At 36.0% G+C, this 72,089-nt stretch overlaps 1 long non-coding RNA gene across 1 annotated transcript; it reads right to left on the reverse strand.

The window, feature by feature from the left end:
• Positions 1 to 18,753: 18,753 nt before the first annotated feature.
• Positions 18,754 to 36,793, reverse strand: LOC115835887. Its single transcript, XR_004030846.1, has 3 exons — positions 36,596 to 36,793; positions 20,474 to 20,744; positions 18,754 to 18,860 (listed from the first exon to the last, which is right to left on the reverse strand). It is a non-coding gene; the product is annotated as an uncharacterized LOC115835887 (long non-coding RNA).
• Positions 36,794 to 72,089: the final 35,296 nt, after the last annotated feature.

Raw genomic sequence — 72,089 nt, forward strand, 5'->3', positions numbered from 1 at the left:
CTCACTCTTCACGGTTAGGAATCCACTGCTTTAAGAGAGCCAAGGTGCTCCCAGACCACTGGTCACCACACTGTGATGGGTGGGGCCAGCCAGAGCATTTCATAGTGTAGTGGTAGAGGAATCCAACCTCGTTTGCACATGCCAGCTGAAGTGGCAGTGGTAGTGCTGCATGATAGTGGATGCTGGGGTGCCTGCCTCAAATGCAGGTGTTCACAACAGTGGCAGGTGTTCACAACAGTGGCAGGTGCAGCACAGCTCAGGGAGCTGGGAGGCCCCAGTGCACAATTGCATTGGCGCTGGTGGTAGCATGGGGGCAAGGCATGGGTGGGTGCAGGTCTGTGTGTGCTCTCTGTGCACCACAGGCAGGGGTGGTTGTTCAGAGCAGAGGATGGTCTGCTGTTCTCTGTGCCTAGTTTCACTCCCACTGGCAGGTTGGGGCTGTCTGGCTCTGTGTTAGTGCCTTATCACACTGCTATAAATGACTGCTTGAGACTTGGTAATTTATAAAGAAAGGAGGTTTAATTGACTCACTTTTCCACATGTCTGGGGAGGACTCAAGAAACTTACAATAATGGAGGAAGGTGAAGGGGAAGCAAGGCACATCTCACATGGCAGCAGGAGAGAGAGAGTGCAGGGGAAACTGCCACTTCTAAACTAGCAGATCTCCTGAGAACTCCCTCACTATCAGGAGAACAGAATGGGGGAAACCATCCCCATGATCCAATCACCTCCCACCAGATCCCACCTCCACACATGATATTACAATTCAATATAATATTTGGGTGGGAACACAGAGACAAACAATATCAGGCTCTGTGCCTGCCAAGGCTCTGACTGCTACATTGGTATAGCAGGAGGTGGGGCGCACTCATTCTACCGTAGTGACATGGCAGGATGCACACACAAATACATGCTGATGGAAAAGGGAAGGCAAAACCCACCCGTGTGTACACACACCAGCAAAGCAATGGTGGTGGAGGGGAGAAGTTGTGGGCCCAGGAAAAACTGCAGTGTGGGAAGGTAGCAGGCACACTGGTGCATGGCTAATGGGGTTGTCTTGTTAGTGGTCTCCACCTGTCAGTCAGGCAAAGTCCACCAGCACAGGAGCTATGCTGCAGGACTTGAGTGCACCCTAGGCTGCCCTGCAAGCAGGCACAGCCAGACTGGAGCCCTGTGAGAGGCCAGCAAACTAAGGGGAGCTCAGGTCAGACTAGCCCCATCTGTTGGCAAGACTGCCCTGCAAAGTTCAGATTCAATAGTTCCCATAGGGCTTAAGTCTCCTATGGGAGCATGTGAACCAAGAGGGATGGGCATCTCTGGTCAGCCTTCAATAGAAACGCTCCTGAACTAACCCCTCTGGGCTCGACATCAGCTGCCATGCTGCTCCTACCACTTCTTTAAGCAGCTTTTCTTGCCATCTCAGTGTCTGAATGTCCATAGTGGTCAAAGGATCTCCTTCTGCCCAGCTGAAGGCCTGTGGTGAGAGTATGTTGCTTCTTGCCAGTTCAACTCACCTGTTCCCCCAGAGTCACTGGGGGCCAGGAATGAGTCCTGGTGTGTGGTAGCCATATGCAGGGATCCCAGCTTCCTGCTTCTTCAGCCCAGGTCCTGTATCTTCCCTCTATCCACTCTGAATACCTTCCCTCTGAAGATTTGTTAGGAGTGCACCATTAGTCCCCTTAGTGGCAGCTTTTCACCTGGATGCACCTAGTTGGGCTATCTTCTCAACACCTCTCAGAAACTTGTCTTTCTTAAAGTCAAATGGGGAGGGATTATTTTAAAATAAAAATTAAACTGGTATTTAGCATATTTCCACTTCCTTTTCAGCGTTATTTATTGATACATATACTTGTCAGAAGTCAAAAGTGAACAATAGGGTACAATATAGTATTGAAATTAAAACTGACAGAAAAAATAGAATGAAAATACAACCTCAACAAAAAGAAAAAAAGAAAGAGAAAGGGAGGGAGGGAGGAAAGATGTGGTGGTAATCCAGACAGATACTCTTCTTTGGTTACGTGAGTATTTGTTTCTCTGAAAATAAGTAATGGGATGGATTATTTTCTGGATTAAAATTATTACTGCAACGAATTTAGGATTTTCTTCAATATTTTTTTTTTCCATTGTTTTGATCTGGCGTGTCTCATGGTATGTTAAATGTGGAAATGTTGGATTATAATAGGATAACATTGCTTAACTTTAAAAAATACTTTAATATTTCCAAAATATCTGTTTTTAGTTTATTTTGTTTTACTATACCATAATAACAATTTTCTGTAATATGAATTTTCAATAGGCTTTACAGAAGCAAAATGATGGTTTTGAGAAATCTAATGATAGAAGTAGAAAACTTCCTTTTTCCTTCATTAGAGCAGAATTTGTTATATCTCATGACCTTCCTAGCAGTTGTCCAGCTAATATTCTCACAGAACTTCATAGAATTTTAAAAATTTTGGACCAATGAATGTTCAAAGCAAGATATTCAAATTATTAAAATATTAATTTAAAGGTTTAGAGTCAAAAGCAATTGACTGTAATCTTTGCTAGTTTATGAATTCTATCCAAAATTATCAGAGAATTTTGGGTAAAAAGTACACAGAATAGTGTTGGGTTACAATCACCTCAGTCTTGATAAAGCTTGTATAAATTTAGTGATAAGTAGTAGAATCCCTATATGGATAGTGGTTTCCATGTGTTGTATAAAATACAGCCTGTGCATGTGCTTGCACTGACATGTGCATGTCTGGAGACATGTAGTAAATCACAATTATCCCTGTCAATGAATTAAACTGTACTTAAACATGTATTTGTTTCATACATTCTTATCATATTAAGATATTGATTATCGATTATATACTAAAATAAAATACCTATAAGAATCAAACCAAGATACAAAAAAGTTAAACCAGAAAAATATTCTTTTTAATAATGATTTAAATACCATTTATTAAAAGTTAAAATTGTTATCTTAAAAAAAAGTTGAAATTGTTAGCACAACGGTTTTACATTTCAACCATTGTAATTAATTTCTGATATAAATTATTTTATAAAATTAATATATTGATTACAACAGTTAAGTGTAATTATTCTATCTATTCAATATTTTTATTACTACTTTTTAACATCAAGGTAAACTCAATGGAGGATAATTATCATAATAATAATTCAGCATACATTTTCCAGTCCGTTTGGTAATACAGTATGTTCTCCACAGAGTTCCCACTTGTACATTAATCAGTCACTCATGAACCTACCTCCCTGTCCAGTGAGCCCTTCTAGAAGTAATTTAAAGAATAATATTTTGGTTTTTTTTTTTTTTGCGAAAGGAATTGACAGAGGAGAGGTCCTTGTGCTGATTTCTCTTTGGGTTTTAATAAAGACATTGCATAAATTAAGAAAAAATAAAGAAGCAAGAGAAAAAGTTTAACATATAATCCTGGATGCCAAACATTTACACACAAAATAAAAATCAAACATTTATATTAGAAAAGACTCAGAAATCATGTATCTTCCTGAGCAGTAAGCCTCAAGGCAAAGCTAGATACCTTTATTACACACCTTTTCCCACAAACTTCAATGCACCACTAAGACCATCACATCCAATTAACACTGCACTGAGCACGCTGTTATCACATTCAATGATCCATTAAATGAGAAATAGGAAAGTACAACATTATTATGCTGGCCTTTTTGCTACAGGTGATATCTACTCAAAGTTACATCAGAGTTTGTAGACAGTCTAGGACATTGCTTCAAAATGACTCTCCTATGTCTTATACTTCTGTCCCAATTGTATATCTTTTCTTTTCTTTTTTTTTGTTTTTTTTTTTTTGTTTTTTGTTTTTTGTTTTTTGAGGCAGTCCTGCTCTGTCACCAGGCTGGAGTGCAGTGGTGCGACTCAGCTCACTGCAACCTCCACCTCCCAGGTTCAAGCAATTCTCCTGCCTCAGCCTCCCGGGTAACTGGGACTACAGGTGTGTGCGAACACACCCAGCTAATTTTTGTATTTTTAGTAGAGGTGGGGTTTCACCATGTTGCCCAGAATGGTCTCAATCTCTTGACCTCGTGATCTGCCCACCTCAGCCTACCAAAGTGCTGGGATTGCAGGTGTGAGCCACTACTCCCAGCCTCAATTGTATTTCTAATAAAGAAAATCAGATTGTACCAGCTTTGTTTTAGAGGCAGTGTAAGTTAATATGTACTCATATTAAACAAATGGAATTCTAGATAGGATTGTTTTTTTACCTTAGGGGGATATAACTATCCAAAAATTTGGTGAATAAAATGAGTATTAGTCCCATGAAAATGTTAGTATTTAAATATTTGTTTGCTTCTTCTCGATTTTCCTTTTTTAAATTTACTGTTAATATTATTTTTGATTGACAAGTCATAATTGTATGCTTTCATAGGACATGATTTGTATACAATGTGGTGTGATTAAATCAAGCTAATTAACATATCCATCAGCTTACTTACCTATAATTTTTTATGGTGAGACATTTGAAATCTATTCTTATAGTTATTTTAAATATATAATACATTATTATTGACTATATTCACCCTGCTGTGCACTATGAAAACCTATTTCTTCCACCTATGGGAAACCTCATACCTTCTGATCAACAACTCTCTATTCATTTCCTCCCTATATCCCCAGTCTCTGGTAACAATCATTCTACTCTCTACTTCTATCAGTTCAACTTTATTAGATACCACTTATTAGTGAGATTTTGTAATGTTTGTCTTTCTGTGTCTGGTTTATTTCATTTAACATAATGTCCTGAAGATTTTATTGATGTTATCACAAATGATAGGATTTTCTTCTTTTTTAAAGGCTGAATAGTATTCCATTGTGTATGTATACCACATCTGCTTTATCCATTCTCTTTTATCCATCTCTTGACAGACATTTAGGTTGTTTCCATCTCTTGGCTATGGTGAGTAGTGCAGCAATAAACAAAGGAATGCAGATATGCTTTCCATATATTGATTGCAGTTTCTTTGGAAACATACACAGGAGTGGGATTACTAAATGGTATGGTAGTTTTATTTTTAATTTTTGAGGAATCACCATATTGTTTTTCCTAATGGCTGTACTAAGTTACTTGGCTACCAACAACATATAAAGGAGTTTCCTTTTCTCCTCATCCTCTCCAACACATGTTATTTTTGGTCTTTTAGATAAAAACCATTCTTATAGGTGTAAAGTGATATATATCCCTTTGTGGTTTTAATTTTATTTTCCTGTTGATTACTGATGCTAAGCATTTTTCATGTAACTTTTGGGTATAAGTATGTCTCCTTTTGAGAAATAACTGTTCAGGTCCCTGGCCAATTTTAAAATCAAGTTATTTGCTGTATTTTGTTGCTATTGAATTAAGTTTTTTGTATATTTTGGGTAATAACCTATTTTCAAATAAATGGTTTGCAAATATTTTCTCTCATTTTGTGGGTTATCTCTTCCCTTTGTTAATTGTTTTCTTTGTGTGCCAAAGCATTTTAGCTTAATGTGATCCTATTTGTTTTTGCTTTTGTTGCTGTGCTTTTGGGGTCATATCCAAAATATCATTATTCAAACCAATATTGTAGAGCATTTCCCCTGTTTTCTTCTAGTATTTTACAGTATCAGGTCTTCAGTTTAAGTATTCAATCTTTTTTAAGTTGATTTTTGTGTCTGTATAAGATAAAGTTCCATTTTCATTCTTCTTTATGTGGATACCCAGTTTTCCCAGCACTGTTTATTGAAAATATTATCCTTTTCCCAGTGTGTGTTCTCAGCATCTTTGTCAAAAATCAATTGACTACAAATTTGTGGGTTTATTTCTGCCTTTTCTATCTTGTTCCATTGCTCAGTCTGTCTTTTTTTTTTAATACCAATATCATGCTGTTTGGAATACAATTGCTTTGGAATAAATTCTGAAATCAGGGGGGGTGCACCCAGCTATGTTCTTTCTGCTCAACTTTGTCCATTCAGGGTCTTTTATGATTCTATAAGAATGTAAGGATTTTTTTTAAATTTCTATAAGAAATGAATTTGAAATTTTGGTAAAAATTATATTGAAGCTATAGATTGCTTGGAGTAGTATGGGCATTTTAACAATATTAACTCTTTCAATCCATTAACATGGGATATCTTTCCATTTATTTTCACTTTCTCCAATTATTTTAATCAGCATTTTATAGTTTTCAATATGCATGCATTTTATATCCTTGGTTAAATTTACAGCTAGGTATTTAACTTTTTTGATGCTATTGTAAATGAGATTGTTTTCTTAATTCTCTTTTTAGATAGTTAACTATGGTCACATAGAAATTTTTATGTTGTTTTTGTATACAGCAACTTTACTGAATTTGTTGATCAGTTCTGTTTTTATTCGTGGAGACTTTTGGGGATTTTATGTATAAAATCATGTGTTCTACATATAGGAACTATTTTATTTCTTATTTTCTCATTGAGATGCATTTTATTTTCTTCTCTTGCCTAACTGCTCTGGCTAGGACTTTCAGGACCATGTTGAAAAGAAGGAGTGAGAGCGGGTATTCTTACCTTGTCCCTGATCTTAGAGGAAAAGCTTTCTTTTATAACATAGGAGTTTATTGCTATCAATTTCCTTCTTAGGGTTGCTTTTGCTGCATCCTATATGTTTTGGTAAGTTGTGTTCCCATTTACATTTGTTCCAAGGTTTTTTTTTATTTTTCCTTCTTTTTCTGTGATTCTTTCTCTCAAATGATGGCAAATACTTTTTACTTTAATCATAATAGAAATAATAACTAATTAACTATTTTGTGTTTATTAGTCAGTTTCTTTGTGATTTATTAGGTTTTGTTCCTCTTTGTCTTGATTTCAAAACTCAGTTCACGTATTTTACCCTTTTTATATTACTACAATTGTTGAAACTTGATTTTTTTTCTGAAGTTGAGTCACAACTGAACATTTACATATTATTTTTATTAGGCTTACTTGTTATTCTCTAGAACCTCAGAAATGGAAAATAGTGACAACGAGAAGAGCTACCTAGGAATCAGGGAGGAGACTACATGTTGAGAAAAACAGCTTTTCTGCTTTCTTTCATTGCTTAATTCTAGAATGTTACATAAGAGAAAAATAGATATCTTTGGTTTAAGCTTCTGTACTTAGAGGTCCCTTCGTTACCCAAGGTCATGCAACTCTTGCTATATTAGTTTATCTATTCAAATGCCTGTCTGTAGTCTCAGGATATCAAAGCACTGAGATATAAAGCTGATTTAATATTCAATCTTTATCTTTTAACATAACATATTATATAAAAAGTTACCATAGATAATTTATTTTGGCTGAACATATATTCATATTATTTTGTAGAGATGAAATAAATCTATGAGAGCGTGCGTAGTTATTAGTCTTTAGGTATGGACATAGATATTTATATATACAGAGGTATAGAAATATAGATTTCATATTAAAAGACAAAGTCGATATTTTGAGGGCTGGTTGAATTATTTTTGAAAATAGAAAAACAAACTGTTATCAGCAGTAATATTAAAAATAATTATTTCAGTAAACTATGTTTAGTATTATAAAATTAAAACAAATGCAGTTTAACAAATATAATTGAAAGCTGATACACTCAACACAATGAATAAATGTACAATTAAAGTTAAATAGAAGTTTACATTGTAAGTATAAATAAATTACTATACCACATAGAAATAAGAGATATTTTTGTAAATCATGAATTGGTAATTCTAGTAACAATTGAGATGACTTTTAAAATTAGAATACATGGCTGGGCGTGGTGGCTCACGCTTATAATCCCAGAACTTTGGGAGGCCACGGAGTGGGGATGCATACTTGAAGTCAGGATTTCAAGACCTGGCCAACATGGTGAAACCACGTCTCTACTAAAAATACAAAAATTAGCCGGGCATGGTGACAGGTGCCTGTAATCCCAGCTACTTGGGAGTCTGAAACATGAGAATCGCTTGAACCCAGGAGGCAGAGGCTGAGGTGAGCCGAGTAGCACTCCAGCCTGTGAGACTCCATTCTCTCTCTCTCTCTCTCTATGTATATATACCTTTGTCAAAATTTCTGAGTGGCTCTGCATATTTGGTGGCTACATTGTCCTCTGTGTCACCATAGTAAGACATCTCTGTAATTTGTTTAGTAAAATAAACAAAAATAGGATTAAATTATAGTAGTTTACATTCTGAAGATGTGCACTAACTTTGCTCTCCTGCTAGTCAACAGAAGTATATGCTAATCATAATGCACGAATCATTTTACCTCCAAAAAATGAAGCTGTGAAAATATTTGAAACTACATCAAAAAAAGTTTCGTTTGCACTGGATTTTTCCTGAGAAATGTGATAGTAGCATATCTTCTAGGCAATCAATCATGGTTGTCTACTATGGTGTTAGTCACTTCATGGGCCAGGTTGTTTGTCTCCTCATCATCTTGGAGGCTTAGGTATTTTTAAATGTTCTGCCAAAATTCTCTTCAGGTAAATGAGCCATATGTTAGATGTTTACAGTGTTGCCAAGGTGTTGTTAAGACTTGTTCAAATAGAAAGTTTTGCTCATTATGCTTATATTTACTACTGAGGAAAAACTCAGTGTAAATAAGTTCTTTACAGGCCAGTCCAAACGTTAAAAGTTTGAAAAGTGAAAACACCATTAATATTTTGTCACTGCAGCTTATTTCTTATATTTGTCAGAGCACAGATATACCGAAGAATAATTTTATGGGATTTTTTTTTCTAGTTCTCAGATTAATGCATATTGTCTTAATTGAATTTTATTTCTGGGCAAATCTAATACCTACTCAGTATTCATCATTAGTCAGCTTATTATTTTTATTATTAACAAGTGATTGTTTTCATTCACAACCTGTTTTTAAATGTTTTATTATTCATTTTACTTTAAATACTGTTTACTTTGAGCCTATGGGTGTCATTTTCTTAGAAAATGATTTATCATTATTCAGCTTTGGTGATATTAAACAATGTGGATATTAACATATCTCAAAAAGCAAACTGACTGAAAATCAGTAGTTACTCATGTATTCATCATATTTAGAATTGTGGAAATGTAAATGCAAGACTGATAACCTAAAAAGTCTGGTTCAGTTCATGGTAAATGAAATTAGTACAATTTAGACCTGAATTATAAATAATTGTGAAACAAAATGAACTCATTAAATATGACTTCTAAAAGAGTATTACATGGGAGCCTATTTTCAATACCTTTAAGGAAAAGAAATTCTTATGAAGAATTTTATACCTGGCCAAACTAAGTTCCATAAGTGAAGGAGAAATAAAATAATTTCCAGATAAGCCATCATTAAAGGAATTTGTTAGCAATTATACAGCATCTTTACAAAATATCCTTGAGTTCCAAATATAGAAACAAAAGAACAATACCTGTTACTACAAAGACAATCTTAAGTACATAGTCCATGGACCCTATAAAGCAACCACACAATAGAAACTACAAAGCAATCAGGTAACAATTTGATAACAGGATCAAAACACCACATATCAATATTAGTCTGAAATGTCAATGGCCTAAATGCTTCACTTAAAAGGCACTGATGGGCAAGTTGGATTTAAAAAAAAGACCTTTTTTTTTTTTTTTTTACTGTTACCAAAAGACCCATCTGATGTGTAATGACACCCATAGGCTCAAAGCAAAGGGTTGGAGAAAGATCTATCACACACAAAGAAAACAAAACAAAAACAAAAACCAAGGAAACTCTTCTTATAATAGATAAAATAGAGGGAAACAACAGACACTGGAGCCTGTTAGAGGGTGGAGGATGGGAGGAAGGAGAGGGTCAGGGAAAATAACTAATGGGTACTATGATTAATCTTTGGGTGATAAAATAATCTGTACAACGAATCCCCGTGACACAAGTTTACCTATGTGACAAACCTACACGTGTACCCCTGAACTTAAAAGTTAAAAAAGAAGAAAACTTTAATGTCATTAATATAAATTGACAGCCATTTTCATTCATTATGAAACAGGAGGTAACACAAAGTATAAATTAAAGGGAAATAAAACATTATCAGATTAAATCTATCAGCCTTTGCTTAAAAAAAGGCAAGTTTCTTTATCTTCTTAATGATATTGTTTAAGTAGACATTACAAACTAAAGTAAAAATTCTGGGAAAAAACTTACAATGAGGAAGATCAAATGAAAAACTAACAAGTATAAAATTAATACATCTTCATTTAATCCATCTTCATGTATTTTATTCCTTACAATTTTTCCTAAGAATGTATGGGTACTAAATATTGTGGGCATTAAAGGGAGGTAGATAAAGTAAAATTAACCCCTATTTAAGAATATTTCAGTTAGTGTTGACCAAACCGAATTTATTTCATGACAGTCATTGGTTAATTCTACCCTACTCCTGGTTTCTACTTTTTTTGTGTACATGACATGCAGAGGCAATGCGTACTAAATAAAGACAGATTCAGACTCCTGCATTTTCAAAGCAAGTTTAGAGGCCAACTATCCTCAACACGATTTACTTATTTAAAGAATATGTTCAGCATGTGGATGAATTCCAGAGCATGCAGTATTTTCCTCTTCGTTAATAAAAAATATTTCTGGACAAACAGCTTACTTCCTAGCATTTGTTTATATTGACTGAATTGCTGGGATTCCAGATTTACTCTAAAGCAATCACTGCTAGTGGTGAGTCAACTTTATGTCCTATTTCTCCATGACTAAGTTTAATAGTTTGTGTTTCCTTTCTGAATATACAGGATATATCATGGCCAAAACATGTTTTTCTAATATTGTTATTCATGCTAAACTTCTCATCTGTCACAATCATGAGTTTGTAATAGCTATTATAACCAAAAACACTTTGAAAATTAACATTTCCCTGTGTTTCCTGTTTCTTGACTTCTTTTAATGCAGTCTTTTTGCCCACAAATTCAAATAAAGCACAGTATATTCTACTTGTGAGTTCATAAGTTGAGCATCATATACATATATATGTGTATATATATATTTGTTTTGTTTTTGTTTTTGTTTTTTTGTGAGACGGAGTCTCTCTCTGTCACCCAGGTTGTGGTGCAGCTGCAAGATCTCGGCTCACTGCAGGCTCCGCCTCCAGGGTTCACACCATTCTCCTGCCTCAGCCTCCCGAGCATCATATTTTTAAAATTACTTTACATAAGCAAGTTTTGTCAAATAATATTTAAATAGAGGTATTTATTGTGAGTCTGTTAATGGGACAATTGACAAAGTTGCTTGATTCATCTCGCAGTTTTAAATATAAGATGCTATTGCTGAATGCATACACACTCAAACAAAGGCACATGGGAAAACAGAACAGTATATTTATAATTGCAAGCAATGTAGAAAGTTATCAGTCTGATGTTTCTTCTCATTCCATTCCAGAATGTACCATAGTTGAAAATGAAATTCTGAGATATACTTTGATTTCAGCTTTGAAGAGAGAATTGCTCAATTTTTAGTGGTTACAGTGTTTGCCAATGAAAGATTTATATAATTTAATTATTTCAACTTCAGTGCCTAGTAATGGGGGTCGGAGGTGTTAAGGCAGGTAGTAGGAAGTAATATCTGTAGTCTTTTAAAAAATTTTTTTCTTTTTCTTTTTCTTTTTCTTTTTTTTTTTTGAGACAGAGTCTTACCTCACTCTGTCACCCAGGCTGAAGTGCAGTGATGCAATCTCGGCTCACTGCAGCCCCGCCTGCTGGGTTCAAGGGATTCTCGCCCTTCAGCCTCTCAAATAGCTGAGATTACAGGCGTGTGTCACCAGACCCAGCTAATGTTTTGTATTTTTTAGTAGAGACAAGGTTTCACCATGTTGTCCAGGCTGGTCTCAAACTCCTGGCCTCAAGTGATCCACCTACCTCAGCCTCCCAAAGTGCTGGTATTACAGGCCTGAGCCACCGTGCCTGGCCTAAATTTGTTATAACAGAATTTATTTTTATTCTACTAATAATCCCACCTCCTGCTTAAAGGAAAATGGATTTACCATATAATAATATATATTCAAAACAATGCTTTCGGGCATGTTTATTTGGAAATGAGATACTATGTATTAAAAGATGCATGTTCATGTTCTTTGTTTTCTCTTTGATGTTCTCTGTTACTTGATATTGAGCAACTTGCTGACCACAGTATCTCTCTCATAGTCTTTTGAAATTCCTTCTCCATTGTGACTAGACAGTTATAAAACCCTGTATTACTTAGAAATGTTTGGTTTTAAAGGAAACCCAAATCGTACTTGCTTCAGTTAATTTTTTTTTGAAAAAATAATTTATTGACATAGAACCAAAAATGCTGGTTTCAGGTATAGAAAGACTAAACTCCTAATGATGTTTTGAGGGTTCTTATATTGGCATTCTCAGCTTGGTTCATCAGCTCATCAAAGCGATACATACTTTTCTAAAAACTGTTGTGCTTGGAAGGCTGAGGCACAAGTATCATTTGAACCTGGGAGGGGGAGGTTGCAGAGAGCTGAGATCACGCCACTGCACTCCAGCCTGAGCGACAGAGTGAGACTGTCTCGAGAAATAAAATAAAAAAATGAAAACTGTGGTAACAAGTCTCTGGTAAAATGTTGACCCAGTTTTGGTCAATTTCTGAAACAGATTGGAGTTTGGACTATTCTGGTTGACCATACCCATATTTTATTTCACCATTTCACTAAAGATCATGCAGAGAAACAGGCATATCACAAGAGATAGAAGTACAAAGGAATGAGGAGTCAAGCATTGAATTGTATTATTTAGCTATTTCTGCATAATGAAAGATTCTAAAACTGGTTGGTTTAAAACAACGAACATTTATTATTTGTGTTAAGTCTATAGTCATCTGGGTGATTCTACTGATAGTTGGATTCAACCTATCTTAACTGTGCTTGTTCTTATGTGTGCAGTTATCTGTTGTGGGCTGAGTGGACCTGGATCACATAAGATGGCCTTGGCTGTTATGACTCGGCTGTGCTCCACATTCTATCTCATTCTGCAACAGAAGAACGTAGACTTGTTCTCATGGCAGACGAAGGGCTTCAAAGCAGAGAGTGGAAAAAACAGAAGCCTGTCAGGTCTAGGTTCGGAAATTGCTTGTCATGTCTACTGAATTCTACTTACCAGGCCAGGCCATCCCCGATTCAAGGATGAAGTAATAGACTTTGCCTCTTAATGGAGGCACTGCAAACTTATAATGCAAAGGGCATAGATAGAGGGAGTAGTGGAAAATTAGGAACATTAGTACAATTAACCTGAAACACCAAGAAAGGGAGAAAGTAAAGCTGGGTAGGAGAAATAAATTTAAAAAGATGTCTTTACTGCTGACTTTAAATGTGGACTGTGGCTTTTGTGGTTAAGACCCCACTTAAGCTTTTGGCTTAAGGCTCATGCCAAACTCAGCTTTATAAAGTCCCACAATTCTTCCAACAAAAATAATGGCTTCTCAAAGATAATAAAGCAGTACTTTGTTTCCCATTAGTTTTATCTTTCTTGCCTGTATGTTCCTCAAGAGCCCTATAAGGAATGTGTGTTTTTCAGAGAAGTTGTGGGTGTCTCTCTGCTACATGCCATTAAAAATCAAAACCCAACTCTGATTTCTAACTTTGGCTGAAATATTAATCCCACTTGTCTGGACTCTATCATTTATCTAGGGCATTTACAAGAGTGACTTTTTAGTTCTCAAGTAACTCAGCAAATAGTGTATTTATTTTGTTCCCTTTTTTTCCAAAGAAAAAATGGAACTTTCCAAATTAGCCTCTAAGCAAATTGGAGACACACTGGGGAGGGCTGGCCTACCAACACTTTTTAGTCAAACATAAAATAGGCAACCGCTATTATATGGCAGAATGTGAACAATAGTTCTGGGGTGAAGAAATCTTCCTCCATGTGACTGAAAATACACTTAGTGCTAGAGAAGTCTAGGCACTAGTTCAGACGCAAAGGGCAAGTATTTTAAATTAATGAAATTTCTTTCTTTTACACCAAGCTTCTACAACTTGTGACCCAATGTGGCCCAGGACGGTTTTGAATGTCGTCTAACACAAACTTGTAAAATTTCTTAAAACATTATGAAATATTTTTGCAGTTTATTTTTATTATTTTTTTTTAGCTCATCAGCTATCATTAGTGTTAACGTATTTTATGTGTGACCCAAGACAATTCTTCTTCAACTGTGACCAGGGAGGCCAAAAGATTAGAAACTCCTGTTTTACATCATTGTTAAAAGGATAATAAATTAGGGCATTGATAGGTATCAGAAGATTTTTTAATTTTATCATATTATTTTATGTACCCAAATTTATATATTTTCAATGATTCCAAAAGTGTGATGCAATTAATATTCTTACATATATGTTAAATACTAATTTTAAAAATAAACTTCATTTCAACATTCAGTGTATAACAGCTTTAAATAAAATAGTGTTACGATGAATGAATTATATTTTTATGGACTAATATGCATTTTTCACCATTTTAAAAGAATGTTAATAAAAATTTATTAATGAGTTCATTAGAAGAGGGTGATATCTTAAAGGATATATTGATAATTCTAACTTCTACTTTAATGTTTGCAAAGAAATTATTTTATTTATATGAATATCCAGAAATATAAAAGAAAGTGTTAATATATTCATTTTTTAATGTTGTGGTTTGTGTTTAATTCAACAAGCAAATATTATTTATAACATTTACATTCATTCAGCATAACATCCCAACTCTGTGTTCGTAGCATTTTTCCCTCTGGGAAGGATTAATTAGTAAAACTTGAGAAACATATACCATAAGAGAAGACCTGTGCAGTTTTCATGTTTTAATTAAGTCTTCATAACATTATCCAAACGGGTTACCATTTTCCTTACAGAAGACTCAACTCGGCCTCTAAAACGATGTCTTGAATGATTGTTCATTACCAGGGTGTTAGCCAGTGTGTAAAGGATGATGACCTCAGTCTCTCCTTTGACAAAAGGGAAGCTCTTATAGCGGAAAACAGCACCACAAATAAGACATTTTCTGGAGGTCTTACTTTATTTACTCTCTACCCATATAATTCTATAAAGTAGAGGAGTAATTTACTTTGAATAATAAATTTGCACACCCAAAGATTCAGGTCCATAAATGTATTAAATAATGTTTACATATTTTCATTGAGACATAAATGGTCAATTGTATTAAAAGCAGAGACAACCAGAAACTGTCTCCCAAAAAATAAAATAAATTACCTAATTCATGAAACCCATAATGTAACACAAAATAATTAATGTGGAAATAATTAAAGAAAAATAGATTCAAAGATTTAAATATAAAATTACTGATTATTTCTCATGTAACTTATTGTCCATATATGTGCATTATATTTTAAATTCTAATTTAGTTTTCTGAAAATGTGTTTTTATATTCTTGAATACAGCTGGAAACTAGAGAGTACCACCATGTTTGCAAATATATTCTGATATGGAAAAGGCACAAGATTCTACATAATCCAAAAACAGAAAGTCTTGCATCCATTTTCTGGATAGTTCAGCTGAATACAGATTTGCTTTTATTTTTGAGGGTAACACTTTCATAAACTAAATAGACTTTAATTCCACCTGTGATATATGTGGATGGAACTTAGAGGCATATTACATGTAAGGCTGAAATTACTACTGCATGATAAACTACCAAAGAAATGTATTCATTCTTTCCAGCTACTAATTTATTATTCGATATACTGAATAAGCAATGTATTAAACTGAACTCTCTGAGCTTTCTCTCCTCTTGGTCTTCCAATTAACAAGTTGGCAACAGCTCAAACTCTTACCTGACTCATTATGATATAAAATCCAACATTGTATAGTAGGGATATATTGACTTTTATATTTTTACTTTTGATTAAAATTAGAAAATTTATCATGTAATATTGTTGTTTGGGGATAGAAAAGAGTTTGAAATATTTCTGGATGGGAAAAAAGTGTTAATTGAATGCTTATTGGTTAGTTTATTTAAAACCATTCATGATAAGAAATCATCAGAATAAGCATGCTTTACTTTACCTTGAAATAAAATTAATTTCATTTTAAAGTCTTTTAATGCTCCTTAATATTGAATATACAATGCTGAGATAAGTAAAGTGGTATTTATTCACCATTTCTCAGGCAAGTTTAAGCAAAATTGAAAATTTTAATTGCATCTGATTTGACAACTGCTAAGATGATTAGTTTTTCTTATCATATGGACATAATTTTAATATTTACTTTTGGAATATGAATAGAAAAATGAGGAGAAAGGATGAGCAAGAAGGGGAAGATGAAGAGGCAAAGGAGGTTAGTGGGGAGCAGAAAGAGGAGAAAGAACTGAAAGAAGGCATTGTTATGGTTTAAAATACATAACTTAGCTATCAATTCATCACTAATACTAAGCCTACACAACATGGCAGTAAGTTGTACATTAAGATTAGAACGTTAATTTTCATGTATAGAAGGTTGTTCTGTATTCACACCTGAAATGGCTATTTTGACACTTAAGATTTTCTAGTTTGTGAGGCTTTAAAAATATTTTTCCATGTTTTTTTATTGTGGAAAAATACATAAAACAAAATTTGCCATCTTACCCATTTTTAAGTATACAGTTTGGTGGTATTAAACACATCCATAATGTTGTGCTCCCACCACCACCATATATCTCCATAACTCCTCATCGTGTAAAGTGGAGACCCTGTACCCTTGAATCAATAACTACTCACTCTCTCCTCCCCCGGACCCTGGTACCCACCATTCCACTTTCTTTCTGTATGATTTTGACTATTCTAAATATCTTATGTAAATGGAATTAACAGTATCTGTCTTTCTGTGACTGGCTTATTTCACTTAGCTACGATTTGTTTTTAGTTCAGCAAATATTTAGGTTATGTACAGAAGTTCTGCCTTAGTGATTCAATTTATACATGTATATGCAATGGAAGTGAAAAACTAGTCAATTATTAGCTAATTTATTTCCAAACTATTTTCACAATTTAATTTGACTATATTATTTTTAAATGTTCCATAGCTTTCATCTCTAATTCACTTGTCATAAGCAAATGTAATATTATATCTATATGTCACTAGACAGAGAACTTGATATAAATATTTTTTCAGGACCTATATAAAATGTTATAGTAATATATATGGTGCACACCTAGAAAAATATAAATGCATATGTTTAATTACATTGATATATGGGCATTTTTATTATTATTTATTCAGAATTGAGATCATTCTGACTTTTCAACTTGTTTGTGATAAGTGTCAAAATAATTCAAATAACAAGTCAATGAGATTATTTTACATTATAGATACTGTGTGAGTCCTATGCAGGTTTTCATCCTGCCAAATAATAAAGACAGACTGCCTAATGTGCATACTCAATCTAGAAATAAAACTGAACACTTTGCAAAATAACATGGAAGATAATTTGTGTTCTTAAAAAATTACCAAGATTCATTTTCTTCCCTAATGTGTCACTATTTCATGACTTCCCACATCTTTGAGATTTTTCTGGAGAAAGCTCCTACTGAAGTATATTTGAATCATAGGTAAAGCTTTTATTGTTTTCTTATTTTGAGCTTTTAAGACACTATATTTGAACTCTGTTTTTTGCCAAAACTAACAAAACATGTGGCCAAAACTAATAAAACATGTGGCTTGTTATCTAGACCAAGCAAAACTTCAAAGGCAACAAACTGAACAACAATAAAGTAATAATTATCTACCAAATTTTTAAGTTTCTATTAGTTGTTCTTCCTATTACAACTTCTGACATGTGCACTGGTTAACCATTGACTTTCATCAAAGGCAATTATAAACATCCATTCCACCATGACACTACAAAATCTGGGGAAGACGATAATAAAGCTTTCAGATCAATCATGCTGTGCAGTGATTCACACTTTATAATTGCATTGGAGATTGGAATATTTGTGACTAAATCTAACCTGAGTCAAAAGCTAATCAAAATACTGACTTTATATACAATATACTATTACTCAGTCATAAAAAAGAATACACTTATGTCTTTTACAGCAACAAAGATGGAACTGGAAGCCATTATCTTTAGTGAAATGACTGAGAAACAAAAAGTTTTAAAAATGTGTGTTCCCAACTAGAAGTGAGAACGGAACAATGGGTACATACAGACATACAGAGTGGAGTAATAGACGTTGGAGACTCCAAAATGTGGGAGGGTGGGAGGGAGGGAGGCAGGGGATAATATCCTACCTATTGGGTACAATGCACACTATTCAGGTGATGGGTACACTAAAAGCCCAAATTTCACCACTGTGCAATATATTCATGTATCGCAACTGGACTTGTACCCCTAAATCCATAACATAAATAATTTTTGAAAAATAAAAAAATTAAATTAAATTGTATACATTTAAACTCATAAATCAATTTCTAAGAACAAGTGAACCAACATTTCTGAAAATAAATAAAAATTATTATTGCTTTTACATGAAGAATATTTTAAAGAGGTATCAAAATATATAAAATGTGAATTATTATATCTGTTGGGTGTATACCAACGTAACCTTCAAAGCAGCAAACCCCAGTTTATCTGAAATTTATGGCTTCTCATAAACTAGGGTTTCCTCAGATCAGAAATTTAGATTTTCCTGCCATGTAACAGCATAATATATAAAACCTATGCAATTGAAAAGGAAATAAAGTATAAAACAATATGTATTTTAATAGATTATCTCTTTTACGATATGGATTATACATACCATCTAAGAGATGTGGGGTTTCTGCTTACTAAGGGCTACTCATATGTATATAGCATCTAGTCTTCTGCTTTCCCCAAAGCAAGTATCAATGAATATCTGAAGATTTGTATTCATATTATTTCTGCAAATCAAATAATCAAGTTCTACTTATTCATATTTCTCAAAAGAAATATGAAACTAATTTGGAACATACATTGTGTTTTTTCTGCATTATTCAAAAACAACTCAGAGTAAAATATTTATTTTTAATATATGAAAATTATTGCATGCTTACTTACGGACACTATGGGCTTTCCAAGTAGGTACCATGTCTTGCTCATCAAATAATTATCACAGTGCCTGTCCCAACGCCTGACACAAAGTAGAGACTCAATAAATATTCCAAGAAAAAAAGGGAATTTCAGATATTAGTTTCCAGGATGGTAACTAGTTTTTCTATACTCCAATTCTGATTCCTCAGTCTGGTATGGAGATTATATAAATACATATATATGAATTATAGTATAGTCATAAATAAATAATAGCATCTTTTCCCTAGGGGAAAGCTCAAAATGATTTTGATTAAACAAGGATTATGAGCCTTTTTCATTACTTGCAATTAAGAATCAGAACACACCCTTGTCTTATGGCTCTTTTAGAAAAATATTCCCTAAGAATTTCAGTAGAGTCTAGGCTGTAATTGTAATTGACGATTACAATTGACAATTACAAGATAGTAATAAGAGTAAAGCTATTCCCTTTTTAAATTCAACTAAATTATAAATGGATTCTACTCCAAATTTCATACCGAAAATAATGTAAGTTCAAAATAACTTTCTCCACTAATTTATTATATAGGCATTCTGTTATGATTCTAAATAAAAGATAACAAAGCATACATTGATCCCATCTTATTATAGATGTAAATGTAATTTTTCCTAATAAATATTATACTTGGCCAATAGTATTTCTGACCATGGCAGAGTGTGCTTTCTGTAGATAGCCACAACGATGCCTTCCAACTCACATAATCATCTCCCTGAACCTGGAAACATGGTGAAAGTGACTCCACAACTCTTCCTGAATTATATTAATGCCACACACATCTATTTTGTTTCTAAGGATGCTCCCACTTGGAATACAGTCACTGTGTTGCAAGCAAACTAAAATTAGCCCTCATGGAGAGTAGATGTTTCAACTGACATCCCAGCAGAGGTTCCAGCTGACATTTAGCATTGACCCTTATTTATATGAGAAAAGTCATCCCTTTCCCCAGCCGTAGAATCACCTCTAGCCTTCATGTCTTTCCAGCTGAAACCCATACTCTGTGGAAAACAACTAAGCTCATCCCTGTACTGAACAAGAAGGCCTTAAAATTCCCCTCAACTTGACTAATCTTAGACAGGTTTCTTCCTGACTACAGATCCATGACCTTTCTTTTTTAGAGCATTTACTCACGAAAACTTGCAATTATAAACTTTTTCTCTGCCTCTATGAGATGTAAAGCTTCTTCCCACTTCTCACCAGTTTTACAAGGAATGTCTTCAAAGTTTTAGGAACCATCCCCTTGAAATGTATATTCATTTAAGGAGATATTGTCCCTAATTTTGAATCTCTGTGGGAGGTTAGAAGTCTAACTTCAAGCAAAGATAGGTGACCTGGTCACTTTGACCAATCTCTTTGTTAATGTCATCTGCTAATGTCTTTGCTTACATTTTTCCATTAGCTTATTCTAACATTTTAAAATTCTCCCACATTTTCTTTCAGTGAAGTTGAATATAATTGCTCTCCTTTATTGAAATAATCTTGGTCCATATTGCAAGAGTCTTGAATGAAGTCTTCCTTACTTTTTTTTCTTTTTCTAGAAATGGGGTCTTGTTATGTTGCCCAGGCTGGCTTCAAACTCTGGCCTCAAGTGATCTTCCTGCTTCAGCCTCTGGAGTAGCTGGGACTACAGTTTCCTTGCCATTTTTAACAAGTGACCAGAGCATTTTTTTCTTTTGTAATTCCTGGTTGAACTTTTAACCTACAGAATTCATGTACATTTTAAATGTTTTTATGTCATTAGGGTTATTATACAAAAACAGTAGTTAGAATACAGTTTACCCTGAAAAAGAAATTTTCATGTGCACCCGTGTGAAGAGACCACCAAACAGGCTTTGTGTGAGCCACATGGCTGTTTATTTCACCTGGGTGCAGGTGGGCTGAGTCCGAAAAGAGAATCAGCAAAGGGTGGTGGATTATCATTAGTTCTTATAGGTTTTGGGATAGGCGGTGAAGTTAAGAGCAATGTTTTGCAGGCAGGGGTGGATTTCACAAAGTACATTCTCAAGGGTGGGGAGAATTACAAAGAACCTTCTTAAGGGTGGGGGAGATTACAAAGTACATTGATCAGTTAGGGTGGGGCAGAAACAAATCACAATGGTGGAATGTCATCAGTTAAGGCTATTTTTACTTCTTTTGTGGATCTTCAGTTACTTCAGGCCATCTGGGTGTATAAGTGCAAGTCACAGGGGATGTGATGGCTTGGCTTGGGCTCAGAGGCCTGACATTCCTGTCTTCTTATATTAATAAGAAAAATAAAACAAAATAGTGTTGAAGTGTTGGGGTGGTGAAAATTTTGGGGGGTAGTATGGAGAAAGAATGGACGATGTTTCTCAGAGCTGCTTCAAGCGGGATTAGGGGAGGCGTGGGAACCTAGAGTGGGAGAGATTAAGCTGAAGGAAGATTTTGTGGTAAGGGGTGATATTGTGGGGTTGTTAGAAGGAATATTTGTTGTATAGAATGATTGGTGATGGCCTGGATACGGTTTTGTATGAATTGAAAAACTAAATGGAATAAGAGAAGGAGAAAAACAGGTATAAAAGGTCTAAGAATTGGGAGGACCTAGAACACCTGATTAGAGAGTGCCTAAGGAGATTCAGCATAGTCCTGCCAGCAAAGATTATTTATTTACTTCAAGAGTTAAGAGTGGCAGTTTGGGGATAGCACCAGGAGATATCAGCTGTGATGACTTGGAGAAACAGTGTAAACCAGCAGTGTAAACAAGAGCAGGGCATGTATGAGTAGTTGAGAACGGTGAATAGGAGTATGACTAGACAGAAGACAGTAGGGGTGACAAGTTTTTTGGGGTCACAGTCTAAGCTGGTCTGTGTCTGGAATGAGACTGGGGCCTAATGAAAAGGAGCTCAAATGGGCTGTACCTTGCAGCATTCATAGGACAGGCCTGAATTCTGAGAAGCGAAAGTGGTAAAAGTATTGTCCAGTCCTTTTTATGTTGGTGGCTGAGCTTGGTGAGGTGTGTTTTTAAAAGACTTTTAGTCCGTTCTACTTTTCTTGAAGACTGAGGACCATAAGGGATATAAAGGTTTCACTGAATACTAAGAGCCTGAAAAACTGCTTGGCTGATTTGACTAATAAAGGCTGGTCTGTTATCAGAGGTGGGAAGGCTAAACTGAGGAATTTTGTCTGACGGAAGGGAAGAAATGACTGCAATGGCTTTCTCAGATCCTGTGGGAAAGGCCTCTACTTATCTAGAGAAAGTGTCTACTTAGACTAAGAGATATTTTAGTTATCTGACTTGGGGCATGTTGAGTAAAGCTAATTTGCCAGTCCTGGGTGGGAGCAAATCTTCAAGCTTGATGTGTAGGGAAGGGAGGGGACCTGAATAATCCCTGAAGAGTAGTAGAATAGCAGATGGAACACTGAGAAGTTATTTCCTTGAGGATAGATTTCCACGATGGAAAGGAAATGAGAGGTTCTAAGAGGCAGGCTAGCGGCTTGTACTATAGCATAGCCTGCCTTTGCTGGTGTGTGGCGATTAGGCCTGGTGGAACTGCCATCAATAAATCAAGCGTGATCAGGGTGAGGAAGAGGAAAGAAGGAAATATGGGGAAATGGGGTGAATGTCAGGTGGATCGGAGAGAGATACACTCATGGGGGTCAGGTGTGGTATCAGGAATAACGTGGGAGGCCAGATTGAAGTCCGGGCCAGGAACAATGGTAATTGTGGGACTTAACAAAGAGTGAGCACAGCTGAAGGAGCCAGGGAGCAGAAAGTATATGCATCAGGTATGAGGAAGAAAATAGATTTCGGAAGTTATGAGAAATATAGAGAGTGAGTTGAGCATAGTTTGTGATTTTTAGGGCCTCTAATAGTATTAAAGCAGTGGCAGCCACTGCACGCAGACATGAGGGTTAGGCTAAAACAGTAAGGTCAAGTTGTTTGGACAGAAAGGCTACAGGGTGCAGTCCTGGCTCTTGTATAAGAATTCTGACTGCACTAACCATGCCTAGGAAGAAAAGAAGTTGTTGTTTTGTAAGGAATTGAGATTTGGGAGATTAATCAGACACGATCAGCAGGGAGAGCACGTGTGTTTTTATGAAGAATTATGCCGAGGTAGGTAACGGATGGGGAAGAAATTTGAGCTTTGGAGGGGGATACCCGATATCCTTTGGAGAATAAATGCTGAAGGAGCAGAAGTGTGTCTTATTGAGAAGATTCAAAGGTGGGGCTACAAAGAAGAAGGTCATCAATATATTGAATAAGGTGAGAAGCGGAGGGGTGGAAAGAAAGTAAATCATGAGAAAGAGCTTGGCTGAAGTAATGAGGGCTGTCCCTGAAACCTTGCGGCAGTACAGCCCAGGTAAGCTGCTGAGACTTATGGGTGTCAGGGCTAGTCCAAGTAAAAGCGAAGAGAGGCTGGAATGAAGGGTGCAAAGGAATAGTAAAGAAAGCATGTTTGAGATCTAGAACAGAATAATGGATTGTGGAGGGAGGTATTGAGGATAGGAGAGTATATGGGTTTGGCACCATGGGGTGGATAGGCAAAACAATTTGGTAGATAAGGCACAAATCCTGAACTAATCTGTAAGACTTGTCCGGTTTTTGGATGGTAAAATGGGGGAATTGTAAGGAGAGTTTATAGGTTTTAGAAGCCTATGCTGTAGCAGGCGAGTGATAACAGGCTTTAATCCTTTTAAAGCGGGCTGTGGGATGGGATATTGGCATTGAGCCCGGTAAGGGTGATTAGGTTTTAATGAGATGGTAAGGGGTGCATGATGGGTCGCCAAGGAGGGAGTAGAGGTATCTTATAGTTGTGGGTTAAGGTGGGGGGATACAAGAGGAGGATGCAAAGGAGGCTTTGGATTGGGAAGAAGGGCAGCAATGAGATATAGCTGTAGCCCAGGAATAGTCAGGGAAGCAGATAATTTAGTTAAAGTGTCTCGGCCTAATAAGGGAACTGGGCAGGTGGGGATAATTAAAAGGACTGCTTAAAAGAGTATTGTCTAAGTTGGCACCAGAGTTGGGGAGTTTTAAGAGGTTTAGAAGCCTGGCCGTCAATACCCACAGCAGTTATGGAGGCAAGGGAAACAGGCCCTTGAAAAGAAGGTCATGTGGAGTGGGTAGCCTCTGTATTGATTAAGAAGGGGACGGACCTACCCTCCACTGTGAATTACCCGAAGCTCAGCATCTGTGATGGTCTACGGGGCTTCCAAGGCAATCGGGCAGCATCAGTCTTCAGCTGCTAAGCCGAGAAGATCTGGGAAGGAGTCAGAGAGCCTTGGGCCAGAGTTCCAGGGGCTGTGGAAGTGGCTGCCAGGTGAGTTGAACAGTCCGATTTTCAGTGGGGTCCCACACAGATGGGACACGGCTTAGGAGGAATCCCGGGCTGCGGGCATTCCTTGGCCCAGTGGCCAGATTTCTGGCATGTGTAGCAAGCTCCTGGGGGAGGAGGTTCTGGAGGAATGGCTGGCTGCTGCGGTTCAGGCGTTTGGAAGTTCTTGTGTGCTGGAGATGTGGCTGGGGTTTGCCTCACAGTGGAGGCAAGGAATTGCAACTCAGAAATATGTTGCTACTTGGCTGCCTCTACTCTATTATTGTACACCTTGAAGGCAAGGTTAATTAAGTCGTTTTGTGGGGTTTGAGGGCTGGAATTTAATTTTTGGAGTTTTATTTAATGTCGGGAGCAAATTGGGTAATAAAATGTGTATTGAGAATAAGACGGCTTTTGACATTTTAGGGTCTAGGGCTGTAAAGCGTCCCAGGGTTGCTGCCAAATGAGCCATGAACTGGGCTAGATTTTTATATTTGATGAAAAAGAGCCTAAACACTATCTGATTTGGGATAAAGAAAAAGGAGCATTAATCTTGACTATGCCTTTAGCTCCAGCTACCTTTTTAAGGGTAAATTGCTGGGCAGGTGTGGGAGGGCTAGTCATTGAACGAAACTGTAAGCTGGACCAGGTGTGAAGAGGGGAGGTGATAAAAGGATTATAGGGTGGAGGAGCGGAGGCTGAGGAAGAATTGGGACCTAGCTCGGCCTGGCGAGGAGGGGAGAGGTCAGAAAGGTCTGTAGAAAAGGAAGATTAGAAAGACTCAGCGACCCTTGGGGTTGGGACTGAGGGGACAGGTGGGAGGGAAAGAAGGAAGATTTGGGATGAGTTGCATTGGGAACAGAGACTACAGAGGGACTGATGTGTAAAAGAATGCCTGGACGTCAGGCACCTCAGACCGTTTGCCTATTTTATGACAAGAATTATTTAGATCTTGCAGGATGGAAAAATTCAAAGTGCCATTTTCTGGCTATTTGGAACTACTGTCGAGTTGGTATTGGGGTCAAGCGGCATTGCAGAAGAAAATAAGTCATTTAGATTTTAGGTCAGGTGAGAGTTGAAGAGGTTTTAAGTTCTTAAGAACACAGGCTAAGGGAGAAGAAGGAGGAATGGAGGGTGGAAGGTTGCCCATAGTGAAGGAGGCAAGCCCAGAGAAAAGAGAGAGTAGAGACATGGAGGGAAGGGGTTCGGGGGTTCTTACCCTCCAGGAAAATGGGAAAGGTCATAGGTGGATCTTTCTCAGGGGGCAAAGAGCAGGAGGTCGGGGATTGATCTCCCAAGGGAGGTCCCCTGATCCGAGTCACGGCACCAAATTTCATGTGCGTTGTCCATGGAAGAGACCACCAAACAGGCTTTGTGTGAGCAACATGGCTGTTTATTTCACCTGGGTGCAGGTGGGCTGAGTCCAAAAACAGAGTCAGCGAAGGGAGATGGATTATCATTAGTTCTTATAGGTTTTGGGATAGGCTGTGAAGTTAAAAGCAATGTTTTGCGGGCAGGGATGGATCTCACAAAGTACAATCTCAAGGGTGGGGAGAATTACAAAGAACCTTCTTAAGGGTACATTACAAAGTACATTGATCAGTTAGGGTGGAGCAGGAACAAATCACAATGGTGGAATGTCATCAGTTAAGGCTATTTTTACTTCTTTTGTGGGTCTTCAGTTACTTCAGGCCCTCTGGGTGTATATGTGCAAGTCACAGGGGATGCGATGGCTTGGCTTGGGCTTAGAGGCCTGAAAAAAATCATTGCAATGTATATTTGAAATTGTATATAAATTAAAAATATGAGAGCACTGTACTGTTTTAATGCAAGAAATTAGAAGAAAAAATGGGAAAATTAAGAATTTTAATTGATCCTTTTCTCAAATATACCACAATTGTGTATATATACATATATATATATGTATTTTTTTTTTTTTTTCCTGAGACCAGAGTCTCACCCTGTCTCTCAGGCTGGAGTGCAGTGGTGCAATCTTGGCTCACTGCCAGCTCCGCCTCCTAGGTTCACACCATTCTTCTGCCTCAGCCTCCCGAGTAGCTGGGACTACAGGCGCCTGCCATCACGCCTGGCTAATTTTTTTTTTTTTTTTTGATTTTTAATAGAGACGGGGTTTCACCATGTTAGTCAGGATGGTCTCCATCTCCTGACCTCGTGATCCTCCTGCCTTGGCCTCCCAAAGTGCTGGGATTACAGGTGGGAGCCACTGCGCCCAGCCCACAATTATATTTTTTATTAACCTTTGCCATAGAAACCTAGCACAATTCATGCTGGAATGGAGGGAATTGTTCACCTTCTCTTGACCAACAGTTGGACTGATGACTACTGTCAGACAATGCTCATGATCAAGGTTAGATTCACCATTCATCCTTTGTCACTACTATTAACCTCAAGTGTTAGCTAATCACTGCTATCTATTGGATTTTACCCTAATCATAATCTTCTTTTGTCAATTGGAAGTTTAAACCTTCTCCACTCTCCTCATATGTTTTTTTGTTCAACACTCTTTCACTCATCAGTGTAAACAGAAGCCATGAAACCAACTATAGTGTAGACTCACCTATTTTTATTACATTTCTTTTGTTTGTTTTAGTAAATGAGATACCACTCCTTCTGTCTGAGGCCAGTTCCTTCAACTACACCTTAAATTTCAACACCTTCCACATGCTCAGTAGGAACTTCACCATAGAGGCAGGCAATACTGTCAAAATTTCTATAGACATTTTGTTAGTAAATATAACAATTTTTTTCACTTTCATATTGCTTGACTTCTCAGCAGCATTTGAGAGTGTGTATCTGCAAACCCAAAGCTCAGGCAACAAAAGCAAAAATAAACAAGTGGGACTACATAAAACTGAAAAGCTCCTGCACACATACACACACAAAACAAAAACAAAACCAAATCAACAGAGTGAAGAGTGGAGAGAATCTAAGGATCGGGAAAAAAAGAATTGCAAACCATATATTTGATCAGGTGTTAACATCCAAAATATATAAGGAATTCACACAACTCCATAGAAAAAAGAACACAAGTAACCTAATTAAGAAATGAGGAAAGAACCTGAATAGACATTTTTCCAAAGAAGACATACAAATGGCCAACAGATATATAAGATGGTGCTCAACATCACTAATTAGCAGTGGAATGCAAATCAAAACCACAGTGTGTTATCATCTCACACCTGTTAAGATGACAATTATGAAAAAGACAAGAGATCATCATTGTTGGTGAAGCTGTGGAGTAAAAGGAACCCTTGTACATTCTTGATGATAATATAAATTGGTACAGCAATTCTGGAAAACATTATGGAGGTTCCTCCGACAATTAAAAATAGAACTACTTTATGATTCAACAATCCTTCTGCTAGATATAAAAGAAATACAAATAGCACCTAGTAAAACAAGCTTTACTCCCATGTTCATTGCAGCACTACTCATAATGTTCAAGATATGAAAACAACCTAAGTGTCCATTAACAGATAAATGGATTAAAAAATAATATATTAATATGAATGATATATATGTGTATATATATATATATACTTGTCAGCCTTAAAAATGAAGGAGATACTGCCATTTGTGACAACATTTATGTTGTCACAACATTCATATTGGTAACCCAAAGGACATTAGGCTAAGAGAAATAAGCCAGACACAGAAAGAAAAATATTGCATGATTTCACTTATACATAGCAAACAGAGAATAGAACAGTGATTACTGGGGAAATTAGGGGAAATAAATAGAATGAAGTGAAGTGGGTTAAAGGTTATGAACTTGCAGCTATGTAGAATGAATAGGTCTAGAGCTCTAATGTAGATCATGAGGGTTATGGTTAACAATATAGTATTGAATACTGAAAATTTACTAAGAGAGTAGATTTTTAGGCACTCTTGTTTAAGGGGAAATAAGTAATTATAAAAGGTGATGGACAGAATAATTTGCTTGAATGTAGTTATCATTTCACTATATGTATTAGTTCATTTTCAGGCTGCTAATAAAGATACACCTGAGACTGGGTAATTTATCAGGAAAAGAGGTTAAATGGACTCAGTTCCACACGGCTTGGGAATCCTCACGGAATTCCTGTCATGGCGGAAAAGATGAAGGAAGAGCATAGGGACATCTTAAACGGCAGCAGGCAAGAGAAGGTGTGCAGGGGAACTCTCCTTTATAAAACCATTAGATCTTGTGAGACTTTTTTTTTTTTTTGAGGCGGAGTCTCGCTCTGTCCCCAGGCTGGAGTGCAGTGGCGTGGTCTTGGCTCACTGCAAGCTCTGCTTCCAGGGTTCACGCCATTCTCCTTCCTCAGCCTCCCAAGTAGCTGGGACTACAGGCACCCGCCACCATACCCGGCTAATTTTTTTTGTATTTTTAGTAGAGACAGGGTTTCACCATGTTAGCCAGGATGGTCTCAATCTCCTGACCTCATGATCTGCCTGCCTCAGCCTCCCAAAGTGCTGGGATTACAGGCATGAGTCACCACACCCAGCCGAGACTTATTCACTATCACCAGAATGGCATGGGAAAAACCTGCCCAATCATTCAATTAGCTCCCACTTGGCTGCTAATAAAAACACACTCAAGACTAGGTAATTTATAAAGGAAAGAGGTTTAATGTACTCACAGTTCCACATGGCTGGGGAAGCCTCACAATCATGGCAGAAGATGAAGAAAGAGCAAAGGGACATCTTACATGGTGGCAGGCAACAAAGAGAGTGTGCAGGGGAACTCCCCTTTATAAAAGCATCAGGTCTCATGAGACTTACTCAATTTGATGACAATAGCACAGGAAAAGCCTGCCCCCATGATTCAGTCACCTCCCACCACAATTACCCTCCCACAACACTTAGGGATTATTACAATTCAAGGTGCGATTTGAGTGGGGGCACAGAGCCAAACCACATTATTCCACCCTTGGTCCTTCCCAAATCTCATGTCCTCACATTTCAAAACCAACATGCCCTTCCAATAGTCCCCCAAAATCTTAACTGATTCCAGCACTAACCCAAAAGTCCAGAGTGCGAAGTCCCATCTGAAACAAGGCAAGTCCTTCTGGCTATGAGCTTGTAAGTCAAAAGCAATGGGAGTACAGGTATTGGGTAAATACACCCATTCCAAATGGCAGAAATTGGCCAAAATGAAGGGGCTACAAGCCCCAAGCAAGTCTGAAATCCAGCAAGGCACTCAAATCTTAAAGCTCCAAAATGATCTCCTTTGGACTGCATGACTCACATCCAGGTCACGCTGATGCCAGAGGTGGGTTCCCATGGTCTTGGCCAGCCATGCTTTTGTGACTTTGCAGGGTACAACCCCCTTCCTGGCTGTTTTCGTAGGCTGGTGTTGAGTGTCTGCAGCTTTTGCAGGTACACAGTGCAAGCTGTCACTGGAGCTACCATTCTGGGGTCTGGAGGATGGTGACCCTCTTCTCACAGCTCCATTAGGCAGTGACCAGTGGGACTCTGTGTAGGGAGTCCCCCCCACATTTTCCTTTGTCACTGCCCTAGCAGAGGTTCTCCATGAGGGCCCCACCCCTGCAGCTAACTTCTGACTAAACTTCCAGGCATTTCCATGCATGCTCTGAAATCTAGGTGGAGGTTCCCAAACCTCAATACTTGACTTCTGTGTACCTGCAGGCTCAATACACATGAAAGCTGTCAAGGCTTGGTGCTTGCACCCCTGAAGCCATGGCCTGAGCTATACCTTGGCCCCTTTTAGCCATGGCTGGAGCAGCTGAGATGCAGGGCACCGAGTCCCTAGGCAGTATGAGGCAGGGGGGGCCTGGGCCTGGCCAAGAAAACAATGTTTTCACCCTTGGCCTCATGGCCTGTGATGGGAGGGGCTGCCCTGAAGATCTCTGGAGACATTCTCCCCATTGTCTTGGTGATTAACATTTGGCTCCTTGGTACTTATGCAAATTTCTGCAGCAGGCTTCGATTTCTCTCCAGAAAATGGATTTTTCTTTTCTATAGTATTGTCAGCCTGCAAATCTTCCAAGCTTTCATGCTTTGCTTCCTTTTGAATGCTTTGCTGCTTAGAAATTTCTTCCCCCAAATACCCTAAATCATCTCTTTCAAGTTCAAAGTTCCACAGATCTCTAGGGCAGGGGAAAAATGCAGCCAGTCTCTTTGCATAGCAAGAGTGACCTTTACTCCAGTTCCCAACAAGTTCCTCATCTCCATTGGAGACTACCTCAACCTGGACTTTATTGTCCATACCACTATCTGCATTTTGGTCAAAGCCATTAGACAAGTCTCTAGGAAGGTCCAAACTTTCCCACATCTTCCTGTATTCTGAGCCCTCAAGGTCTCTAGGAAGTTTGAAACTTTCCTGCATTTTTCTGTCTCCCTCTGAGCCCTCCAAACTGTTCCAACTTCTGCCTGTCACCCAGTTCCAAAGTCACTTCCACATTTTAGGGTATTTTTGCAGCAGCACTCCACTCCTGGTACCAAAATCTATGTTATTCAGTGTTCTCTAGAGGTACAGAACTGATAGGATAAATGTATGTATAAAAGGGAGTTTACTACAGAGTATTGACTCATGCAATCACAAGATCATGTCCTGCAGTAGGTGGTCTGCAAGCTGAGAAGCAATGAAGCCAGTCTGAGTCCCCAAATCTCAAAGGTAGCAAAGTCAACAGTGCAGTTTTCAGTCTGTGGTCAATGGCCCGAGAGCCTCTGGCAAACCACTGGTGTAGGGCCAAGAGTCCAAAAGCTGAAGAAATTAGAGTCTGATGTTCAAGGGCAGGAAGCATCCAACATGGGAGAAAGATGGAGGCCAGAAGACTCAGCCAATCTAGTTCTTCCACATTCCTCTGCTTGCTTTTATCCTAGCCACACCGGCAGCTTGTTAGATGGTACCCTCTCAGATTGAGGGTGCATCTGCCGCTCCTAGTCCACTGACTCAAATGTTAATCTCCTTTGCCAGCACCCTCACAGACACATCCAGGAATAATACTTTGCATGCTTCAGTCCAATCAAGTTGACACTCAATATTAACCATAACACTATATAGGTGTATATACCAAATTGTTGTACACCTAAAATGTATGTAAAAAGATTTTTTAAAAATTGAAAATAAAGACACATATGAAAAAAGAAAGCACATATCTGATAGAAACTGCCATGAATTTCTTGTATCACTCTAATTTCTTAGGCTTTATATTTTTGATTAGTTTCATTCACTCCAGCATTAGTAATTCTCCACTATGTTTACTCTATGTATCCCCATAGCTTCAGTTACAAATTATGTACTTCCATCTCACAAAACTGTATCTTCACTGAAGATTTGATTTCAAAATTTCAAAAATATATAATCAATTGTCTCCTGAATATGTACACTTTAATGTCTTATAGGCAAATGAAAGCAGAAGAGAAGTTTTTAGCACAAGTAAAAGGATTAGAAAATAGAGAAAAAGAAGGAAGAGCATTTAAAAGGATATACATGGTGTGTGACGTAGAAGGTTCCAAATGAGAATGAACTGCAGTGCCAGAACAATAATGTAAATAGAATAAGTACAATGCATATTAAGTCCGGTGAGGGAACAAATTGAAATGGAGGAAAATAAGTATGGGGGTCAAGTTCCGGAGATTATTAGGCAAGGAGGTTGACCCAGGATGTTTGTAGTACTATTTAAAACTGAACAAGGCTAAGAGATATGATAGAGGCCTATTTCCTCTGGAGTAGAAAAGGTAATAAGAAATTGTTTTATGCAATATTATTTATTGTATAGCATTTATTAAATGCTGGATGCTATATTGAAAACTTTGAGTATATTAACTCATTTATCCTAGCAAAAGTGTTATTAAGTAGAAACTCTTTTTATCGCAGTCTTTCAGATGAAGGGTGTATTAAGAGTTGTATATCTTGCCCAAGTTCAAGAAGATAAATAAGAAGTAAAGCTAAGATATATTCCCAGCTATACTGACTTGAGTTCATGCTTTATGGCATTTGTCACAGTTTTAAAGCTGAAAAAACAACAACAACAACAACAAAACACTTCTTTCTTTGAGCAAACTTTAGTCAGGTTTCCCTGAGCCCTTCTCCTGACTTGGCCTTAACCATAGCCCCCATCCTTGCATGCATGGCCCAGTTGTAGCAAAAATCCTGCTAAGTCAGTTTAACAAAAATTCCCCACCCTTGATATCTAATCACTCTTTATATATAAGCAAATTCATCATCACCTGACTTTGATTCCTTATCCCCCAACCTATCTTCAGCAAGAATTCTGTTGAGTATTCTTAGAAAGAATTCCCCCACCCTGATGTTTCCTCTGGGTAATTTTTCTATTGATCCCTCTAATTCTGCTGGCTGACTATATATTTCCACTGTCCTTGGTATACTCAGAGTTGAGGGTGATTTCACTACTCAATTGCAATAGATTTGATGTCTATCGCAATAGTGCTAAATAGACTTCCTCCTCAACAAACTATGCCCTGAAGGAACATACCTCAAAATAATAAGAGCCATCTATGACAAACCCACAGCAAACATCATACCAAACAGAAAAAAAGCTGGAAGGATTTCCCTTAAGAACTGGAAGAAGATGAGGATGCCAACTCTCAAGACTCCTATTCAACATAAAACTGCAAGTCTTAGCCAGAGTAATCAGACAAGAGAAAGAAATAAAAGGCATTACATGGGGAAAGAGGAAGTCAAATCATCTCACTTCACTAAGGATATGATTCTGTACCTTAGAAAACTCTAAAGACGCTGACCGAAGTCTTTTACAACTAATAAACTACTTAGTAAAGTTTCAGAATACAAAATCAAGGTACAAAAAATCAGTAGCATTTCTATACACCAGTAGCTTTCAAGCTTACAGGCAAATCATGAATGCAGTCACATTTAAAATAGCTACAAAAAAATACCTAGAAATATATCTAACCAAGGAGGTGAAAACTCTCTACAAGAATTTGTAGAGATGGAAAAACATTCCATGCTTGTGGATCATTAAAATGACCATTTCTCCCACAGCAATCTAGAGATTGAATGCTGTTCCTATGAAAGTACTAATGTCATTTATCGCAGAAATAGAAAAAACTATTCTAAAATTCATATCTGACCAAAAAAAGCCCAAATAGCCAAAGCAGTCTTAAGCAAAAAGAACAAGCCAGAGGCATCACATTCCTCTATTTCCAACTATACTACAAGCTGCAGTAACCAAAACAGCATGCTACTAGTACAAAAACAGGCATGTAGACCTATGGAACCAAATAGAAAGTCCATAGATAAGACTACACACCTATAACGATCTCCAAAGTCAACACAAATAAGAAGTGGGGAAATGACTCCCTGTTCAATAAATGGTGCTGGGACAAATGGCTAGCCATATGCAGATGAATGAAACTAGACACATGCCCTTCACCATAAACAAAAAGTAACTCAAGATGGATTAAATATTTAAGTGTAAGACTTGAAAATATAAAAATCCTAGAAGAAAAACTAGGAAATACCCTTCTCGTCATCAGCCTTGGAAAAGAATTTATGGCTAAGTCTTCAAAAGCAATTGCAAGAAAAACAAATATTGAGAATTGGGACCTAATTGAACTAAAAAGCTTTTGCACAGCTACAAAAACTATCAATGAAGTGTATCAACAACCTATAGAATGGGAGAATATATTCATAAACTATGCATCTGACAGAGGTCTAATGCACAGAATCTATAAGGAACTTGAATCAAGAAGTGTAAAATAAACAACCCCATTTTAAAAATGGGCAAAAAACATGAAAAGACACTTCTCAAAAGGGATGTACTGGTAGCCAACCCAGATAGGAAAAAGTACTCATCATCATCAGCAGTCATCAAAGAAATGCAAATCAAAACCACAAGATACCAACTCTTACCAGTCAGAAGGGATATTAATAAATGATCAAAAAATAATATGCCAACAAAGCTGTGGAGAAAGGGGATGCTTATACAATGTTCGTGGAAATGTAAATTAGTCCAGCCACTGTGGAAAGTAATTTGGACATTTCTCAAAGAACTTAACACACAACTACAATTTGATCAAGCAATCCCATTACTGGTTATATGTCCAAAAGAAAACCACTCATTCTACCAAAAAGACACACGCACTCACACATTAATTACAGGACTATTCACAATAACAAAGACATGGAGTCAACCTAGGTGCTCATCAATTGCTAACTGGATACAGAAAATGTGGTACATATACACCATGGAAAACTATGCAGCCATAAGAAATAATGATATTATGTCCTTTACAGTTACATGAATGCAGATGGAGGCTGTTAGCCTAAGTGACTTAACACAGGAACAGAAAAGCAAATACAGCATGTTCTCACTTATAAGTGGAAGCTAAACATTGAGTACACATAGACATAAACATGGGAGCAGTAGACACTGGGGACTGCTGGAAGGGGGAGGGAGGAAAGGGATGAGGGGCTTTCTACTGGGTTCTGTGATCATTGCCTGGATGATGGGATCATCTGTACCCCAAACCTAACCATCATGCAGTGCTCCCATTTGACAGACTTGCACATATATTCCCCTGAATCTAAAATACAAGCTGAAGTTATCTTTTAAAAGAAATAAATAGGTGAACATACTAATAACTTTAAAGTGGTTCATATACATTGGCAAATTTTGATGTGTTTCACCAGAGAGAACATAAATGTTTAACATTAAAGATATGTTTGTGGGAATCATGTATTATCTACAAGATGGACTATTATAAGGCATCTTTAAGTTCTTAATATATGAAAAATGTCTATGATATTACATTATTTTTAAAAAGGACATAAATAGATCAAAATGTCAGTGGTGACCATGTAATGGTAATTGAATAATGGGTGATTTCTACTTTTATATGTTTTACATGTACATATATTTTTTGCAGTGAGCATGTTTAACTTTCAAAATATGAAATATAATGATGAATTTTTTTTGTTTATTTTATTATTTTTCTTTTTTTAATTATTATACTTTAGGTTTTAGGGTACATGTGCACAATGTGCAGGTTTGTTACATATGTATCCATGTGCCGTGTTGGTTTGCTGCACCCATTAACTCGTCATTTAGCATTAGGTATATCTCCTAATGCTATCCCTCCCCCCTCCCCCCAACCCACAATAGTCCCAGGAGTGTGATGTTCCCCTTCCTGTGTCCATGAGTTCTCATTGTTCAATTCCCACCTATGAGCGAGAACATGCGGTGTTTGGTTTTTTGTCCTTGCGATAGTTTACTGAGAATGATGTTTTCCAGTTTCATCCATGTCCCTACAAAGGACATGAACTCATCATTTTTTATGGCTGCATAGTATTCCATGGTGAATATGTGCCACATTTTCTTAATCCAGTCTATCGTTGTTGGACATTTGGGTTGGTTCCAAGTCTTTGCTATTGTGAATAGTGCCGCAACAAACATACGTGTGCATGTGTCTTTATAGCAGCATGATTTATAGTCCTTTGGGTATACACCCAGTAATGGGATAGCTGGGTCAAATGGTATTTCTAGTTCTAGATCCCTGAGGAATCGCCACACTGACTTCCACAATGGTTGAACTAGTTTACTGTCCCCCCAACAGTGTAGAAGTGTTCCTATTTCTCCACATCCTCTCCAGCACCTGTTGTTTCCTGACTTTTTAATGATGGCCATTCTAACTGGTGTGAGATGGTATCTCATTGTGGTTTTGATTTGCATTTCTCTGATGGCCAGTGATGATGAGCATTTTTGCATGTGTTTTTTGGCTGCATAAATGTCTTCTTTTGAGAAGTGTCTGTTCATGTCCTTTGCCCACTTTTTCATGGGGTTGTTTTTTTCTTGTAAATTTGTTTGAGTTCATTGTAGATTCTGGATATTAGCCCTTTGTCAGATGAGTAGGTTGCAAAAATTTTCTCCCATTCTGTAGGTTGCCTGTTCACTCTGATGGTAGTTTCTTTTGCTGTGCAGAAGCTCTTTAGTTTAATTAGATCCCATTTGTCAATTTTGGCTTTTGTTGCCATTGCTTTTGGTGTTTTAGAATGATGAATGTTTTTTAAAGTTAAGAAATAATAATGAAGTCTTCCTTACTCTTTTAATAAGTATCAGAATAAATTTTCTTTAACAGTTATGAAGTCATGATTTGAATAGGATCAGATTAATCATTGGACCTCTGGACGTCTTGGCCTGGACCCCAAATGTTCATTGGTGAAATCTTTGTCTTCGCTCCTGACTGATTGATAAAGGATTTATTGGTGATCTGACTCCTGAGCCAGTGCTCCAAATGATAGTCCATTGAAGTGTAGTTAGGGTATACTTACTTTGATTCTTACGGTTGCTGAACCCCCACTGCCTATATGCTCTACCAATTCTGCTGGCTTCTTCTCTGTTGGAATGATTATATTAAGGATTATATATCCTAGCCTGTTCAGTCTGCTTTAACAAAATACTAAACATTGATTATATTGTAAACCAAGGAAATGTATTTCTCACACTTCTGGAGATTGGAAAGTCCAAAATCAAGTTACTAGAAGATTCAATGTCTGGTGAGGGACCATTCCTCACAGACAGTACTTTTGAGCTGTATTCTCACATGAAAGAAGTGGCAAAAAAGCTACCTCATGCCTCTTTTATAAGCACCTTTCCCATTCAGGAGGGCACCACACTCATGATCTATTGACCTCCCCCAAGTTCTGTCTCTTAATGTCATCACCTTGGTGATTAGAATATCTGCATACAAATTTGGGTGGAACAAATACATTCAGGCTATAGCAATTTTGAACTTCAGTGGCTCCCAGGCTCTTCTAAAACTTCTCTCTTCTCATAGCTTTCACTCCTCCTTCCTCGTTTACCACCTTCAATTTTCCATTTGGTTTCCTTGAATCCTTGGATAGGTTGATCTTCAAACTCCTATGTCTTCAATCCCTCTGTTCAGCCCTGCCAGACTTTTCCCTTTCACTCCCGCCTTTCAACTCCATATAGTTACTGATCTCCCACTGGGAACTCTCAAAGGACTCAGGGGCTCTAAAAACAACTCCATATCAGGGTAAAAGAAAACCTTAAAGGGCTCCTCCACAAATATTGGCAAAATGCATTAGTCCTCATATTGAACAGGTAACCTAAACTTGTTCCATGTCAGAAACACTGTTCATATAAAAATATAAAATGTAGCAAAGATAAGAGACAACTGTTTTATATAAACCAGTAAGTTTGTATTATTTTGTTTACCTGACTCATGGCAAAGATTTTAGAATGGAAGCTATAAGGTCCTTGTTTTCATGTATTTGATATTTATGTATATAAAGGTGAATTTTTCTACTTCCGTATAGTATTACCAAATTAACTTGTAAAATCCTATACAGAAGCACTATTGAAATCGCTTTAGTGATAAGTATGTCTTTATATAAATTAAATATTGAGAAAATTTCCAGAAATATAGAAACTAACCCAAATGCTTTCTAAGTTCATGTGAATTGGGTAAATATCTATGAGATGTTTAAGATTATAAAAAATTATACAGTCAACTTAAGAAGAAATGTGCAAATTAAGATGCAGCTAAAAATGAATTACTTTACACAAATTAAGTGCAGTGATAAGACAGAAAACCCAGGAATTTGACTTTTTTAGGTTTGTTTTGCTTTTGTAACACTTGCTTAACATGAAAGTGCTGTAAAAATAGTTAACAGGAAATAACTTGGGATGATGGCTAGTTTTGTTAAATAACTTGGGATGATGGCCAGTCAGAAAACAGTCTCCAAAATATTTTTGGTAACTTACAATTTTATAGTTATGCTAACTTAAATTAAATAATAGATTTTCATTAAATATTTAAATCATTTCTAAGTAAGATGAACTACTGATTACAAAGAATGTGTTTTATTTTGTATACTTCTGAGTTCATATTTTTAAATAGTACAGAGAGGCTGAATATATTTGAGTATGTTAATTAATAGGTTCTTTTTGCCATAGTGAAAAGTTGCACTATGAAAACACATATAACTATCAAAATTGTTAGATGTTATATTCATTAAATTTCCTAGCTAGCCTGCTGTAGAATTCTAATATATAACAGACAATTCACAATTGCCTCCTTCTTAGTTTTCTCTATAGAAGAAAGTTTACTAATGATTAAAAATTGTCATTAATATATGTAAATGAAACTACTAAAAGTAATAAGGGTATAAGATAAACCATTTTGCATGTAAAGTATAAGGATTTGGCTAGGAAAAAGTGAGTAATTTTGTCCTAAGGCAAAATGACTGATTTCTCCAGAAAAGAAAGAGGAAAATAAAGGAAAAATAAATAAATAAAAGTTTTTAAAGGTTTGTGAAAAAGGTATCTTGGAATAGTTATCTTATCTTGTGTGTCCAAAGATGGCCTGCATTGAATGAATATATTTATATTTTTTAAATCAACTTTAATGTAAAAATACACACATATAAAACTAGAGTTTGGTTTTCTTTTGGTTACAATTATGAATTTTTCTTGCATTATTGGTTTGCTCTTAAGAGCTTGTAAAAAGCTTCCTTTACCTTTTAAGTAACCTGCCTAAAAAAGAAAAAAAGATTATGTGTCTTATCAGAATGATTTCCTATGTTTTATCTTAACCTTTATGAATTTGATTATTCAAACAAAATAAATCTTTTTACTTTTCAAAAGAGCTAATTTTTTTATATTTATGATACTTCACATAGCTACTTTTGAATCTTTTTATTGCCACTTTGGCTAAATAAGTACAAAGTTACAAAGTATTGTTTCACAGTAACTCAGGATCTTCTTTAGTCATATATTCAAACCTTTTGACAATTTTGACAGTTTTGTCTTCCTAAAATCAAAGGATAAATGAAATATTGATATTGAACTCACCTTGAGACTTTCTATAGCACACATGGAAATTTTCAAGGATTTTTTTTTACTTTTTTTAAAAGAGAAATGTTAAAAAATAATTAGGTTTGTTTGTTATGCTCAATTGCATGAAAATGTCAAATAAGAGATGCTTTAATCTTTCATAATTTATATGCATATGGTTAAATATTGCTCATATAAGTATTGTGTAAATTTTTATAAACTACTTTGAAATTTGACAATATTCTTGCTGTCCATGGTTTAGTGTTACCATCTCCTGGTTTAATGTTATCAGTCATAATTCTAGTTATAAAATGTTGTATACCACATACATTACATTTTCTTGGCAAATGACTTTCATCATATCTTTAACCACTGCCATTTTAAGTTTTTGCCATTCACAGATAATTTTTGTTTTACTCTAATTTTTCTCTGAAAGCACTTTCAGTTAACTGTAGGCCAGGGTGCTTCATCTTCAGTATAAGGAACTGTCTCAGAGATCCATGAAAAGTACTATGACAAGCATCTGGGGCACAGAATTTTGATGGAATTGCTTAAGTAACTTTGAAACTATACACCACTGTAGTGGAGAAGATGACAGGTTCATAAAGCTGTTAACCCCAAATCAAGCAGCACAATAATTTATTACATAGAAGTGAATAAACTTATGAAAAGTGATTATTTTTTATGACTTCTGTTTGGAGTATGCTGGTCCTTTAATGTTCTGTGTTCTATGTTTAAGGAACTTCTTTCTACTTTTAAGTTCTCTATAATTTATAAAAATTTATTATACTTTTGTGAACATAAATCATTTATCTTTTCTCCCCATTTGATCCTCCCCAAATTTAGAAACTCTTATTAAGTATTCCTATTTTATGGCAACATAATTATTTGCCTAAATTTAGTAAGAATCTTCCTAGCTAGCAACAGTACATATTTGGAAACATTAGTTACATAACCAAGGCTTAGACTGGAATGTCATATTTGAGACTGATGTGCATAGAATCAGATATAATCAGACTGTTTTGTGAAACTAAGGTGAACTTTATAGAGACAATGCCTACAAAGCCCTCTTGGAAAAACTGGCCTGTTACTTGGCATACAAACTTACTGGCCTTACATGTGAATAAGAATGGTTACTTCCCATCAAGCCCAGGAAAATTAGGCTATTTTGAGGCACTCAAGAAGAGAAGAATTCACTCAAATCTATAAGCATTACAGGTGAAGTCTGATGACAAGATCTTGGCTTGGTTTTCTAGTCTCAAGAGGCTTTTGCAAGCACAAACTAAGATTCGTTATGAAAGATTCAAGCAAAGCAAATTTACAATGGCTTATGTGGTCAATTACCATTTTTGCATCACTTATGTAAATAATCAGGCCAACTCTAATAAGACCATACTTACGTTTTAAAATATATTATCAATAAGAGGGGTGACTGGAGGGAGAAAATTTATGTTTCAGTGGAAAACTATAGCATAACCTTGATTATTAGATTCCAGTGCTATTTGTTGTTTCCGAGGTTTTGTTATATACCTGTAAATTGGACTGGATCCTGATATCTTACATGTTTTATCATTTCTTACAAAATTTGAAACTCTTCTAGCTTTCTCCAATATCTCACTAAAACTCTCCAAATTAACATTTCCAATTTTCCCATACTTTCCTGTCTTGGTGTGGCCAAGAACTAAAACCTGAATGCCCAGATACTTATTGGAATGCTAGTTATCTATAGCTGACTTTCCCCACTGGATCTAAAGAAGCCCTGCAAGCTGAAGCTGAGTAACAGGCAACCTTTTGTCTGGAGCTACTGTTGTGTGGGCGACTCAGGATTCTTTAAGACTGACATCTAGAATTCTTCCCAAATGGCTGCCCTTCTACCTAGGCTCATTCGATAGCTCAGCTGGTCTTTAATGAACAAAAAGCAATCAAATAAACAAATGAATGTCTCTTCTTTTCTTGAACAAAAGGAGCAACTGACAAAGACTGTCTCCTTGACCAAACTTTAGTCAGGCTCCTCTGAGCCCTCTTTTCAACTAGGTCTTGAATTTGGCTCCTGTCGTTGCTATACCTGCATAGCAAATTGGAGCAACAATCCTGTTAAGTCAGTTTAGACAGAGGTCCTCACCCTTGATACCCGATCACTCTTCAAATCTGATTAAATTTCCTGTTTTCCACTTGTGATATCTGTTCATTCTGGCCTGTCTTCAGCAAGAAACCTGTTAAGTAGGTTTAGCAAAAATCCTCTCAACCGTGAAGTCTTCTCGTTTGTGTGTGTGTGTGTGTGTGTTCGTTTGTTTTGTTTTTTGTTTGTTTGTCTGAGATGGAGTCTCACTCTGTCGCCCAGGCTGGAGTGCAGTGGCGCGATCTCGGCTCACTGCAAGCTCCGCCTCCCAGATTCATGCCATTCTCCTGCCTCAGCCTCCCGAGTAGCTGGGACTACAGGTGCCCGCCACCACGCCTGGCTACTTTTTTGTATTTTTAGTAGAGACGGGGTTTCACTGCGTTAGCCAGGATGGTCTCAATATCCTGACCTCGTGATCCGCCCGCCTCGGCCTCCCAAAGTGCTGGGATTACAGGCGTGAGCCACCGCGCCCGACCTTTGTTGTTGTTGTTGTCAGCGGAGTCTCGCTCTGTCACCCAGGCTAGAGTGCAGTGGCGTGATCTCAGCTCACTGCAACCTCCGCCTCTCGGGTTCAAGCAATTCTCCTTCCTGAGCCTCTGAGTAGCTGGGATTACAGGCATGCACCATCATGCCTGGCTAATTTTTTGTATTTTTAGTAGAGACAGGGTTTCACCATGTTGGCCAGGCTGGTCTCAAACTCCTGGCCTCAGGTAATCTGCCCGCCTCAGCCTCCCAAAGTGCTAGGATCACAGGCATGAGCCACCACGCCAGGCAGAGAAGTCTCTTCTTAATAGTTTTCCCATTCACCAACCCCTCCAACCTCACCTCTCTCTCTCTCTCTCTCACACACACACACACACACACACACACACACACACTCTCTCTCTCTCTCTCTGCTTCTTGGTTGTGAATCACCACTCATCCTTGTTATATTTAGAGTTGATCTCGGTCTCTCTCCCCTATTATAGTATAGTTGACACCTATCACGATAGTCTTGAATAAAGTCTTCCATATCATTTTGACAAGGGTCAGAATAATTTTTTTTCTTTTTAACAAAACTTTTGGACATATTCTGTCTACAGACCATTTACCATTCCAGGATAAAGAAATGAGGCAGTTTGACTGAAATCAAATAAAAATTTAAAAAATAAAAATAACAAGAAGGGATAGAAGGGTGGAAGCGAAGATGAAAGAAAGAAAAGAAGCCAAATCTTTATTTGGGAGACTATATAAAACGAAAGTTCCTGTTAGGTTTCTCTGAGGCAAATTTCCTCCTCTAGAAACAATATGCTGTTGTATGAGAAAGAATATGAGCTTAAGCTTTAGGCTAACTTGGGTTTAAATCCAGCCTTTGAAAAAGACACACTAAACAAAGGAATGTTTCCTTAAACTCTATGATACTCAGGATAAAGATGAATGAAAAATTTTACAGAAATGTCCCAGCATAAGGTCTTGCATTAGAAATTTACTAGGAGTATGTTTTTTTCTCTACCCTGGAAACCATCTTTACTCAAATTCAATGATGCCAGAACCTTCCTTCAATGCCCCCCATAGACTCAGGGTTACAGCACTGAATTCACCCTGCTGCCTCTGCTGCTGATCCTTGGTTAGAAGGCAGCACAAAACAAGGAGGAAAAAAAGATGCCTCAAAGACTATTTTGACTCATTTCAAAATGTACACAGCTGAACAAATACAAATTTATTGGAAGTGCAATGCTTCTAAAGGAGACACTAAATAAATGTTTTATTGCCTTGGTTTCTTTCACATGGTAGCTAAAAGAGCCTTCGTTAATTTGTTCAGGCCAATAGTATACACTTTGGTAAATCATTCTATCATTTCATTAAATTGCATCCAAGTCCTCTATCCATTAAAGTAAAGGTAAAATTCCTTCTTTTATGGCTAAAATACATAGCTAATATCAGGGCTTGATTTACTTAAATCTGATTGAGTTGAAGGCTAAGGTTTCCTACTATATTTTTCTGTATCCAATACTGTTTTATTTTTCAAAAACATTTTAGATTCAAAGAACACCAAAGCTAAATAGATAAGGAGACAAAGAAAAGCAGCTGTTCCATGATAGATGAAGTAGGTTATTACTAATATGATAAAAGTTAAGAAATCATAAGGAGTTCTCTACAGGTGCTAATTTTACTACTTCAATGAAATTAATAAGACTCTCTATAAAACAGCAGGAGATTCTTAGATTACACGAGTAATCAGCAAGAAAATTTATTGTGGTTTCATGAAGCATAAAATGTTTGTGTAATATATGCAAAAGTGGTACTTTATTCTCTTCAGTGAACAATTCTCAGTCCTTATAATAGAAAATATTTAATAGTTTGACACCTCTTGAGGCAAAGTTTTTAAAAGTTGTTCAAGTGTGATTAATTTGACTCAATACAAAATAACAATGCAGCAATGCAGAGTCATTTAAAACTACTAGAAGAGCTTATACATTAATATGATGACATAAATAAAGAGAAAATGTAAAAAGACATCTAAATTTCCACCTTGAGATATAGGCCAAGCTCTGACGTAATGCAGAGCACATAGTCATGTTTCAGAAAATATGCATTCAAGAAATAATGGGAAAAAAATGAATGGTCCAAAACCTAATACAAAGAATTAATCTGAAACTTGAGAAGTAACAAGAAAGCTAACTTGTACTTAGAATATAAAATTTTCAAAGGGGGTTAAAGCATATAATACTTGATTTTTGACTATAATCTTTAGACTATGTATTTTACACTTAACTGAATTTAACCAAGTCCTATATTGTACTTTGCTTCATGTTGCTGAAAAAAATTACACACACACACACACATACACAAACACACCTATACATATATAATATATGTATATAGTTATATACAGAATTGGGATCTTTTTCTCTAGATTTTCCTTCAACCAATATGTTGATCCAGGCCTACATGTATGTTTCTTGAATTTCACACACTTAGGCTTTGGGAAATGGATGTCTTTGGAGAGAAGCTTATGCATAGTCACATATTCAATCACTAAGTAAATTTACTAAGTAAATAGTAATAATAGTATTTACTAAGTGGTAAATATGTGTGGTATTAGGTTCCCTTTCTTGTGAAAGCAACCAAGATCTTTCAATACAATTTCAGTATTTATTTATACAATTTCAGTATTGATTTATACAATTTCAGTATTGATTTATACAATCAGTTATTTATTTTTTTTGCAGCTCTAGTTTCAGGATAGTTATTGGGAATATAAAAAGAGAAAATATAGACAAGAAAAAATATAGCAATATCAAACTTTACAATGATTTTTAAGGTAAAATGTTTTTTCTAATATACTGGAAGAAATATATACAGTTTGCAGAAAACTTTAACGCACATACATGTTACATACCAGGCATTTTTCTAGCAAATTTATGTGTTAACTTATTTAATTAAAATAATAATTTTATAAGATAGGTATGGTTATTCTCTTCATTTTATTGATGAGAAAATTGAAGCACAAAGGATCCATTCGGCTGCGATATTATGAGTTAGGATTTGAACTCTGGTTGTTCTGGCTTTACAACCCGGGCTTTTTGTTGATATAATATACCGCCTTTCATAGAGTGCAGCAAGAGGTAAAGATGTTGGTTTATTTAAAGCAAGTGCTGTGATCAACTATGTTTCCATATCTATTTGTGACAAATTTTGAAGATTCTCAGATCCCATTCTCTGTCTTTATACAGAGCATCTTGTTTTGCCTCTTCATCACTCCCCAAGTGCTTTATCCTGATGCCCAGTAAAATGTATCTTATTACATAGAGGGTCAGCTGCTTTAAGTCATTAAATGACTCTGAAACTGGATATTTTTCAGGAAGAGAATATGCCTGAATGACAGACAGTAGAATGAGTAGTATGAAATAAAATCATGGCAATCAAATGGATATCTATTCTGGACTGAACTGCAGGCTGATTCCTGTCAAAAAGGATAAACTAAATGGGAAATTGCTCTAATAACCTATACATCATTTATGGTAAAACGTGTTTGTCTGATTAAACCTTAAATCTTGCTAACCTGCCATAGTAATGTGGCTAAGAAATAAATAATAATTTTAGATATTCATAACATATATATATACCAAGAGTATTTTTAAGGAGCATGAAAACTTTAATGCCCAACTTCTTTGTGTAGAGTTGATTTATTATTCATAAGTCTTGGTTTTGAATTTATGAATATTTTTACTTTGGGGGCATTTAACATTCATTGATTTGAGACATTAATTGCAATTTTCTGCACTTGTTATTTTAATTAACTGAAAATATCAATATAATAGTTGATAATTTGAAGTTCAATTGAATTAGAACTAAGCCAAAAAAAGATTTAAAAAAGCAAGGTTTAGTGCAACTGACTAATCCAACTATTTTCTCCAAAGTAATTTTTAATTTTTCTATTACTGACAGAGCTGCTAGATCTTTTTATATTGATGATTAAAAATGGGTATTTATCTATGACCAGACTTACTAGCTTGTTGTGGCTATTTAAGATAGTCATTAAGCTTATGATGACATACAGATTTACCGATTTTGAAAAGTTTACATAGCATCCATTTGTGCAACTACATTATTTTCTCGCAGTTCAAATGTCTAGTGTTGGAAAAACAATTTACTATTCAGGCTGGCCCTTTAATAGAGAATTTAGGTCTAATAATCAACTTTGCAATTCTAGACCCTCAATGTTATCAGTTGACCTATGAATGATCATGTTCTCAAGATATTAATTCTTATATCAATGCATTTGTTCAAAATGGGACATATTTCCAGCATAGTAAATGAGTTGCTTTGTTCATGACATTCACTTCTATTGTATAATTCTACTCAAAGAACACATTTCTGAATCAGAAAGAAACTTAGAATAAAATTAAACTATAGTTCAATGTTAGGATTATCACACAAATCTGGAAATTTAATGATTTAATTAAATATATAAACACATTTTATATATACATATTTATGTGTGTGTCTGTGTGTCCATATAAATAGGATTGGGTTGTTGAGAAAAAATTCTCTGTTGAGATAAATGATGAGATGTCCATTATTCAACAAGCTAGAAGTATGAGGGAATGTCATGTAAGTATCATGAGGAAGAGGATTCCTAGTAGCAGAATCAGAGGAGAAGATGAGGAATAGAAAGAGACAGAGATAAGTGAAGGAAGTAAAAATGAGTGAGCTGGAGAGTGATGTTAGAGAAGTACATGGGAAAAAGATCTTATAGGCCCATTAGGACATGTTTGGCATTTTGAATTTGCTTTTTAATTACTGGAATGTATTGAAGAGTTGCAAACAGTGATGTAGTATGATATAATTGAAATTTTACAGTATAGCTCTGACTGTTGTATTGACTAATCGTTGTAAGAAAGCAAGGTGAAAGAGGGAATACAGGAGGAGAGGTTATTATTATAGCCTAGGGGAGAGACTATAGTGGCTTTAACCGGAGGGACAGTGGGGAGGTGATGAAACGTAACCACATCACTAGGTTCAGCAAAGGAAACTTGGTGATATATAGGATGCAAACTATAGTAAAAGGGTGAATCAATAATAAATTTTAGGATTTGGGCCTGAGTAATCAGGTGAATAGTGGTGACATTTACTGAGATGAAGACTGAGGGGGACGCAGGTCTGAGAGGAAAACCAAATGTTGTGTTTTATTATATTTACTTTGAGATATTTATTAAAAATCCAAATGGAGATGGCAAGTAGGTAGTTGAATACATGAATTCATCAGAACAGTAAGGTCTTGAAATAAACTGTTAAGTATCATCAGGATATATAATTTATCTTAAGCTATGGGACTTAATAGAATTACCTAGGGCACAAATAAAGAGACAAGGTTGTCATCCCAAAGGCAAATGAGAATGGACGACTGTAGGTAGAACATTATGGGCATATATAGAGATTTGGAAGTGGTCCACATAGCAGTCATAAATTCTGGAGCTTAAATATACCACAAAAGGTGAAAAGTAGATTTGTCGTTTTACTTACATATTCTTTTTTGCTTTTGTTGTTCTAGGGGTTGGGGGGCATTTTCACAGAGACAACAGAGCTTCCGAATAAGTTGTTAAAATAACTGAGGCTGCAGTCCCGAAAATATTGTTTCATATTTATAAGTATGAAAGTTCAGACTAGGAATAGCCAAAAGGGCAAAAAACAGGTAATATCTGAACTAGATTAATCCTACCTTGTGATGTCCCTAAAACATTGTGTCTGTATTAGAAATGGGGGAAACAACAAAAATAAAACATACAAAATAAACCACAAAACAGTAAGAAATCCCTTTGAAAGTGACACTCATAAATTGTTTACTTCAAAGATATTACCTCCTTCTCAATATTACCGATTCACTTGCATATCTTCTGTTATTATATGTTCTTTCAATTTAAATTATATAATTACATTTATGATTTTACATAATTTATATTTTACTTTGGTGGGCTGCCTTTATGAAAGGAACATTCTTGAACCTCTGCAGTAATCATGTAGAAAAAGGAAGGGACCTTGCAGTTTAGAGGAAACAATAGAAACAGCTGATGAGGAGAAGTCAAGATGGAGAAATAGTATCTGGATAGGATTAATATTTGACTTTGTATGTTGAAGAAGTTTTCAACTTCTTTTAGAGACAAAATTAATATAAGAGTACTAGGTGAGCTGTCTATGTCTTTATTACCTTTTGGAAGACTCAATGTATTCCACAGATTAAAAACATATTTAGCCACATCCCCTTCTCTGCTAATATGCAATATCTTTAATATGACACAGGCAACTAAGGGAAATTCATCTGTAAATGCAATGGTAAAATCACATGGTTATTAGTGACTATTGACATTTTCATTTCCTGATCACTTTGTTGCTGATGGACAAGCAGCCTGCTAGAAGGGTTCCATATGTTGGACTCTGTCAGCCATATCAATTGCAGAACAATTTATTCTCAGGGCTTGGTATTAGAATAAAATATGTCTAAAAGAGGAAGGGAAATATGTGGCTAGATATTATCCATGAATTGCTCGTAAGTTGAATTTGAAGATATTGTGTTAGTTTCCTAGTGCTGCTGTAACAATCCACAATGTAATAATGGTTTAAAGCAAGACAAAGGTATTATCTCTTGGTTCCAGAGGTCTAAACTCTGTGATGAGTCTCACTGGCTAAAATCTAGGTATCAGCAAGGCTGTGTTCCTTCTGGAGGCTCTAGGAAATAATTCATTTCCAACTTCTAGAGACCACCTCCATTCCTTGGTTTCTAGTAGCTTCACTGTGAAACTGTTTCCTTCATCACATCTCCTTTTCTGATTCTGACTCTCCTACCTTTTCTTACAAGGAACCTCATAATTAAGTTGAGGGTAACCGAATAGTCCAAGTTAATCTCCCTTTCTCATGGTTTTTAATCTAATCACCTTGGTAAAGTCCCTTTTGCCATGTCAAACAACATAATTACAGACTCTGAAAATTAGGACTTGGACATCTTTGCAAGGCCATTATTCAGCCTCCCACAGGGATCATTAAGCCTTAGTTTGGACTCATGACTCTGCTTAAGTTCAGAAAAATTTCACCTTCCTTGATATTCTTGATATGGTAAAAGATGGAAACTTGACACAAATACAGTTAAAACCAAAATCATTCCAAAATTTAAAAATTGATTTAAAGTACTCTGCGATTGTAAATGATTTCAACAATAATTTAATCAAACTAAGCATTTAGAAATCCTCAGAAAATTTAAATGTATTTCCAAAGAGTGCAAAGATGTCATTTTCTAATATTAAATCAATTTTTTGAAATCACAGAAATTAAATAGTATTTAAACAAACATCATCACATACCTAAAATATGTGGAAAAGGGATATAGGTCTCACTCATTTTTTAATCTCTTAAAGCCAGAAGGTAGAATATGTATAATCATAAAAAAAAACTTAGTATTTGAGAAAGGGTAAAGATGTATCTATTCATAATAGTAGTTTACTTATTATATAAGATTTAATTTTATCTTCAGATGCCTGTGAAATAAATAATAAGAAAATGTACGGTTGACCCTTGAACAATACAGGGATTAGAGCACTGAAAGTTTCACTGACCTGGGCAGTGAAAAATCAGTGTATACATCTTTACTCCCCAAAAATGTAACTACTAATAGCCTACTACTGACTGGAAACCTTACCAATAACATTAACAGTTGATTAACACATAAAAAGACTAGCATCTACATGTATTGGATACATTAATGACATACATTTTTCTTTATGTTTTTATATTTCTATGCTACAAGGTTTATCTGTAAGATTTTTCAAATTGTTGCAAATTTCTAAAAAAAAATTTCTAATATATTTATTGAAAAAAATCCACGTATAAGTGGACCCAAGCAATTCAAACCCATGTTGCTCAAGAGTCAACTGTGCTTTTTTCAAAAACAGTTTAACGACTATTAATATACAGTCTCTTGAAATTGAGGCTTTCTTACATGCACCATTCAAATAAGACAATTAGTGAAAAGCATCATTATGCTAGCTATTATAAACCAAAACCTATGTCCAAAATAAAAGTATAACAATGCCCTTAAAAGTTCACTGTGACCTAATTCTCTACTTACAATTCAAAATCATTGAAGAAAAGAAAAAAGTATAACTGATCCCATAAGAGTGAACTACATTACAACACAAACATTTTATTAGGAAGTTTTCTGGCTAGGCACAGTAATGCATGCCTGTAATCCCAGCACTTCAGAAGGCTGAAGTGGGAAGGTTGCTTGAGGCCAGGAGTTCGAAACCAGCCTGATGAACATAGTGAGACCCTGTCTCCAGAAAAAAATAAAAAAATGAAATTTAGCTAGGTGTGGTGGTGCACACCTGTAGTCCCAGCTTCTTGGGATATGGGGCTGATACGGGAGGATCACTGGAGCTCAGTAGTTTTTAGTTGCAGTGAGCTATGATCACACCACTGCACTCCAGCCCAGGTGGCATAGCTCACTGTGTCTCTTAAATAAAAAGAGACCTTGTCTCTTAAAAAAAATTATGATTTCTCAGCAATGTATCTATGCATAATATTGAAAGGAAAACTCAAAATCTGAGGAAATGTTATTGTTTTAGGATGGGATGCCATAACAAAGTACCAGAGACTGGCTGACTTCTAAACAAAAGAAATGTATTTGTCACCATTCTTGAGGCTGGAAGTCCAAGGCGAGGGTGCCAGCACAGTCAGATTCTGGTGATGGCTCTCTTCTAGTTGGTGACTGCCAACTTCTCATTGTACCCACACTTGGCAGAAAGAAAATAAGAGGCCTCTTTGGGATCTCTTTTATCAGGTCATTAATCCCATTCATAAGCACTCCATCCTCATGACCTAACTACCTTCCAAAGGCTCCATCTCTTAATATTATCACATTGGAGGTTAATATATCAACATATAAATCTGGAATGGGCAGGACACAAATATTAAGTCCATAACATTTATTATAAATATAATTCTTAAGGTATAGCTGTAGACTATATTTCAGGCATAATGCTGCTTGAAATAAGCATAAGGTAATATTGACCTTAACTAGACTAATTCATGTTCCTCAGTGGCCGCAGCTGTGCTACCAGAGAGGCAGTGCAGAACACTGTGCTTCCTTAAATCTGGCAACTAAAACAGTTGACAAAATCTAGCATTCAAGGGCATTTTGTATGTATATGATCACCTTTGGATTGTTCTGAGCCAATAAGCCCATGAACAGATGGCATTAGTCATGAATGTAATGTTTTTATTGCTAAAGAATAAAATACTTATCTGACATTGCTCATGTTTCTAAAAGAACATTCCTTCCTCCATATTCTCTAGACTAAAATTCAAAATTTCAAGGAAAAAAAACAAACTAAACATCACATGACTACTGAAAATGAGCATTGCATATCCCTTTAAACTATCAATTATTCTGTGATGTAGTTACATGTGTTTCTGAAAAATGATTTTACAAATCTCTGTGAGTGGAAAAACATAACTTTTGAAACCCTTGAATGATTACTGGCAGGTGGCAGGTGGTGTGTGTAGAGAAGTTAGAAGTTTTTTGCATGCTTTCTGGTTTAGAGTAGACAAGTCTATCTCAGACTTGCAAATCTCATGGGCCAATTTAGAAAATCTCTTAGAAGATAAACTTTGCTGTCTTGTATAGCATGTATCACTAGATGCTAGGCTATACCTTGCGTATCAATGTTGCCGTGGTTGATGCAATGTGTCCTGCTGGCTAGAAAAAATGAAGAGCCCCACGTTGACAAGAGACGTTAGCAGAGCAGAGCTGAAAGCAGAGGTGCTGAACTCCTTTAGTTCAAGTGCTATCATCATCTCTAGGAATTAACTTTACTTTTGGGTCTCAGACTTCAGAGGAATAACTACAAACCAAACTATTAATGCATGTTCAAGAAACTAATCAAATGCAGAATGGTATAAAGGAGGCTTGCAGCTACATAAGAAATTTATTTTACATTAATAAGAGGGACCTTACTAATGGTGAAATTGAAGATTCATACTTCACATATATGTTTCTTCTGATTCATTTTTCTATTGTTCCTATTTCTCCTGATATGTCCTATAGGTAGCATGAAGACTAGTGCATAATTACTTGTTTTATTCTGTTTACTGATGACTTCACTCTCAGGAGGCCTAACAATGTTATCTTTGACTACATCCATAAAAAATGGTCCATTAGTAGAACTATAATAAGAAATAAAATAGCACAAAACAAAATAAAAATTGTATTCCTTTATTCCCATCTATTATAAAACTATTAGACAAGAATTTGCAGAATCTGACCAGTATGAATAATTTGCAGATTAAGTTTTAGGCTTCATGAAATTTGTATTTTAAAAAAAGTTTATTATTTACCTTAAGAAAAATTTAAATAAAAATCCCTGTGGCTGCAATTTTTAGCAAACACAAACATGAATGATTAAATTATTATTTCATGCAATGTTTTATATTCTTTTATTCATTTATTTATTTATTTATTTTGAGATGGAGTCTCACTGTGTCGCCCAGGTTGGAGTGCAGTGGTATGATCTTGGCTCACTGCAAGCTCCGCCTCCCGGGTTCACGTCATTCTCCTGCCTCAGTCCCAGAGTAGCTGGGACTACAGGCGCCCACCACCATGCCCGGCTAATTTTTTGTATTTTTAGTAGAAACGGGGTTTCACCGTGTTAGGCACGATGGTCTCAATCTCCTGCAATGTTTTATATTCTTAATGCCAATAAATTAGTTACATAATTATAAATTGTATATTCTTGAGATCAGAGTAGCTAAAACCATCTTAAAATGTGCTTTTATGGTTTTAAAACTTAATTGTCTGTTGGTTGAAGAGTCATCATAAGTTATTCAAATGTGTGTGTGTATATATATATAATATGAAAATTAAATACATTATGAAGATTATGTTTTAACTAGAAGTTAGAAAATACAATCCTATTCATGTGTTTGTGCCCATATATATTTTCAACAAAGCTAATCATTTAAATAATTATGACATAATATCACTCATTACAAAACCATGTTTTTTCTGATTATTTTATATTAATATCAATATGTTAATTCTTAAGATAAAGGCATACGTCATTTTTTTTCTAATAAATGTTACAACCAGGTAGCTCTCGTTCCCTACCTAACAGAGATCCAAATTTGACTTCTTCATTCTCTTCCATATTCCCATAATCAACTCTTTTTTTATATTTTTCAAAGATTGTTAGTTCATAATAAGTGGATAAAAACGTAGATTTTGTTTATGCTAAAGCTATGCGTTAAGTGATTACAGAAGAAACTTGAACAGCATTTTAATATATATCTAAAATATTGAAGGGCATTATTATTCTGTATATAATTTATTTTCCACAGAGAAATAATGTGCAGCATTCAGAAAGGCTAAACAATGTAGAAAAGAAACATGAATTCTAGATAAAAGTACCTAAGAAAGATTAATTTAACATGCACAGAATTTCCCAATTAAAACTTTCACATTAGCATTGCATTTTAAACAGTTAATCTCCTAATGAGACATCCCCAGCAATGAGGAGAGAGTTGCAGGACTGAATGTGGCCCTGAGGCCTGCATCTGGAAAAGGCTACATTTTGGTAATTTTTAAACTATTTTAGTTCATTTGGGAAGGAAAGTACTACACTGCCACCTTCTGACAGTGACTTTCTCCTTAATGAGAAAAATTTCAGGCCTAAATTGGGGTATATATTACTTAGACGCCTTTAAAGTACAAAATATTAGAATATTTTGGCTTCTTTCTTTAAAAAGTTTGTCATCTGTACTATATGGCACATACAAAATAAAATAGCATATATGAAACTAACCATGAACCTATCATCCAAATTAAGAATTAAACAATATCAACAATGTGGAAGCTGCCTCAATGCACCTCTCCAATCCTGAATACGTTTAAGTCCTAACTCCGAAAATGTGGAGATTTTTGGTTTGTTGGTTGTTTGTATAAAACTGATACCATTAGAGTGACCATTCATGCCGTGTTTTGTGACTTGCTGCCTTAGCATTTCCTCAGTTCCCTGTTTCCCCTGCCCTATCTTGCACATATGTGGTTGAAAATGCCTGCTGTGTTGTCACAGAAAGATTACCTTTCTTTATCTTTTACTGTGTTGGCGGGGGAGGGAATTGGTACATTTATTTAACAAACATTTATTGGAAAACTACTGTGTCCAATAATACCAAATATAATGGATCTAATGGAGAGCAAGATGAAATCATCGAGTGCCTACCAGAAGTTTTATTTTAAAAATTTTAGGGAAAAAAACAAACAATTAAAATCTAGTTGGATTAGTAACATAGTAAAAGTAATGAAAAGTTTTCTTCCTAAATCTGGTTGATTTTCAAGAACTGAAGGTACTGAAGACACTGAGAGAAGCTCTGGAGAGCAGAGAATCTTAATTAAATAATGGATTGGCTCAGGACACTGTCATTTGAGTCAGTAATATGATTGAACTGACTGAAGGTTTTAAATTCAAATATATTGTGAAGTTTTTTTTCACAGTTCACTTAAGTAATAGATTTCATAAAAAAACACAGTACTGTTCCCCTAGTAGAGCTGGCAAATGTTATTGGATATAAGATTCATAAAAAATAAATACCCTCGAGACCACGGTGAAACCCCGCCTCTACTAAAAATACAAAAAAGTAGCCGGGCGTGGTGGCGGGCGCCTGTAGTCCCAGCTACTCGGAGAGGCTGAGGCAGGAGAATGGCGGGAAGCCGGGAGGCGGAGCTTGCAGTGAGCCGAGATCGCGCCACTGCACTCCAGCCTGGGCGACAGAGCGAGACTCGCGAGACTTCATCTTAAAACAGCAACGACAACAACATTTTTCAAAGCTAAAAAGCTTTTCATAGAACATTAATTGACACCAATGTTAGTTGAAATAACTTATTTTCACTGTTAGAATTGCTAAGAAATACTAAACTATATTTTAAAACATTAGATCTAACTGATGGACATAAAATTAAACAATGTAGTAAAGAAATAAGTGTCTGCAAGTTCACTAGTAACATGGGTTAAGTTTGGAAAATGACAGAGATCTTAGTTTTATGCTCTTCTAGCTCTACATAATAATTCTTAAAATTATATACAGTTATGTTATGTTTTATTGTCTTAAGTAAAAATGACAAATCAACAATAATTTGTATAGGTTTCAATAAAAATAAAAAATGTCTCATCCTAGTTCACTATAAGGTAATAGAAAGTAAAGTATCTAATAGTTTATGAAGCCACCTTATATCTTTGTACCTTGGATCAGGCCAATCTTACTAGAGCTCCTCCACTGTGTTGTTCTGGTTAGTCCTGGTTAGTTACTAAGAAAAATTCTGCCTTTCTTTACATGTAAACAATTTGTTTATTTAAGTATCTCTAAGAAGCAGAGCCTCATACTGTTTACAGTATTCAACAATCCTGGATTTAGAGCATATAAATATCAGGTGGTTTTTCCAAAGGAATTACTCTCAGATTGGGATCTTACCTGAATATTATCTTTATGAAATCCACTGCCAAAAAATAGTTGGATCTGTCTAATTTAAGCACATTCAGAGTTATTTTTAATTGTTTGAAGGAGATTAAATTATACCTTAAACAAATATAATTGTTCCATTCTATTATTAAATATTTTCCTGTTTAGTTTGTATGCATTTAGTCTTTATAAAACATTATATAATTTGCTTTATCTGCTTAAATCCCTTTTATTATTGCCATTCATCTTCAGTCTTCTAAAAGTCTAATTCTCTAATTTACAATACTCACTTAAATTCTGTTTCTCCTCCTATGATGTTTTTAGTTCCACCTTATTATGTGTCATCTGTTTCATTCCCCTGCACCTTAATGGAATTTATAAAAGCATATCATTTTTGAAGACTAGACCAAGCATACTCAAGGCATTTATATTTGAACATTTAGTGCTTGAAATATTTTTCAGGGAAGATAATAGCAGGTATTGCTTCTTCCAGACAATTAGTAATCTCTGTTTGAAAGACAAGTCTGCACCAAGGTGCATATTGCCAGTTTACTTATTGTGATGTTTGGACAGATTACTGACAGGGCAACAAACAGTCTATGCACTCAGACATCAGAGAGAAAATGAGAGCATGATTTGCTCTGTGTAGATACAGGATTGTTAGTTCCTGTGTTTACAAATATATAATTTATTACAGAGAAGTTGTCTGGAGTAAAATTTTAATAAACTGGTTTGAGGAAGAAAATTTTTCTGATACTTGATCTAGGCCATTTATAAGAAGAATGAAATAAAAGCAACTTTGAAGTATTATCAAGTCCCTCATTTACCTTTTAGTCAAACAGGAATGGCATTGCACAAGGTTAAATTATGCATCCAAACATATCATGAGTTTTGTTTTTACTGTGAATTAACTTGCAAGTGCCTTGCCTTGCAATATTAGAAGTGTTTTCCTTTAAGTCCTAAAGGTTTTTCAGTCTTCAATAGTTTCTTATTAAAATGCAAATAGTCTAAGATTGGAAAGCCCTTTACTGAAAAGTATTTAACACTTTAAGAAGCAGGAGGGCGCGGTGACCTCTAACCAGAAGTCACTGATAGCTGTTGAAGAAGAAAAGACAAACAGGAGAAGGCCAGGGCAACTACCTGGAATCTTCAATGTTGCTTCTCTGCAGCTTAAATATGTTATATATTTGATGTATTTAATTATGTATCTTTTGTCTATCTTTTATTTATTACATGGAGGTGAAGATTTTTTCTCTCATTTCCATGAGGTTCAGAAAGGAGCAAAATCAAGTCAATCAGATTAAACTCCCTGCCACTCTGAGACAGAAATGACACACCTCCTCCTCAGACATCCTACAGACTAGTTGTTCTGGTGCAGTGTCCATAGATGAATAAAATCTTATTTCATTTAAAAAAAAAATCGTTCAATGATGTATTGATTTACTAAAAATACAGGATTAAGAAATGCTAAATGCTTCTTTATATATGAGTATATTTACAGTTTGTTTCCATTTCATAGAATTGCATTTCAGTCAATGTACCTATTGAGGACTATATTTAAGTTTATTATCAAAGTTTGGAGAATTTATGAACTGAAACTATGATACAGTTTTGGAAAATATTTCCTATTCATCATATTATGGCAACTTTGTACACGTAATAGGTACTATTTTGTGACACCTGAATGTAAAACAATAGTTATAAAAATTATGTTTGAAACTTTAATAATATATTTGCTCGTGTCTATGATATACAGTTTGTGAATAACTCTTTAAATAAATTAATGAATGAGCTAATGAATCCTGAGTTATGCTGGAGAATTGAAATATAATCTATATATTTTAAGAGTTTTGATATAGAAGTAACAAATCAAACTGTCAAAAGCACATCGTTTTTGGCTCACAACTTTAAGATGAGGCAGAAAAATGGTCAATTTTTGTTTGATGCAGGAATCTACTTATTTTTGCAAAAGACTCTATTTCACCCCAAGCTTTCCTCTTGGTAACAGCATTAGTTGCATACCACATTTTGGGAAGACATTTTCTTTCCCATCTTTTCCAGAAAACCTGTCATCATGTTTTATTGATTCAAACAGACTCAAATGCCGATTTTTGAACGTATTATTTTCTCCAGGAATATGTCATGTGTTGGCTGCAGTTGGCATAGGTTACCTGAGCTTATCACTGTGGCAAGAGGGAGGGGGTACAGGGAGGGGATGGGGTTTCTCTCATTGAGGTTAAAGTGAGAATCCACAAATATTGCTGATGAATATGGTGAAAGGGATGTTAAGAAGACAACTAGATTGTCACAAACAACCTACCCAAAATATAGCTTGTCTCCTCATTGCTTTTGTTAATATTACATAATTTTTTAAATAAAAAATGGTTTATAAGAAGAATCAAGGAAACCTGATTCATATTAGTGTAATGGCACATAGAGAAGGAAGTGGTGCTAATACACACACACACACACACACACACACACACATACATACAAAAGAAACCTGAAGAGTATAATATACCTACATATACCTATAATTTCAGGCATATATGCATATTTTAAACTTTGATATTTAGATAAAAAGCCTTACATTAATATTAATTAGGGTGCCCAAAAATACTGTTTTTAACTTTTGATTTATATGTTTTTGTACAATTTCATAGCATGCCACCCATATATCCGTACAAAGCAAATTTTTCTGTCAGTGTCTTATTTGAAATAGCAACAACTCTTATTCTTGAAAAATTATTAGTCTTATTCTTGAACAACGCTTCGGCAATGAAAATACATTATTTATTATTTCAAATGAGCATTTACATTAAACATTTGAAAATATACTAAAGATATGCTCCTAAATCTCGTCTTGTAAGGTGTCTATGTTTTCCATAATATAGTACAGCAAATGTTTTCCGTAAAAGCTAGGAGAATAAGTATGTTCCACGGAATGTGCCGCGTAGTTACTGCTGAAACTACTTAATTCTGATAGCGTAGCATAAAAGTAGCAAAACTAAGTTGCAAATGAATGAACTTACTTTTGTTTCAATAAAACTATTTACAAAAATAAGCTGCAGGGCAGGTTTGTAGGTTAGTACGTGGTAGTTTTCCTACCCTTGTTGTATGAAGTCATTACTTTTTTCAAATTAAAAAATTCTTTTTAGATGCAATGCTCATTCATTTTTAAAGTAATACATAATTTGAGGTCAGTGTCTAATAATAAATTTATTATGTCTAATGATGATTAGGAATATAATCTATAGGCATCAACCTAAGAGACACATAAACTTATTCTTGTAAATATGCATAGCCTCATCTAATTTTGTGGAGATAAACTTTCCCCTTACTTTGTGAATGCAGAGATAGATTTTCTTATAAACTATACTTATTTTTTCTTAATAAGAAATGTGCGTATTCCGGGTTAGTAAAGAATCTTACTCATTGTTATCACTGAATAATCAAATATATAGCAGAGCCTAAGTAATTTGTGAAAAACAGGAAATTTTGAGTACGATTTTATCTTTACATATTAATACAAGCAGAAACACAATAACCTGGGTTGACTAACAGAACAGTACCATCAAAAACAATCTCACTGTTAAGCATAGAAGTGACTTCATAAAAATTAGAATTATAGATGTTTTATGGTTATTGTTTTATTAACAATAGTTAATGTATGGTAAAAGTAATTTCAAAAAACTTTGTTAATTGGGAAAATAAATGCTTGATAAAAATTGATACTTCATATTTTGTCTGAATTATAATAAACAGATATTTTTACTTATAATATGCCAGACATAGTACTAAATATCTTAACATATTTTAACTCAATTAATCTTTTAAACAACCCTATAAGGTAGATATTATTACCACCTTCATTTTACAGATGAGGAAACTGAGGAGCAAAAACTTAAAGCACTACTCAGGGACATATGACTATTAAGTAGCAGCACCAAGGTTTACATCCCAGGCATTCTTCTAAAAAAATTTTTACTGATACATAATTTTCCTACATATTTATGAGATGCATGTGATATTCTTTTACATGAAAAGCATGTGTAATGATTAAGTCAGAGTATTTAGGGTACGTGTCACCTTGAGTATTTATCATTGCTGTGTGTTAGGGACCTTTCAAGTTCTCTCTTCTATTTATTTTGAAGTATATAATGCATTGTTGTTCAAAGATAGTTAACATCCCAGGCATTCTGAATGCAGAATATGGCATTGAAATCTTTTTGTATGGGGATTTTTGTTGTTGTTGTTGTTTTTATTTTTAAGGAGACCCAAGTTCTTGCTCTCTTCCCAACTCAGTCTCCCAAATAGCTAGAACTACAGATACGTGTCACTACGCTTGCCTCATTTTTTAAATTTTTATAGAGATGGGGACTTGCTATGTTGCCCAGGCTGGTCTCAAATTCCTGGCCTCAAGTGATCCTCCTGCCTTGGCCTCCCAAAACTCTATATTATAGGCATGAGCCACCACACCTGGCCTATTTTTGTTTTTTTATGTTTGTTTTTAATTACTGATTTATATTATTTTGTATTAATAATCAAGAATATGAATAATCATTAAACAGATATGTGGAAGTCTTATTTCTGGAGCATTTGAAATGAAAGAGATGTTGGTTTTAAACATTTTTTCAACACTTGTGATGAATATCTAGATTTTTAAAATCTTTACTTTTTATTTCATTAATTAAGCACTACATAATATACCACATGCTATTAAGACACTGCATAATCTTCTAGCAGGCTAGGTGAGCACAACCAATTTTTTTTTTCATCAATGAGTAAAATGCTTCCTTAGTCAATCCTTTCCAAACCCTTCAATATACGGTAATGATTAAACATAAAGATCAAGCTGAGTCTCTCCATCAAACACCACCCGATAGTACTAAATAGCTCAACATATTTTAACTCACTTAATCTTTTAAACAGCCCTATAATGTACAGACTACTGTCCCCCTCATTTTACAGATGAGGAAACTGATGAGCAACCAGCTGTAGAAAGCACTCAGGGACATATGGCTATTACGTAGCAATATTATAGACAGGAAAAATGGGCAACCCTTTTCTCTTTATCCCCATTAGTAAAACTGTGGATGTGCACAGTGGCCACTCCAGTGATGAGCAAACACCAGGCCATGACAGTGATTCCAGTGAGAATATCCAACTATACTGTGACAAAGTTACCTAGCTGGACATTTTTTCTAATCACCATGAATTTCAAAGCATTATTCACCAGAGTTCAAATAATACCATATTAAAATCAAAGAGGCATTCAAATCAAAATTTTAACAGGTGAGAAAAGTATAGTATAGAAGTAGATGTCAAACAGGAATTTAAGCTTTTAATTCTGTGAGTTCACTAAATTAAGGAATTCTAGAAAACTATAATTTCAGGAAATGATATTCTGGAATGAATCTATAGTCTTGTTTCGAAGTTAAAGAAGTTTGATGATGGGTATGTTTGAATTTCTGAGCTTCTTCCTTGATCCAAAAATTCAAACTGGGTCTCTAAGATACTGTATTTCTATTGTTCGATAACATTGTGAAGAAATATTTGAAACTATGAAGACGTTTCTTTTCTGAAGATAGGGAAGACCACAGAAAAATTGAACTATAAAAATGTTGGGCCAGGTGCAATGGCTCATGCCTGTAATCCCAGCACTTTGGAAGTCTGAGATGGGCAGATCACCTGAGGTCAGGAGTTCGAGACCAGACTGGCCAACATGGGGAAAACCTGTCTCTATGAAAGATACAAAAAAATTAGCCAGGCATGTTTGTACACACCTGTAATCATAGCTACTTGGGAGGCTGGGGCAGGAGAATTGCTGGAACCCAGGAGGTGGAGGTTGTAGTGAGCTGAGATTGTGACACTGCACCCCCAGCCTGAGTGACAGAGCGAGACACTGTCTCAAAAAAAAAAAAAAGGTTATAAAGTTGGAAGTCCACAGAGTCTGAGGCGTGGGATTGTTTAAAAGACTCTACAGTATCTGTCACTGAGAATTACCCATTGATCCCAAAGTATAAGAAGTGCCTTCTGGTGGTGTTTTTATAGAAAATTTGATTGATGTACAAAATAAGAACTGCAACAACAAACATGTGGCAGGGTGTAGGATGATAAGATTTGGGGCAGGGACATTTAGAGTTCAACAAATCTGGCCTGTGATGCCTTACTTTCCTAGCCTCCTTTGCAGTTAGGTAGGACTCACGTGAGATGGGTTCTGGCTGCTCAAAACATAAGTCATGTATTTTGTTCCTGGCCAAAAGAAATTAAGAGCTGGTGGGCAAACCCCATCTCATTCTTACAGTTCCACAGAAATTTAGAAGCTGGGTATTCCAGCTGATGCACCTGATGAAGGACCACATCTGACTTTTTGAATGTATAAAGGCATTAAGCTGAAGAGGTTTCAGGACTTGTTTACTGTGCCTACTTATGTTAGTTACTCTGACTAATAAAGGGTTCGTATAATAGCCTGATAACAATTTGTAAGAAACTGTCCGTCTAGAAGAGAATTTTTCCAGGTAACAATCTAAGAGGGTTACAAAGAGCACTTTGAAGAAGTAAACACTCCTGAATTCAGACAGTGCAGCAGAGTTTCCAGTAAAGGCTTACTGCACAAACTTAAATTGTCTTATTTTTCCTATGAGAGAGGAAACATAGAGAAAAACCACACTGAGGATATGAAATAATTGAGAGGCCAAACATTAGATAACAGTATGTTTCCAGCTCCTGTATCTCATCTCCAACCAGCAGGTTCTCACGGAGAAAAGTAGGGGTTGGACTAGAGTCCTGCCAGTCATCCAGCTGCCCCTACAATTTAAATCCAGAATGCCAATATCGGTTACATGCTGTGACTTCCCTGGAAACTCTCCTTTGGCATTTTGAAGACCCCATTTCTTGGATGGAACAAATTCATTAACAAACTCTAGATTGGCCAGGATTTTGATGTAACTTCACATGTTTTTTGTTTCAGATTTAGTAAGAAGCAGATCCAGTGGCCAAGAGAATCATGTTCTTTCACAGGAAAAGTAACAGGGAAGATAATTACTGATGCTAAAGTTTTCACCATGACCTCACTTTTTTTCTTTCTTTCTTTTTTTCTTTGATGAGCTCATGTTTTCTAAAAGTGACTTTGATAGACATAGCCTGGCTAACATGAACATACAAAAGGAAAAAATGGGTAATATGAAAAGGAGCTTAAAAGACATAGCAGAATAGAGAATGTCTAGCGTATGTCTATTCTGAGTGTCAGAGGGAGAAAAGAGAGGAAAGAGGGCAGAGGATGTTCATAAAGAAAGACACTAGTACTTAGGTTCAAATAGCCTGATAAACTCAAGGCAGTGTCAAAAAGAAAGAAAAGAGAAAAGGAAGGTGGGAGGGAAGAAAGCAAGGGAGGAAGGAAAAAGGAAGTAGGGAGGGAAGGAAAGAGGAAAGAAGGAAGAAAGGAAGGAAAGAAGGAAAAAGATCCCAAACTAGTTCCTTTATTAGTAAAACTGCAGATGGGAGAGAAAGAGTCATATAATGTGTAGTTAACATGGCAGTGGTGGCCAGTCTTGCCGACCACTGAAAAGATGCCAGCTGCAGTCTGGAGACGCAGCCAGGGCTGTGCACTCCATGGAGTCAGCAGGAGCCCCACTCCTTCTGAGTTTATACAGTGAGAGCCTCAGGCTCCCCAGGCACAGCCACAGCCTCCCAGCCATGGCTGTGGAACTGTACATCCCTGTGTAGACCCAGGGATCTCTACACTTTCAGGAGCCAAGAAGCCTCTCTGCCCCAGAGAAGCACAGGCTCAGAAGTGCTTGCTCCCACTGCCTGGCCTCTCCCCACTCCTGGTGCCCCCTCCAATTTCTGAGCAAAGTTGAGGCCGATCCTAGGCACTGTCACAAACTGGATGGGTGTGCACACACTTGGGACAGCACTGACACACCAGCTCCGTGTTGCCTTGGCCTTTTCTGGACTTTGGGCACTGATGAGCAGTGGAGGGTAAGCCGGGGAGTGGCTAAGGGCAGCTCAGTGCAAGTCTGCAGATGCCCCTTGGCATGAACAGCCTGTGTGCTGTGGGCACCATAGGCAGCAGATGGCAGGGGACAGACAGGCTGCTGGAAAGAAAGGGGTGGGTTCCCAGTGAAACACCATATTCAGGCCAAAAATAGCCTGGGGGCTGGGTTGCCAGTTCCATGGCCTGGAGTAAGAATTTATGGTGCTTTTTCTGAGCCCACCCATGGCCAGCCATGGACCAATCAGCTCACACTTCCTCCCATCTGAAGCCAATAAAAACTCTGGATTCAGCCAGAATCTGGGAGATGATGGGACACCCTGCCTGCAAAGAGTAACTACCTACTATGGGTCTCCTTTCTGCTGACAGCTGAACATATCAGGACACCTTGCCTGAGGAGAGGAGCTACCCAGTGTGGATATCATCTGAGCCATACTGTGGCTCAATAAAGCACCTCTTTGCATTGCTCACCCTCCACTTGTCCACATACCTCATTCTTCCTGGACACAGGACAAGGCCTTGGGACCCACTGAATGGCGGGGCTGAAAAAGCTGTAACACAAACAGGCTGGACCATGCCCCTTGCTCACCAGGTTACTGGGCGATGAGAAAGAGAGAAGAGAGAGGGAAAGAAGAGCTTTGACCCTTTGGGGAGCCCAGACCTAGGAGCTCCCTGAGCCAGTGCTGTGACCCCCTCTTTGGGGCTCTCTGGTTCCTGGCATTGTCAAGCTTCCAGGTGCTGCTGCATTCCCTGGTGCCAGCTGTGGAAGCTGCTTGACATACACCTAGCCCAGCTGTAGCCTTGCAGGGAGCTAGTGCCCGTGTTGGTGCCTGGAGCTACCCACACTGCCACAGCCAGTGGTAGCGCAAGTTGAGCACAGCCTGCCAAGCCAAGTGGGGAGAACTAGCCCAGTGGGCTGGAGCAAAACTCAGGAAAAGGCAACACCAGCCACAGAGGTTTCCAGCCAGAAAAGTGACACCCCTAAGATACTGTAACAGTTAGACATTATTGATGGATTTCTCTTTCACAGATTTTTTTTCAAAATATTCTTATATAATTTTTTTCAAAGTTAAAAAATCATTTAAAAAATTAAATTGAAAACAAATGTCAAATTTGGAAGTCAGGTTGATGTCTTAATATACGACACCATTCTAACACAGCTATAAGTCTCCATGGGTTCAGCTTGTATAGTTTTTCATGATTTATTTTGCCTAGTTATACTTAGAGATGACCAGAAATCTAACTTAAAAAACTATAAAAGGCTGTAAGCAGTTAAATTGTTTTTGTACAGTAATAAGAAACATATCTTTCATGTTTAAGGAAAATCTATAAAAGTTTAAAAGGTTGTAGGAGTAGACCATGCTTCATTACATCTATTTTCATTGAAATTAAATTTAAGGTTCATGTTTTATATAGATCATCTAGGTATTTAGTAAATTGAAATAAAACATATTAAGTGCATAATACTACTGTAATATTGCCATTTTTGTTTGATAATTAACACTGTCAGGATCATAATGCATATACCATAAATATGTACAAAATGACTAAATGAATAAATTTTGGGTTTTATGTGCTAACAAAAAAAACCGAGATTTGAAAGAGAATAAAAACATTGATTTTTAGTAAATGTTAATTTCTAGAGCATTGCCTAACAAACTGTTTACAACGCATTTCCACTGCTTTCTGCTAAGTCTTAATAGGAAAAAATGGTTATTATTATTATTATGCTTCCATTGTTTTTGGAGAAATTCTACGAAGAGAAGAAGACAGTGAAACCTATCTTTTTTACAGTTTTTTGGGAACAAAATAAGGAAGGCAATAAATACATAAATATATACTGTTTTTTTGGCATTGATAACATTTCAGGATTCAGTAGAATCACTACTTCCTCAGAGACCACCACCCTCTTAAAAGTAGTTGAAACCTTCCTACTGTAAGCACTAAGTATCTCTTTTGTAATTTCTCATTTTTTGTGTTATTACTTATTTATGTAGTCAACATCTGTCTCCGCCACATATAAGACCTCCAGGAGGGAAGTGGTCATTGATGATCCCACTCCCCAGCATGTCCCCAGGGCCCAACACCATTGTGCCCTCTGTGAATAGGTCTCAAATGAACAAATGTTTGACAAACAGACAAGGAACACATGAGAGAAAAAGAGAATTTTTCTTGCTACTTTTATTGATCTGTGTTTAATCTGACCAGTTCTACAAAGTTGGTATAAAATTACATTTAGGCGTTTTTCACTTATAGTCCCAAAAGTAACCTTGGGGCCAGGCACAGTGGCTCATACCTGTAATCCCAGCACTTTGGGAGGCCGAAGCAGGCAGATGACCTTAGGTCAGGAGTTCGAGGCCAGCCTGGACAACATGGCAAAACCTCAACTCTGCTAAAAATATAAAAATTAGCCGGGTGTGGTAGTGCATGCCTGTATTCCCAGATACTTGGGAGGCTGAGGCAGGAAGCTCATTTGAACCTGGGAGACGGAGGTTGCTGTGACCTGAGATCATGGCACTGCACTCCAGCCTGGGCAACAGAATAAGACTCTGTCTCAAAAAAAAAAAAAAAAGTAACTTTGGAAATAATTTATCTCATTTAAAAACCTCCTTTGGGATTGCAATTGATATTCATTAAATGCATAAATTCATTTCCAGGTAATTAACAATTTAATAAGTTCTCCTGGATGAAGTAGTCTGTTCCTATATTTAGATTTAGAATTATTTGTATTTATGTATTTGTGTATATATATTTATACACATATAAAATACGTATCTATTATATGTCTATAAAATAGATGCTTTTTTGGAAAAGAAGCTTCACTTATAATTCAGATTTTTAAAATTCTCTATGACCATAGTTTAAATTTTTACAATTCTTAATTTTCAGGTTTGCTCAGTTTCAAAAACAATGATAGATCATAGGTAATTTTTCAGCTGGATTCTGGTATAGATTTTGGTGAGTCATTGCACAAAATTTGAGTATTATATTTTTAGATGCAAGTAGAAATGAGGAAAAAGTGTTTAGATTTATACCAAATATTAACTTCATGAATATTCCATGTCCTAGAAAACAGAGGTAGTCTCAGTTATAATAACTATAGCACAGAGGTATTTCTGTGCTGAGTGTATGGATAAATTACAATGGGAACCACCATTACTACCCAGTCCACATCTCTGTTTGGAGGAATTCTGGTGCAAGTTGCAAACCCTGGATCTTTCTATTGATGTTCAAAATGCATCCAGACTGAAGGAGGGGATGAAAACATGTTGCTTTCCACTGTACATCACCCGTAACTTTTGCTTTTACCAAGTGTGAGATGTCAGTGTTCTCTCCAACTTGTTTGTCTGGTTTCTACTCCTTCTCGCTTAAGATGTGTGTGGAGGCAGGAAAACAGAAGTGGAGAAGCATGAAGCATGAGGATCAGGCTCCCTCCACTCAACTGTCCATCTGCCCAATTCCATCGATAGATAGCTATAAAAGAGTCTTAAATATTGTTGCTTATGTATGCCAAACACGGTTACATTGTTGGTGCTAATGCAGTAGCTGACAAGTTTTTAATATCTATATTTATTTATATCATCCTGAAAGTAAATGCAAGACTTCTGAAGACTTCTGGGACAGAAAAAGATTAATTATTACTTAGACAAGAACTACATCCATTCTCCTTGCCCTACATGTTCAATTTCTGGGGTGATGTGATTAGAGCCAGATGGACTGCCTTGTGTATGGGCAGGTCACACCATAGGAGAGGAACCTTTGAAATTCTAAATGGAGAGTTTATGAGGATAGAGCTGCCCATTCATCCTCCACTCCTGAGAAAGGGACAGAAACCTTTGCTTCCTAATATAAACAAATTCTTCTTTGGAAGAGAAGGGAAACAAATAGTGGTATATTATCCTTTGGAATATAAGTAAATGTCTCCAGAGGGAATATAAGAGGAGCTTCTCAGAGTTTATAAACCCTGAAATATGTCTGTAGATCTGGGTTTCTTCCCTGATTGAAATGTAAACAAATACCTCTGGATAGGTGCATTTCTCTAGATGGTCTCTCAGTATCTATTCAGTAACTTCCCAGGTTTATGCTTTGATTCTGTCCCAGTAAACTATTCAGAAAACGCTAAATATTCAGAAACATAACAAATTCTTTTCCTGAAAGTAATGTCCCCACGGAAAACACCTCAATCATTTCAAAAATAATTTGGCAAACAAGGAGGCAATCACCAATGTATTTTATAATTATTTTGCCAAGAAATCTTCTTCACACATTCACAAAATAAGTGTCTCTAACCTAGTTTCTGGCTTAGTTTGGAGCCATGGTCCTCAACCTTGTCGCAATGTGATGCTACAGCGTATTTCATATATAATTTCATCTAAATATTTACAGAGCATTACTCAGTGCCACACACTGTTCTAGGTGCTGGAGAAACAGCTGTGAACAAAACACAGCAAAAAGAAAAAAAATTCTGCTTTTATAGCACTTGAAATATCATACGCCGTAATATTTGCCAATAATTTATTTCTAATATTAGATAAAGCATGTTTCCTAAATGATTAATCATCATTTAAGAAATATGCTTTATTATTAGCGTGGGTTTTGTGTTTTTATATATTTAATATACAAGTGTGGATATCCGTAAAAGGGCACTTATCTTAACTTTATATTCTAACATGTTATTGAAAAGGTAGATAGAAGTGGAATAAAGCCTAGGTTGCCTGAAGAAGATATGCATCACCTGGGCATTTGTGTGCAGGCTAGAAATGTTCTGAAGGCTGCTGGTTTAGCAAGCTCAAACCTGGGATCTGGGCACACTTTTCCCTTTTCTCAGTTACTACCCTTTAAAGAATATGGACTGGATGATTTCTAAGGACTTTTCAGCTCTAACATCTTAGTATTTTTTGGCCTAATGCTAACAATTTATTTATAAAATATCTTCATTTTAATTTTATTTTTTTTTCTGTTTAAATTTGTTCTTCAAGATCTCAAATTTCTGTTTCAATTTTAAGATTTATGATTGAATGTCTCCCCAGAGCATCATTTGGCAAACACTCAATCTAAAGCAGACATAAAGTTATTCTGTATCTTGACATTATTTTGTTTTTTGGGTTTCTTTGCAGTTTGTATGTGTTTATTATTTATATCTGTCACCACAATGTCGGCCTCATTAGAAAAGGAGCACTGTCTTTTTCACAGCTGTTCCATAGTGCTTAGAACAGCATGAGACACGGTAGGCACTCACTCATTTATAAGGGCAAATGACAAGATCGTTAAATTTTATACATAATCACAATCCTCAAGATAATTCAAATGAGATAATGTACATTAAAGTACTTTGTAAACCCTTCCAAAAGATTTATGATTTAAAATTTTATGAATAGAGAATATAAATCTGCTTTTTTTTCCTTCTAGCTAGAGAAATATTTAGGTATAGTATAGGAAATTTATATTAGCTTTAGGTGATTATTTCAATAACTCTGATAGGGATATATTTTTACCTAGTATAGAGATTGTTATTAAAATTATATATCTAGGGCAGAGCATGATGGCTCACATCTGTAATCCCAGTACTTTGGGAGGCTGAAGAGGCAGCCAAGGAGTTGGAGACCAGTCTGGGCAACATGACGAAACTCTGTCTCTACAAAATATTTAAAAATTACCCTGGTCTGGTGGCATGCATCTATGGTCTCAGCTTCTTGGAAGGCTGAGGTGGGCTGAGCCTGAAGGGGTCAAGGCTGCAGTGAGCCATGATCATGCCACTGTATTCCAGCCTGGGTGACACAGCAAGACCCTGTATAAAATCTCTCTATATATGCAATTACCAACATTTACTGGAAGCTTTTGGATACATAACACATTTTTCTTAAGTCCATCGTATCTAAAAGCAATTTTATAGAAACTGTAGAATATTTTCAAATAATGTTAATTACATGTTGATAGGCCAAATTGATCTAAATGCATAAAATGGTTTCTCAGTAAGAGTTATCTGTTTTAAACCACCTTAATGTAGGCAGATAAATATTGTGCCTCTCCAGAAATAAAGTACATTTTCTTAGTTCTATGTGTGTCAAAAATATATAGTATTCAAAATATAAAATGTACAGGAGGTGTATTTTTAATGAGCTTCAATTCAATGATCCCCACTGTTATTTTAAAATTACCTAAAACTATATTAATATTTAGGGTGACGTATTTTCACCATTTATATAATTTTAATAGTAAGAAGAAAAGTCATAATCTAAAGCAGAAATAACCTGTCAATGACAGTCTATGTGTAAACAGCCACTTCTAATGGAGTTGAGGGCTCTTGCTCTACAGGTAAGATCTCTAATAGTAATTGATTTACTGAAAGTAATTGCTGTCAAGTTTTCCTATCAGGTTTATTTTCTGTGATCAACTTCATTTAAAAGAGTTGATCGTATAAAGAATACTTCCTTTGTTTTGGTACAACTTGAGTAGGTATAGTTTCCAAAGTTTGCCAAAAGTGAATTAAGTGGGCTGCCTTTCTTGGTAGAAAAGTAATCAAAGCAGAAATAACAAGAGTAAGAAATCTGTCTTTGCTTCAATGCAAAGTTATGTGAAGTTTACTTTGTAGTTCTGGGTCCTACTGAAAGCCAGTAGGAAAAAAATGATATAATAACTAGTATTTGCACATGGATACATATGTAACAAACCTGCACATTGTGCACATGCACCCTAAAACCTAAAGTATAATAATAATAATAAAAAACTAGTATTTGTGAAAAATGTTAAAAGACACTTTAACATTTGATTCAGTGCTAAACTTTATGATTACAAATAAGAAAATGCAATATTTTAAAAGAAGTAAAGGTAGAGTGGGAAAAAGATAAGTGGCACTTATAAAAGCATCACCAAAGTTTGCCTTAGAAATCCAAAGAGCTCAAGCAAATGCTGCCAGCAAAGTGTCAGAATGGCCCAGCACAAAGAGGTGCAAATTGAGGAAATTAGGCTTTCTCTCTTTTCTGAGGTCTGGAGTCAGTAATTGTGCTCAGTAAAATGGAAAAGACCATAATATTCTGGTTTAATCATCTTTCCCTTGAATAAGATGAGTCACAGATTTGTACCTGAAATCCTCCACATCCAAATGTGATACAGATAAAAACTGGCACTCCCATCTGCCTGCCATCAGTTTGAACCCACTTTTAAGAAATAATTCAAATCATTTTGATAAAAATGAGAGTAGAACTTGCCTAAATATTCCCACAGTGGGGGAAAGACACATCTAAAATCACAATAGGGACACTTATTTTAAGACTCATGGCTACCTATTTAGGTAGAAAGAAAAACTATATACTGTAGGAATTACAGCATAAAAAGAAAAGCTAAAATAAATTTGTTTTTTCTGTGCAATATAATATTGCATACCATCCGTGTGATGCAATGAGAATCGTAGAAGTGGAACATAAATTTAAAGGTTTCAATTTTTAAATTCTAAAGGCCCAGAAGAAAAAAAAAGGTTAATTTATTTTTATTTTAAACTGCCATTTGACGTGTATATTACATACATGCACACACACACACACACTAAAATTATCAGATAAGAAATTATAATATTAGATATATAGCTAGATCAATGTTTAATCCCTCATTAATACACATACACAATCAGGAATTAAGCATTGATCTAGCTATACAGCTAATATTATAATTCCTCATCAAATGATTTTAGTAACATAAACCTCCAGTTCTATAGCATGCTATTTAAAAACGCTTCACATACTCCTTTCAGGTCATCTGAGAGATTGCTGAAGATTACATGCATATGCTTGAATTCATAGCCTGCTCTGTGGTTACTGGATAATAAAGCTCCCATGGCCGTTTGTACCATTTTAAGGCGATACATCCTTTAAAGCAATAGCCCTGACTCTACAGCCCTCTCCCTCTATGAGGCAGAAGGACTAGGCAACTGCACAGCTGTAGAAAGTGCATCTATCTATTAGCCTGTATTAAGAAAGCATATGCCTTTCTGATGAGGAGAAAAGAGGCAGCAAGTTTGGAGAGCCATAGGAAAAGTTACAATGCAACATTCCAGGTCAATGATTTTTCTCTCACTGCTAGTCACTACTCTATCATGGCAGGAGCATGACTCTACTGCACTTCAAAATCTTAGTCACAATGGTATCTGCCAAATGGGAAAGAGGATAAAATGAAATTTTCCCCTTCCCTTCTTGAGAAAACGATCTGTCATAGACCAAGAACATAGCAACCAGGCTCATAGCAAAACAGTTAATAGCTACATTTCACAAAATTTAACACTATCCCACCAAAACAGAATTAAACAGCCTACAGACATTATGTAAATTATTCCTCAGGCTAGTCATATGGGATAGATATTACTTTATTTCACTGATTCATGGAATGATTTTTTTGACATTTTAATATCTTAAAATTTGGGGTGTATCTTAAAATTTAGGTAATGTCATAGTTTGATCATTTTTTTTCTTAGTGGTAAAACATATACTTAATTCTTAGATTTGATGAAAGAGTATTTTCCCGTTTTTAAGCCCCAGGAAATGGAGCCACAGAGGCTTAATCACTCTCACATAGACAGCTTCAAGTCCAGGACTCTACAACTGTAAACTTATTTTTTAACTGATATAATATACATCTACCCTATTCCCAAATCTCTTGAAAGCAAGCCCACAGCACAGAATCTTATCCCATTATATAAACGATGGTCCAAAATCAGAGACATTAGAAACATTTGCAGGGAATCAACATGAGAGAGATTCTTGATTGCTAGTTTTCAAGATGGAGGAGGTCATGTGTCAGGAATATAGTCAGCTTCTATGTGCTAAAAGTGGCTCCAGGCTGACAACCCTCAAGGAAATGAGCAACTCAGCCTTAA

The sequence above is a fragment of the Nomascus leucogenys genome, chromosome 7b (genome assembly GCF_006542625.1).
Source record: "Nomascus leucogenys isolate Asia chromosome 7b, Asia_NLE_v1, whole genome shotgun sequence".
NCBI lineage: Eukaryota > Metazoa > Chordata > Mammalia > Primates > Hylobatidae > Nomascus > Nomascus leucogenys.